The sequence below is a fragment of the Triturus cristatus genome, chromosome 2_2 (assembly GCF_964204655.1).
Source record: "Triturus cristatus chromosome 2_2, aTriCri1.1, whole genome shotgun sequence".
NCBI classification, from domain to species: Eukaryota; Metazoa; Chordata; class Amphibia; order Caudata; family Salamandridae; genus Triturus; species Triturus cristatus.
Genome location: NC_140582.1, coordinates 887,762,210 through 887,834,298, shown reverse-complemented (window position 1 = coordinate 887,834,298; position 72,089 = coordinate 887,762,210).

Genomic DNA, 72,089 nt, shown 5'->3' with positions numbered 1-72,089 from the left:
ATTAAACAAGGCCTACTCATTCTCAGGTTTCTGATGTTGGTGTGTCTAGCCTCTTCACGTTCCTGAACTATTCATGTTTTCTGCACAAAAAAGCAACATAAGATTGTTAGCAAACTTTAATAAAATAGTTAGGAAACTCAATAAAACCATGCAGGATGAATTACAAACCTTCAGAGTAGCCAAGACAAGTTGGCCTGATGTTTTAGGCAGAGGTAATGACAATATTCATTACATCTCTTTGTGCCTGTTTCCATAAGGACTCCTTAATCAGGCATGGCCTGTGCAGGTGGGGCGTGAGGGTAGGGGGAGTCAACAGTCGATCACTTACCTTGTGCTCGCCGCATCGCCGACTCGGGTAGTAAAAAAACTGTCTGTAGAGTGAAAGCAGCGCAATAATGCTTCTTTGCATAATTGTTTGCCTTGCGAGTTATTCGAAGCTGTCTGCATGAGGTGATTAGTACTGGAGAGCAGCATACAATATGAGTTAGGATTTCTTCATGGTAGCTGCAAAGACTAAATAGTAGTGCTCACTTTTTGATTTTCCATGATTGTGCAAATTCTCCAACATCAAAGAGTTCACATCGAAAGCACAAATATTTTAAGTTGCCAAGAAATAAAGAAAGCATGACTCGAGGAGCAGTAATAAGAATCATAGGGCATATTATCAAGACAGGCGATAAAATTATCGCCGCTTTGCGGCAGAAAACTGCCGCTAAAACGGCGATAATGGACTTGATAATATGCTCTATGGAATTCCAATTGAAGCTCAGGTTGGATGTCCTTCACATCTAACATGGGCTTCGCGGCGATAACATGGGCTAAAGCGGCGATCATTTTAACGCCTGTCTTGATAATATGCCCCTTTGTTTGTTAATTGTACGTTCAGGGAGACCTGAAAGAAGATTTAGTAACAAGTCTGCAATCCCTGCTGTGTAGCCTGATATCAAATGGATGACCACTGATCAAATATCAAAAATAATTACCAAAATCAGAAAGGTTTTCATCTCCAGGATGCAATTTCAAATTAAAATCCGATAATGAAATTTTGGACTGAACTAATAGAAGCTGTGTTCAATATTTGAAGCAAATACAAGCCATCATGGGAAGCTTATATCTTTTATAAAAAAATTAACAAACAAGATCTGTCCAACTACATTCTAATTGCATTATAGGACATAAAATCCAAATACTACACATCTTTACTTTAAGAAGATCTTTCCAACCAAATTGCAGTACAGAAAATAACATTATAGCACTAAGTCTGCTAATTGATAACTCCAAATAGACACAGAGTAAATTGCATGTTTGTTTCATACATTTTAAGAAAGGTTTTGAATACATCAATAGCAGCCTGCGCCAGACAAAATTAGCCAAATAGGAGTCTCCTAGAAAAACTGTTGAAAGGGATCATAAGAATTTATACATCCAGTTTAAAGCAAGCTAAATTGATATCAGCAGCTTCATGCATAAAATACCAATAAGGAAAAAGATTAAAACAGAAAAGTGTCCTTGCAGCAAGACTCTTTCACTTGTATGTATCCAACATCAAGATGCCTTAAAACAACCCAAGCGCCTGTACACCCAAATGAATGGCCAGCGAACATTTATTCTTCAATTCGTGGACGATACTCTCTTTCTCGATCAAAGGAGCATTGGGGTTCAACACAATCTAAAGAATGTATTCCTTTATTGTGACCAAAACTAACTTGGTATTACTTGTGAGAAAACCAAACTTCTATCCAGAGGTACAAATGAAGCAAAAGCCATCACATGGAAGATAGAAAGTCAGTTATTGAACTGTATAGAACTATACACCCACCTGGAAGTCAACCTACTGTTATGTTTTGTAGTGTACCCCAAAATAGGCTTGGGAAGTCACCTAACCTTTCACCTACCTTTACCGTACCATTGAACTACATAACAGATTTGTGCTGACCTTTTACCTAGTTAGGTGCTGCATAAATGTTGTGTAAACTAGCCTCATTTATTATGCATGAGGATTCTCGGAATCACAGCAGGACTACCATCTTCTTCATAATATCTGTGTATCAGGTTTATCACCATCCTCATCCTCGGATGACAAAACACAGCAAGGTAGAACCCCTGAGGGGACCTCTTTGGGTATTGTAGGAAGGTGGATATCTGACTATGGTTACCCCCAACTTTTTGCCTAGTGTCTAGCTGGTTTTTAGACTTAGTTGGCCTGAGATCCTGCCATTCAGGATCTCAGCCTATCTGCTCTCTCTTTAAAATGGACTCCATGTACCCTAGGTGCATAACCCATTGGAATTGGATCACCCTGTGAGCCCCTGTACCAGTGTACACTAGGTACCCAGGGCATTGGTGTATCTAAGGCCTACCAGGGGCTGAAGCATGTATTGTGCCACCCCTGGCCTGGCCTAGCAATTTGACACAACTGGCTGATCACTCAGCTGGGGTAAGTTGGTGTAACCACCTATTACTTAGGTGTAGTATACCTATACCTAACCTTAAATGGGACACATGTTAACCTATAAGTCACTCCTATGGCAGGCCTTAACAATCCTGAAGGCAGAGTGCTTGGTTCCATGAGAGATGGTGCTCTGGCATGAGCTGAGCCTGTCTGCAGTGGTCGGAACAACTTCCTTCTACCGTTTCCAGATATCACCATACCATATACTCTTAAGTGCATTATGAACCTTGCGGTTAAATGCTATCTTTGGTTTGGCTTTATCAAAACATGTCGAGTAAGGTGTCATACGAATTGGAATACTAACCCCTCGCCAATTCTGGCGACGGGGTTAGCATTCCACCCTTCTAGAGGGACACGACATGTACAGAACCTAAAACCCGGGTAAAATCAGACATAGCCTCAGCTCCACAAAATGGACGCTGCCACCACAGACACAAGTCTGCCCTCCTGCTGCTGGGAGTCCTTCCAGCTTGGAAGACGTGGACAAAGGGTTTCCTGCCAGGGGAGGTGCGCGCACCACCCCAGACAGGATTTTGTGTATTGGTCAGGTAGGGCTTGAATAGAATCAGACATGCCTGAGGCTCACAAGGAGCCTCAGTGCATATGCCAGTTCAAACCGGTCCTGGGGCACACCAGCCCCAGACCTGGGGCGAGCTGGACAAAGGATTGGGGGTGTAACCGCCCCCCTTCCTGGTCCCACCCTTAGGGAGGGACCTAGCAGGTAGTCCGGCCCCTAGAATCCGCTTAAAGGTAGGAGCTGTGTCCTAAGACTTCAGACGTCCTGGAATCAACTTAACACAAAGAAGAAGACGGGTACTTCGATGTTCTGCTGCACAGAAGACTGAAGGAAATCTCCCCTATGGTCAGGGAGTGACCATCTTGCTAACGCAAGCACCAACCAGCGAATCGATGTCTGCTTTGCCGCTGCCTCCCGCCGGAGCCCGAGCCCAAAGACCAACAAGACCTGAACCTCCAGACGTCTCACAGCCCGATCCACAGTCCCTGCAAAGAAGGAACCCGTGGAGGTACCGAGACACGTGGAGCCAGCCATCTTGGAAGAAACTCGACAAGCTGCAAGCGCGACAACAGAGGCTCCCTCTGAGTTGTGCTTTGGGTCCTGGGAAGCCCAACATCTGAGCAGCATCTGCACCAAAGATGAGCCCTCCAGCATCTCCACGATCTGCGTGCGGCCCCTCTGCACTTTGCGACTTGACGTGCCTGCCCGGTCCCTGGCCCGTTGGCTAGTGGCCATTTTGGCAAACCTATTTGAAAACTACGACACTGGTCTGGTTGCTCCAGAATGGCCCCTGCTTCCCTCCAAAGGAGCAGCCCATCTGACCTTGCTGGTCAGAGTAATCAGCTTTCTTCAATTCATGCGACTCCTGCTTTTGCCAAGGCTTGTTTGCTCCCTTCGAGTCGCCGACACCGCCGACAGCGAGACCCTGCATGGGACAGCTCGTGAACCGACTCCTGGACGTCGTCGACCTTCAGGGACCACGTGGCTGCAGAGACAAGCTACACCTCTTTGCCTGTTTGCACCCAACATCGCCTGGTACCTACCTGGTGCCACGCCGGTCACTGGCTAGTGACTGTGAACACTGTCCCCTCTGCTTACACTGCATCTCTTCTGGACCGACCGCCTGCAGCATCTTTGTCATCAGGCTCCATTGAACAGATAGACGAAACCCGACGCACTTCGAGACCTATGCACCCGCTTCCTGTGGGTGAGGTAAAGCTGGCACTCCGGTGCACAAGTGTAGAGTAACATCTCTAATGTCTAGATCTGAAGTCTTGATTTCGTAGTTCAACCAGAAGACCCTTTTAGCAGTAACTTTTGAACTTTTACGCACCCATTGAAAACCTATGGGAGCCCGCGTGTAACTTTCCTCACTGCACACGCGACCCGTGGACCTCCTGGTCACTAACTGAAGTTAGCTCCTTGTAGGCCCAGCAATTCTAGTGGCCCTAGGCCTTTTCCCTTTCCTGTTCGTGGTACTTATACCACTATTTTAGTATATGGTTTGATCGGCCACCAGGGCCTATCCATATAAAGTGCAACTTCTGTATATTATAATACTTTCTTGTTTAACGATTTGTGCTCCTGTGCTCATAAAGAGTCTAGGGGATACTTTGAGTAATAAATACATATATATTTTGAATATATATCTGTGTGGTGTCCTTTCATTGGTATAAAAGGGGGTTACATATGGTAAGACAGCTTGCTTCACATGCCTAAACGAGTTTAGCCTGAAAGACTGCTTAGCCTACGCTACCACTAGGGCAGCTGGTCCGAAAAGGTTGACTTCAACCACACCATAAGGGTTGCTTGGCATGGTACAAGGTGGTCTCACGGACTCTGGCTGATCCGAATGGGAGATGGGCGATAGCTCAGATATCCTTCTCTAACCGTAAAATAATAATTTGTACAATTTATGGTCCGAATAATAATTCCTCTGATATTTTCACTTTTCTTAGCTCAGAATTGTTAGACTGGTCTGGTAGTGATGGGTGACTTAAATTGCATTATGGATAAAAAAATTGACACTACAAATACTAGATCTAGGGGCAGAATGAGCCACGTGAGGTTAGCAATTAAAGATTTGCTCTATTTACACCAATTGGAGGATGCTTGGAGAGTGCTCTATCCCACCCAGCCAGGTTTTACCTATTTCTCACATCCGCATAAACATTACTCACGGATAGATATGATGTTCATAAAATATAATATGTTGGTAAACTCTAGCATGGTGGTCTGCCCCAAGATAACCTCGGATCATAATCCTATAATGTTGACGATAACTCTAGATCACGACGAGCCTGTTAAAACTAGAGATTTTACATTTCCAAAGCACTTGTTGAATAATTCAGAATACATAACATTTATGCAAGAAGCCCTCAAGGAATTTCTTGTCAACAACCTACACTCTACATCTTTGGCGAATGTCTGGGACTGCCTGAAGGCATATGTAAGGGGGATTACATTACAATATATAATTAAACAAAATCGGTCTCAATTTAATCTGATGGACAGTGATTACAGGAAGTATATGGAGTTAGAACAACAGCATGCACATTCTATTATACTAAATGATGCTGAGGAACATCGAATATACTTACAGGTAATAGATCTGCGAGCAAAGCTGGGTAGAAGACTCAAAGATAAAGCGGGAACTGAGTTCATTAAGTTTAAAACGCGCCAATATGAGTATGGCGAGCAGATAGGACGAGTGCTGGCCCATCAGTTAGCGGATCAAAAAGCTAAGATTTATATAAAAAAAGTTATTGGGCTTAATGGTAACACTTTTTCAAAACCGCAGGAGATTGTTGAACAATTCTGCCTATTTTATACGGAATTGTATAGAGAAACAACGTGTCCTAATAGACAGTTATCTACTACATACATACATAAGAGTGGTCTGCCCGCACTGGACCCGTCTCAGGTCTCAAGTTTAGAGAGAAATGCTGACTTGGACGAGCTTATTTCTGCAATTGGGGCGTTACCCACAGGTAAAGCAGTTGGGGAAGATGCGCTTCCACTTGAATTTTATAAAACATTTAGAGATCTTCTGGCCCCAATTTTATTAACATTGATTAACGGGATACTTATGGGTGGGGACTCCCCCCCTTCCTGGAACAGGACCAATATTATCGTATTTCCCAAAAAAGATAAGCCACCTGACAACCTCGGCTCATATAGACCGATATCCTTAATTAACTCAGACGCAAAGATCTTTTCTAAACTGTTAGCAATTTGCCTTGCCCCTTTAATGCATTACCTAGTGTCTGAGGAACAACACGGCTTTATTCCTGGCAGGGACACTGCTGCGCATATTAACACGGCTATAGTCGTATTTGACGTTGCAAACCAATTGGAACAGCAGATTGGGATGATTATGCTGGATGCCGAGAAGGCCTTTGACCGGGTGGCCTGGGGCTCTTTGTGGTGTACGATGGTCTCCTTTGGCCTCGGCCGGGGATTTATCTCCGCTATTCAGAAACTTTATCAAAATCCCACTGCTATTATTAAGTACAATGGCCATGCTTCGTCAGTGTTCAATATTGCTCGCGGTACACGGCAAGGGTGCCCGCTCTCTCCGTTATTATTTGCACTATATATCGAGCCCTTTATAAAGCACTTACTTCTCAATACATCCATATTACCAGTTATCTTTAATGGCACATTCCTGAAAGTAACGGCCTACGCGGATGATATCGCTGTTTTCTCTACTAGGCCATTAGAAACTATCTCTGAAATAACTCAAGAAGCGCAGCGATTTGGGCTATTTTCTGGTTACAAACTGAATTTGAACAAAACACAGTCTATCTTAAACTTTACTTTGACATGCGCCCCAGCATCATTAGGCATTACAACCTCGGCTAAATATTTGGGGGTAGTTTTAAGTGCTAATACGGATGACATATTCGACTTAAACTATACACCGCTTTTGAAAAAGGTGAATGACGACTTACGCAGGTGGCAAAAGCTTCCACTGACAATTATGGGTAGGTGCAATATAGTTAAAATGAATGTACTCCCTAGATTCCTTTACTTATTTCGCACCATTCCCCTAAAGATTCCGTTGTCTTTTTTTAAGCGCTTAGATAGTACGCTCGGAAGTTTTATCTGGAATCATCGGAGAGCAAGACGGGCGCTTAGATACATCAAGTTATCTTATAAACAGGGAGGCTTCAAACTTCCAGACTTCAGAGCCTATTATTGGGCTGCCTTCATTAGTCGAATCCAGTCTTGAACTAAAGGACCCCAGGTGAGGAAGCCTTGGTTAGCGTACCAGTTGGCATCTGGCTCCAACACTGGACTCCTGCTTCAGTATATATCTGACCCCAATTATTTTAAGAGAGTTTGATTTAAGACTATTTGTCATATTCACTATATTTGGCGAGACATATGCAGAAAGTTTAATCTTTCTGATTTACACGAATTTACTTATCTTTGGGGTAATCCTAAGTTTCCCGATATATTCTCAGACTCTGTCACACAATTATGGCAACAAGAGGGAATCACAACTCTGGGACAGCTCTATGACGAAAATGGCTTCAAGTCATTTCAGTCCTTATCAACGGTATTTGGGCTTACGCACAATTCGTTTTTTTAAATATTTACAAATTAGGAACTTTTTTATGCAAGGCAAAGGTCTATTGGCTCTCCCCTCTACTACAGAAGTTCTACGCATCATCTTTAAGAGCAGTACCCGTGGTCTGATAGGGAGAGCTTATGCCAGTTTTATGGAAGAATCTGATGATGATTTCCCTCAGGTTACAGCTAAATTAAATACTCTGTTCAGTATAAAGGCGACCCCGGAAGAAGTATCAGACTCACTTGTTAGAATCAGTTCTTCTGTCACCTCAATTAATCTAAAACTGCAACAGCATCGTATCTTATTTATGTTATATTATACCCCAAAAGTGATTTCCAAATGGTCTGTCTCAAATAATACTATTAAATCTCACTGCCCTAAATGTAACAAATTTGCTGCAGATCTGCGGCATATGTTTATTACTTGCCCCATGCTCGTTGACTTTTGGTGTAAGATAGTCTATGAACTGAGTAAATTAACGGGTAAAACAACGGTTCTATCAGAAAAAGAAATCCTATTGGGGTTACTAGTGGATACTGGTAATGTCACAAATTCCTTTGTGTTAATTTTTATGGCCTGTGCTCGCCTGACCATTGCTCGTGTATGGATAGAAAAGTCTAGTCCTACTATTAATGAATTCTGGTTACTGTTGAGGGGGGTTTATGAAATGGAGTTGGCCTTGTCAAAAGCAAGGGGTCCACGTTCTTTAGTCAAATTTGGACGGCTTTGGGCCTGCCTCGAGTGGGACTAAAAATATATGTAGTCATCCTTGCTGAAAAACTTGGTTTGGTCATGATTTGGTATACTAATATGATAGATTTAAAAGTATCCATCTGTATTTATTTATTTATCCAACACAACAGTATTCCAAGGTATAGAAAATGCTTGGTTTTTTAGGTGGTTTTTTTTCTCTTTTAAATTTGTCGGTAGTAGATGAATATGATTTGTATGTTTCCTTCCTTTTTTCTTCTTTGTATGTTGTGACTGTGACCAATAAAGTTAAAAAAAAAAAAAAAAAAAAAAAGTACAGCAGGTTCCTGAAGACCAGTGAGCAGCAATCTTATGGCTCTCCTTTGAAGGTAGAGGCAGAGATAGACTCCTCACTGTTAGAGAGGAGGATGTCAGAAACTACAGAGCCCTGAAGAGTGTCCTGGTTGATGGGTTAGGCTTAACCACTGAACAGTACAGGTTAATGTTCAGAGATACCCAGAAGACACAGACTCAGGACTGGTCTGAATATGTGGAATGTGCCACTAAGGCTTTGGAGGGTTGGTTGCTGGGAAGTAAGGTTTCAGATTATACAGGATTGTACAATTTGATGATGAGAGAGCAGATTTTAAGTAACTGAAAAAACCAGCTTCTCCATCAACACCTGGTAGACTCAGATTTGACCTCTCCCCAAGAATTGGGAAAGAGGGCAGATAAATGGGTCAGGACCAGGATTAGGCCTAAAAACCAGGGTGGTGACCAAAAGAAAGATATCACCAAGCCTTGAGAGAAGGGTGGGGATAAAGCAAAAGAGAAATCTTCCTCAGGGCCCCAAAACTCCACACAGGGTGGTGGGTCCCAAGCTCCCTCCTCTACCACAAGTAAAAAGCCTTACTGCCATGAATGTAAAATTCCTGGGCATTGGAAAACTGACAGCAGTTGCCCAAAGGCTAAAACCAAAACTGTTCCTCCAATTACTCCTGTCACACCACCTATTACTGTCAGCAGTAATCCCCCAGGTGGTGGGAGTGCCCCCAGAAATTTGGGTGGGTTTACTTGGGGAACACAGGGGGACCCTGGCTTAGCCAATTCCCCTACAGCAACCACTCTTGTCTGTGATGGTGGCATGGGGTTTGCCAACTTCACTGCCTGTCCCAACACTTTGGGTAGGTACAGACAGGAGCCCTACATCAATGGTACAAAAACTGAGGCCTACAGATACACTGGAGCTAGCATCACTATGGTGGCCCATTGGCTAGTTCCCTCTGAGCAGCTTTTGCCTGGTTTCTCCTACCAGGTAACTAACATTGATGTCAAACAGAACAGTCATCCCATGGCAGAGGTATGTCTCAGCTGGGGAGGTGTCACTGGCCCTAAAAGGGTGGCAGTGTCCCCAACCTTGCCTGTAGACTGCTTACTGGGGAATGACTTAGAACTCTCAGCTTGGGCTGGAGTTGAACAAGACACCCATTCTAAAATGCATTCAGGATCTCAGCCTATCTGATCTCTCTTTAAAATGGACTCCATGTACCCTAGGTGCATAACCCATTGGAATTGGATCACCCTGTGAGCCCCTGTACCAGTGTACACTAGGTACCCAGGGCATTGGTGTATCTAAGGCCTACCAGGGGCTGAAGCATGTATAGTGCCACCCCTTGGCCTGGCCTAGCAATTTGACACAACTGGCTGATCACTCAGCTGGGGTAAGTTTGTGTAACCACCTCTTACTTAGGTGTAGTATACCTATACCTAACCTTAAATGGGACACATGTTAACCTATACGTCACTCCTATGGCAGGCCTTAACAATCCTGAAGGCAGAGTGCTTGGTTCCATGTGAGATGGTGCTCTGGCATGAGCTGAGCCTGTCTGCAGTGGTCGGAACAATTTCCTTCTACCGTTTCCAGATATAGCCATACCATATACTCTTAAGTGCATTATGAACCTCGTGGTTAAATGCTATCTTTGGTTTGGCTTTATCAAAACATGTCGAGTAAGGTGTCATACGAATTGGAATACTAACCGCTCGCCAATTCTGGCGACGGGGTTAGCATTCCACCCTTCTAGAGGGACACGACATGTACAGAACCTGAAACCCGGGTAAAATCAGACATAGCCTCAGCTCCACAAAATGGACGCTGCCACCACAGACACAAGTCTGCCCTCCTGCTGCTGGGAGTCCTTCCAGCTTGGGAGACGTGGACAAAGGGTTTCCTGCCAGGAGAGGTGCGCGCACCACCCCAGACAGGATTTTGTGTATTGGTCAGGTTAGGGCTTGAATAGAATCAGACATGCCTGAGGCTCACAAGGAGCCTCGGTGCATATGCCAGTTCAAACCGGTCCTGGGGCACACCAGCCCCAGACCTGGGGTGAGTTGGACAAAGGATTGGGGGTGTAACCACCCCCCTTCCTGGTCCCACCCTTAGGGAGGGACCTAGCAGGTAGTCCGGCCCCTAGAATCTGCTTAAAGGTAGGAGCTGTGTCCTAAGACTTCAGACATCCTGGAATCAACTTAACACAAAGAAGAAGACGGGAACTTCGATGTTCTGCTGCACAGAAGACTGAAGGAAATCTCCCCTATGGTCAGGGAGTGACCATCTTGCAAACGCAAGCACCAACCAGCGAATCGATGTCTGCTTTGCCACCGCCTCCCGCCGGAGCCCGAGCCCAGAGACCAACAAGACCTGGACCTCTAGACCTCTCACAGCCCGATCCACAGTCCCTGCAAAGAAGGAACCCGTGGAGGTACCGAGACACGTGGAGCCAGCCATCTTGGAAGACACTCGACCAGCTGCAAGCGCGACAACAGAGGCTCCCTCCGAGTTGTGCTTTGGGTCCTGAGAAGCCCAACATCCAAGCAGCATCTGCACCAAAGGTGAGCCCTCCAGCATCTCCACGATCTGCGTGGGTCCCCTCTGCACTTTGCGACTTGACGTGCCTGCCCGGTCCCTGGCCCGTTGGCTAGTGGCCATTTTGGCAAACCTATTTGAAAACTACGATGCTGGTCTGGTTGCTCCAGACTGGCCCCTGCTTCCCTCCAAAGGAGCAGCCCATCTGATTTTGCTGGTCAGAGTAATCAGCTTTCTTCAATTCCTGCAACTCCTGCTTTTGCCAAGGCTTGTTTGCTTCCTTCGAGTCGCCGACACCGCTGACAGCGAGAGACTGCGTGGGTCAGCTCGTGAACCCACTCCTGGATGTTGTCGACCTTCAGGGACCACGTGGCTGCAGAGACAAGCTACACCTCTTTGCCTGTTTGCACCCGACATCGCCTGGTACCTACCTGGTGCCACGCCGGTTACTGGCTAGTGACTGTGAACACTGTCCCCTCTGCTTACAGGTCTTCTACAACTCCGATCCACCCTTGGATCCACCGCATCTCTTCTGGACCGACCGCCTGCAGCATCTTTGTCATCAGGCTCCATTGAACAGATAGACGAAACCCCACGCACTTCGAGACCTATGCACCCGCTTCCTGTGGGTGAGGTAAAGCTGGCACTCTGGTGCACAAGTGTAGAGTAACATCTCTAATGTCTAGATCTGAAGTCTTGATTTCGTAGTTCAACCAGAAGACCCTTTTAGCAGTAACTTTTGAACTTTTACGCACCCATTGAAAACCTATGGGAGCCCGCGTGTAACTTTCCTCTGTGGAAATATGGATTTTTCTGGTCAGTTATGTCCCCTATCTTGGACCCCAACGGTTCCATGTGCATGTCACAAGTACATGTATGTTTCCTCCAGTTCCAGTTATGAAGACGCAAATACATGTGCGTCCACCGTCAACATGTCCTCTGTCAGATCCGCCATGAATAGGCCGGATATTCCATTCCTAAATATGAAAGGCCACCGGCTTTATATGGTTCAGTTACTCCATTTTGCAGTCCAGGCAAGTAGGCCCTGATTCTGTCATCAAACTCTTCTTGCCTTCTGCCTCTGAAAGCTCCAGTCTGAGCCTGCATCTGTGACCATGAACTTTGTCTCATTCCCTGCGCGGCTCCCGAAGCCTGACATCAGCCTATTCTCTGCCAAGAACTGTATTTCACCTTCGAATTATCTGCTTCCCCCTCAGCCGATGCATTCCTGCCTAGTAGTTAAGTAAACATTCTTCCAGTTACCGAGCAAAAGGCCCGGCTTCTCTGTCCTCATGCAAGTAATTCATAGCCCTGTTACCATGGAATATTCCTACCCCCTCACATTTAGTGTAGACACTTAGACGCTTGTACACGCACGCACAGTCAGTATAGAATAGATTCTGTCCGAGAGTCCTTCTTTTGTGGATAACATAGTTCTTTAAACATAGGATGTTAGATATGATTTGGGATTAGGTTGACTTGACCCCCCAGACTTTTTGTCTCCACATGTAGAGCTAAATGTCAAGTCCCCTTCACCCCCTAGTTACACGTCAATTACACGTCATGCTGCTGCGCGCGCATCTATGCCAAGTATTATCTTATAGATCCACCTATATGTGACATCATAACCAATTATGTTCCTTTTTACTCCTTATTACACCCATTTTTCGGTTACGTGTGTAACTCGTCATTTTCCTTATCAATTGTTACGCCTACTGCATTCGCTTCATTGTAATGTATGATCTATAAAAGTCATTTCATGTCAATAATGTATGTACTTCACTTCCTGAACCCCCGTGGTGATGGAACTTGGAGCAACCGATTATAATCGACCATTGGAATAAAGCCCATTCCGAACCTCTAATACCACGGATTCTGCCTCTCATTTTACTGAGCTATTTTATTATGTTTCTGTATCAAATTAAGTCCAGGTAAAGGAATTTTATTTACCACATGAATGGCGCCCGAACAGGGACACTTTCTCATCTCACGCGCCGGCGGTGAGTTGCAGGCCCGGTCTCCTGCCACAGCTGGACGGACAATAACGCGTACCAGCAGGATTTCCTGTAGCTCCCTCCGGTCAAGCGGGGGCGACTGAGACTGCGATCAACACCCAGACGAGGCGGTGAGAAGTGCGAAGTATCCCGACCAGAGCCCAGCTGAGAGAGCAAGATCCGAGGTATACAGAGACCCACCAGTTCGAAGTCAAGCCCAGTTTCCGACGAGTCGAGTCGAGTCCAGTCCGGTTCAAGTTCAAGTTACCGAGGCCTTCCGTTTCCGAAGCTACCCGGTGAGTACCATTACTGGGGAGGCATTTCTGACGTGCACATAGGTTGTGCCGGTCAAGACGGGTTTGGGTACACAAATCCGGTCTGCACTGTTTTAGCAGTGTATCTGTACTGTTTAGCAGTATATCAAGTATTCCGAAGTATCTAGTTATTGTCAAGAATTAAGCTTGGTGATTAGTTATGCAGACGATCATCATTGTTGTTTCAGTTAAAGGTTTAATGTTTAATGTTTAATGTGTTTAAAAACGTCCTGCATATTGTGGTATGAATGGTTGTTCATTATTGTGCTTTTGTATTAAGTGTGTTCAAGATTAAGTATCGGATCAGTTGTCAATATGCCGCTCTTTTCGAAACTAAGACAGATCACTACAAGAAAAGGGGTACTCGAAGAAGCCGTTCCTATTCCTCCTAGGGACACTCCAGGGTACTTCATGTATCATAAACATGGCTTAGACGCTATATTATTTCTTGATTTATGGGTAGATTACACCAAGGAATTACCAGAAAGTCAGAGGTGGCCCGCAGCGGGAACCTGGGATGCAGAGTGCATCATGAAAGTCGAGGAAGAGTTATGGAAAAGGAAAGTCAGACAGTCACAGAAAGATGCCGTTGAGTTATGGCGTAAAGAATCTCATAGACGTATGGAAAAAGCACGTAGACAGGAAGAAAAGAATAAAGAGAGTTCAAATAAAGTTCGAGAGAATCCATTAATTGAGGAAGGTATCCGAGTGAAATCAGAACAAGTAGACAGACAAAGAAATGCCCTTATGAATGGTATGTATCCCCTTCTGGCCGAAGGATTACCTAAGGCTACTCCAGAGATACCGAAAGACTTGCCACCCCCATTATTCCCAATCAAGGTACATCCTAAGGGGCATCCTAGAACCGCAGAAGATGTTTTTCTTTCCTCATATTTAGATGACGCAGCTCCCGAGTATGCTAATTCCGCCCCACATAGACCGCATACCAGGGAGATCCAACGCCAAGATCCAGTACCCGTATCCCTACAGCAACAAATCGAGTCACAAGTTCCGGCAAGCACATCTGTTTCTGCATCCATCCCTACAGCTACTTCTATAGCTGTGTCCACACCTGTAGTTGCTGTGTCACGTTCAACGAATCCTTTCACACCCGACACCCCAGATGGGGCCACGGGAGGTGCTACCAATATTTTTTCTACGCCACCCAGAATAAATAAACTTACTTTTCAAGAGTCAGCACATTCACGTACACCCAAACTCATAAGTGCCCGTACGCTTAAGGAACTTCTTATAGATTGTAGATATGACCCTGTGCCCGGTAAAGAGGACGAAATGACCCTGGCATCATTGCGTATCAGACGAGCCGCAGTGTATTTAGGGAAGTTACCAGGAATGACTGCGCATCTAGATAAAATATATCATTTTGTCCAAACAGGGCGAGATCCAGAATGTATTAACAGAGCTATGGAATACCAGAAAGTAGAGATACAGGGGGAACTGTTACGTTTCCTCATAAATTGTGTGATCAGAAATCAAGACCGACCGGGGGTAGACCCGGAAGCAATGCAAATTCTTACCAGATGGAGCCAGAATATATCAGAAGGTAGACATGATAAACAAAATTGTATAATAGCCATGTGCCGAAAGATCCGTAAAGAAATAGAACGCCTACACGAAGAGAGATTAGAGGTAGACGAGTTCGAACAAAGCGAGGAAGAAGGGTCAGGACTGCCCACAGGACAGTCAGACACCATAGCCTATGTAGGAAGAGGAAGATCTTGTAATAGTAATAGATGTCTTATTGACCCGATACGTCCGATATGTCCAGATAATAACAGGAATTTCCAAATACCTATAATTAATATAAGGTCTAACGAGCATTCGTTCCAAACCGCCGACAAACTACTCCGAGAACGAAGGGGTTATCATTTTCTCGATTCTATGGACGAACAAGATTTAGCCAGGGCAGCTGTCCATTGGGTGGACAGTCCCGGAAAATATAGTGATGATACAGTAGCACGCACATTTTTGAATCTCACCCCAGATGAACAGAGGTTAGCTGGGATTTATATGATTCAACAACTCATTATACTATATCGGAGTCAGCATTCGGACCCTGGTCCCTTACCTGACATATTGACTGAATTGCTTATGAATAAATGGAGAGGTGCAGGTACTAAATTAATTAAAGAAATTCTAGAATCAAGAAAGCAGTATATTCTTTTTGTATGCGCAGAGCATGTCTCATTGCCCATCAAGGAAAGAACCACGTATTACATGGATAGACAGAATCCCTTACGAGAAGTGCACCCAATAAAAGGCGAGGACAACGAGTTTAAGCGCGTATTTGTATATACGCCCATATCAAAAATAGAATTGTTACAAATGAAGAAAGTGGTACCCAGTCATGACAAAGACCCAGCGGGTTTTCACCGAGAAATTAAAGACATGTTACTCATGGGAGAGTATACCTATCCCGACATTATGACAATATTAAAGGTATTGATGCCTGCTGGTATTTATGAGAAACTCAAGGAAAAAGAGTGGGAGGTAGGAGACCAAAAGATAGAATGGTCAGTGTTAGAAGCGGAAGAAAAGGCCCGAACTGCAGGAGCAGGACTGGGGGATAAAACTAAAGCACTACCAGGTTTACTAGTACAGGTACTGCCACGTTTATTAACTACGAAAAAGGAAGATTGGGGTACAATTTCAGCCTGTAAGCAGAAGCAAGATGAAGACACTAGTGATTACTATGCCCGATTTGAAAAATGTTTTGGTATAAATAGTGGCATAAAAGCAAGTAGCGAATCATACCCACATCTGTTTGTGACAAAATTAGTGGAAAATGCCCTGCCCCCAGTAAAGAATAGAGTATTAAAATTCGAGAGTACCTGGCAAGGTAACACTCCATCACAAATGTTACAAATGTTACAGTACCATCACAATAGAATTAGAGAGGAACAAGAACATGAACACAGACGCATGAAAGACACGAAAATGAAAATGCTAGTTTCCCAGACAGTTCCAGCTGAAGGACATAAAAAGGGTATGACACATTCCGATTCAGCAGGACCTGTAAAAGGGACATGCAATTGTTGTAAAAAGCCAGGTCATTACGTACACGACTGTCCAGTTTTAAAACATAATATCGCCATAGGTAAAACACAAGAAAGATCACGGCCACTCAGACAAGATCAGAATGAACAAGGAGCTCTGCAGCATGCACAGGCCATGCCAGCCGCACAACAGCCAATACAGTTTGTGCCAGCTGCACCACCGTTGCCTGTTGCTGCCACACAGACAACAACACGACAAATGTATCAGACCGCACAGTATGAATACCCTGAGTATCAGCGTTACGCATGAACTAGCCTAGAGAGGGAAGTTGACTTACCCCTTATTGAAATACCTGTAGATCAAGAAGGACCTTATGTACATAGTGAATTATTAGGCCAAGATAGAAAATTTTTACTCGATACAGGGGCAAGTCGAACAACTATAAAACGTAGTGAAGTTCCAGGGGCACCCCTCTCAGGCTCTCAGAATATTTCCCTTGGTTTTTCAGGCAAACCTATTGTTAATGAAGTATCACAGCCTCTTCCACTTACGATAGGACCTCTGACCCGAACTACAGATTTATTGCTTACTAAATCATGTCCAGAAAACTTGCTAGGAATAAAAACACTGAAAGCCCTAGGAGCCATAATATGTTGTTCTCCGGAAGGAGTAAGGTTGTTTTTACGTGATTTTAAAGGTCACTATGTGTCTAGAGACATGGATCCCCGACTGCAGACTTTACCTACACATCTATGGGCACGAGGCCCTACTGATGTTGGATGCATGAATATTACACCATATCGAGTCACATTAAAGGCAGGAGTGGTGCTACCACGAATGCGACAATACAAGTTACCACCAGATGCTGTAGTGGCTTTACTACAAATCATTGACGAGCTCATTGCCCAAGGAGTAGTTGTGGAAACAGACTCCAATGTATGTAATTCACCGATAATTCCGATTCTTAAACGAACAGATCCAAAGGCCCCGCCAGTATATCGATTGGTTATTGATCTGCGCGAATTAAACAAATGCATTGTGCCACAATTTCCTGTGGTCCCAGATATCTCGTCATTACTGACAGCTATTGATTCCGAAGCAACATTCTTTACTGTAATTGATCTCAAGAATGCCTTTTTTAGCGTCCCAATAGATCCGGAAAGCCAATATTTGTTCGGATTTAGTTTAAATGGACGTAGCTTTAAATTCTCACGCGCACCTCAAGGATTTACAGAAAGCCCCAGCATCTATAGCCAAGCACTGAATCGAGAACTAGATAGTATCCACATGCCAGTTAACACTGCTCTGCTCCAATACGTCGATGATCTGCTGATCACCGCGAGAAACGAACCGGAATGTGAAAAAGCATCACTGACAGTTTTACAATTTCTAGCCGAAAAGGGGCACAAGGTGTCCCCTTCTAAGCTGCAATTCTGTGTCCAGCGAGTTATTTATCTTGGACACTCGCTGTCCAAGGAGGGAAGGCAGCTTACACCGGACCGCATTCAGTTAATAGCTAACATGCCAATACCCAAGACACAAAAGGAGGTGCGGGCTTTCATAGGCCTCACTTCATATTGTAGGCAGTGGATCCCTCAGTATGCATTTCTAGCAAAACCACTCATTCAGTTAACCACACAGGAGGCAGCCACATCGACTGTCCTCCCTTGGACTCAGGAACATACACAAGCTTTTGAAAGCTTAAAGAAAGCTTTATGTCAAGCACCTGTTTTAGCAACACCATGTTACAGAAAACAGTTTACACTCTTTGTTACAGAACGCGAAGGTACTGCCTTGTCAGTACTCACACAGGAACAAGCAGGAGCACACAAACCATGTGCTTATTTTTCTAGTACATTAGATCCCGTAGCTCAGGCTTTGCCTGCATGCCTAAAATCAGTAGCAGCGACAGCTTTAGCAATCAGACAAAGCGATGCCATAGTGTTGGGACATCCATTGACAGTTCAAGTACCACACGCAGTAGAGGTTCTTGTAAATAGAACGCAAACACAACACTTGACTATAGCGCGACTTACAGGGTACGAACTTACATTGTTTCAGCCACATATAGAAATCAGACGCTGTAACACATTGAATCCTGCCACACTTTTGCCAGTAATCGGAACAGACCCACTAGCTCATGACTGTATTGAAGTTATTACAATCACGACGAAACCCAGACAAGACTTGACAGATGTTCCATTGTCAGATCCAGACCTGACGTTGTATGTAGATGGTTCATGTATGAGAACAAGTACAGGAGAGTTAGTGGCTGCTTACGCAGTCACCACAGATACTAAAGTCATTGAAACTAATCGTATAAATACTTTGTCAGCTCAAGCCGCAGAGCTCATCGCTCTGACACAAGCCTGTATTCAAGCCACGAATAAAAAAGTCAACATATACACTGATTCACGTTATGCATTCGGAGTTGTACATGACTTCGGCGTGCTGTGGCGAGAGAGAGGTTATTTAACTTCCCACGGTGCCCACATTCAGCACGGACCCCTCATTCATGCCTTATTAGATGCAATACATCGACCCACTGCAATATCAATTATGAAATGTAAAGCTCATACGAAAGTTACTGATATCATTTCCCAAGGCAATGATCTAGCCGACAGAACAGCTAAACAGACTGCTCAAACTCAAACCCCCGACATGATAAAGACAATAGTCCCGACACCGACACAGTGTATGACAGTTAAAGATCCTACTCTTGACGTAATTGACATACAGACACATGCTACACCAGACGAAATAAAGAAATGGACTGAATTAGGAGGGATCCAAACGGACCAAGGATGGATGATGAAGGAAAAGTCTGTATGGTTCCTTCCTGATTCAATGGTCCAAGTTATAATTAACACTATACATAGTCCAGCACATCTAGGAGAAAAAGCTATGCTAGACAGCATTCAACACATTTGGTTCAATAAACATTTACGAGCAGCAGCCAAACAAAAGGTCCGTACCTGTATGATCTGTTGTCAGTTTAACCCAGGAAAAAGCGTTCCCGTAGAACAGGGTGGATTTCATCCTCCTAATCACCCTTTTGAAGCCCTCCAGATGGACTATATCCAGATGGAACGATGTCGAGGATTCAAATATGTTCTCGTAGTTGTCTGCGCTCTGTCCCGTTGGACAGAGGCATACCCGGTTTCAGATTACACTGCCCCGACTACTGCCAAACAGTTGGTTCGAGAATTCTTCCCACGATACGGTTTACCACGTGTTGTCTACTCAGATAACGGCCAGCCGTTCTCATCCAAATTAATGAAACATGTTTCACTTCTGTTAGGATATCAGTGGAAATTCCACTGTGTCCGACACCCCGAGGCAGCAGGTCTCGTAGAAAGACATAATCAGATACTGAAAATCAGATTGTCCAAAATATGCAGAGAGAAAGGTGTCGACTGGATAGTAGCGTTACCAGTTGCACTCTTTTACATGAGAATGGTAGCACACTCTCGAACAGGGCTATCCCCGTATGAGGTGATCTTCGGCAGACCACCAAATATGTGGGGGACGCCTATACCACGCAAAATAACTGATATTGACTGTAATATGCTGACAGATTACTTGGCTTCCTTGATGTCTGCACTACAATCTTGTCGTTCACAGGTAGCTGCAGCCTTTCCCGACAACACTGAGGTGAAACCCCATGACGTAGTTCCGGGTGATCTCGTATTTGTGAGAAATTTCGACCGAAAGACTCAGCTGGAGCCCAGGTGGAAGACACCCAAGTTGGTTCTGCTCACTACAAGGACAGCCGTGAAGATCGAGGGCCGCAAGGGCTGGATTCATTCAAGTCATATCAAGAAATTTCATGGACTATCCTCGGATATAGACATTGTGCCCTGCACTCCCTCACAGACTGATTCAAAACTTCCTTTGGTTGAAAAGACTGAAACCGAACTCTATAAAGTAAAATTGAGGCCTAGAACGTCAGACAATTTGATTGTTTAAGTCCTCTCCAAGGTGAAGCGGTTGAATTTGTCTCTGACATGTATCCTCTAGACCTGAATCATGGACAGTCGCGAAAAATGATGAAACGACAGGCGTATTGTAAATCACTGCGTAGCCATTGCATAGTGACATTAATAATCTTGTTTTCCTTAAGTCTTTTAATAATTACTGCAAGTATATTGTTGCACATATATTACCCTATTTCTAGACATGTTTATAATGTTACTGCTGAACATTCTTTTAGTGACTTACCTCCGCATGAATTGTCTTATAGACTTGCGCTGCGCAATAACACTTTCATTAGTATGTTACATCATTCCCATCAGACTAGTAATGCTACTAATTGTTGGGTGTGTGGCCGGCTCCCTCCCTATCAGAATTATGAAGGTGTCCTGCCTTTCTTTCCACATCCATTTACACATAATGGCTCCTGTGGAGCATGGTTTAGTTTAATCAATTCCATAGACTCAGACACAGCAGTTTACCAAGATCATTGGGTATGGGGAAACCTGAACCTAGTTTTACTCAAGGTCTGCTACCCTGACAAGGAGGGTCGCCCCAAAAGAACAGGAACTGATCTAGAAAATGAAGTATATGGATTAGGTAATTTTATACCTAATCTCATGATTCTAAATGTCGAATCCGAAGTTGAACTAGTTTTGCCCACCATGTCAGTATTCCCAGCGAAGGGTGAATTGTGTGTAAGAAAGGTTGGTTCCATACATATGGGCCATAGTAAATGCACTACTATAGTAGAATTCAGTGATCAAGGCAAATCTTCATTTAGAGCTTATCGCCACTCCTACTTTATATGTGGTCAGACTGCATATATGCGTCTACCTCTAGATTGGGATGGTACCTGCTACATTGCATTCCTTTTGCCACCTGTTTTCCTAGCTCCTCCTGATTATTACAGAAATATTCATTTAGTACACAACAGAGAGCGGAGAGATCTCCCCATTGTCGATTACACTGAGACGGCATGGGACAAGTATGTAGATTTTAATAAAGGCATCTTTCCCTATATAGGTACTGTTACTAATAGTAAGCTGATACGTAGATTAACTAGAACCCTTGAAGCAGTAGTGAATGAGACTATTTCTGCCTTAGGCAATTTAACGGAAGAGCAGTCTGCTATGCGGATTGTTGTGCTTCAAAATCGTCTTGTCCTTGACGTCATCCTGGCTGATAGGGGCGGAGCTTGTAGGGTCATCGGATCAAGCTGCTGCGTATTCATACCAGAAAATTTGCCATCTGAATATAAAGCCATCACTCGCCTTCATAAGATTGTAAACCAGATACACCAGAACCCCGGCACTTGGACTTGGTCCAGTTGGTTTTGGAGTGTGGTATCAGCCTGGGGATGGAGAGTTTTATCCTTCCTAGGTATTGGCCTTCTCATACTATTCAGTTGCTGTCTATGTCTACAATGTGGACCAGCGATTTGTGGTCTGTGTACCACATCGTGTATTCCACCACCAAGATTTCATTCGTCACGGAAGAAGAAAGAAGAACAAATGATGCTATATGAACAGATCAATGGATTAATGAAGATTGATATCTCTTGACGGGCAAGTAGGGGACAAGGAGGGAATGTGGAAATATGGATTTTTCTGGTCAGTTATGTCCCCTATCTTGGACCCCAACGGTTCCATGTGCATGTCACAAGTACATGTATGTTTCCTCCAGTTCCAGTTATGAAGACGCAAATACATGTGCGTCCACCGTCAACATGTCCTCTGTCAGATCCGCCATGAATAGGCCGGATATTCCATTCCTAAATATGAAAGGCCACCGGCTTTATATGGTTCAGTTACTCCATTTTGCAGTCCAGGCAAGTAGGCCCTGATTCTGTCATCAAACTCTTCTTGCCTTCTGCCTCTGAAAGCTCCAGTCTGAGCCTGCATCTGTGACCATGAACTTTGTCTCATTCCCTGCGCGGCTCCCGAAGCCTGACATCAGCCTATTCTCTGCCAAGAACTGTATTTCACCTTCGAATTATCTGCTTCCCCCTCAGCCGATGCATTCCTGCCTAGTAGTTAAGTAAACATTCTTCCAGTTACCGAGCAAAAGGCCCGGCTTCTCTGTCCTCATGCAAGTAATTCATAGCCCTGTTACCATGGAATATTCCTACCCCCTCACATTTAGTGTAGACACTTAGACGCTTGTACACGCACGCACAGTCAGTATAGAATAGATTCTGTCCGAGAGTCCTTCTTTTGTGGATAACATAGTTCTTTAAACATAGGATGTTAGATATGATTTGGGATTAGGTTGACTTGACCCCCCAGACTTTTTGTCTCCACATGTAGAGCTAAATGTCAAGTCCCCTTCACCCCCTAGTTACACGTCAATTACACGTCATGCTGCTGCGCGCGCATCTATGCCAAGTATTATCTTATAGATCCACCTATATGTGACATCATAACCAATTATGTTCCTTTTTACTCCTTATTACACCCATTTTTCGGTTACGTGTGTAACTCGTCATTTTCCTTATCAATTGTTACGCCTACTGCATTCGCTTCATTGTAATGTATGATCTATAAAAGTCATTTCATGTCAATAATGTATGTACTTCACTTCCTGAACCCCCGTGGTGATGGAACTTGGAGCAACCGATTATAATCGACCATTGGAATAAAGCCCATTCCGAACCTCTAATACCACGGATTCTGCCTCTCATTTTACTGAGCTATTTTATTATGTTTCTGTATCAAATTAAGTCCAGGTAAAGGAATTTTATTTACCACACCTCACTGCACACGCGACCCGTGGACCTCCTGGTCACTAACTGAAGTTAGCTCCTTGTAGGCCCAGCAATTCTAGTGGCCCTAGGCCTTTTCCCTTTCCTGTTCGTGGTACTTATACCACTATTTTAGTATATGGTTTGATCGGCCACCAGGGCCTATTCATATAAAGTGCAACTTCTGTATATTATAATACTTTCTTGTTTAACGATTTGTGCTCCTGTGCTCATAAAGAGTCTAGGGGATACTTTGAGTAATAAATACATATATATTTTGAATATATATCTGTGTGGTGTCCTTTCATTGGCATAAAAGGGGGTTACATATGGTAAGACAGCTTGCTTCACATGCCTAAACGAGTTTAGCCTGAAAGACTGCTTAGCCTACGCTACCACTAGGGCAGCTGGTCCGAAAAGGTTGACTTCAACCACACCATAAGGGTTGCTTGGCATGGTACAAGGTGGTCACTTTAACTAGTGAACATCATATACCAGGCCAACTTCTCACAGGTATATAATCACCTTATCCTTTCTGGGGCAGACAGAGGAGAAAGACTTGCATGCTGACACACTGACTCAAGACGCTGAGGTCCCTCCATGCAGACACTCCAGCACGCAGTGGTTTGACATCCCTCACAGGGTGTCCATCTCGAGACCAAGACGGGGTCCTTCATTCTCTCACATCAGATAATGGAGCTGGTCCTATCCTAGGAGGATTCTTGGCTATACACCTGCATACATGCTAGGTACATTTAGGTACATATAGTTAGGGTTAGCATCATAGGAGTACGCATTATTACTGTCATGTATTTATATACCTGCATATCTTCATCGTTTTAGCACTTTGGTAGAAATGTCCTATCCATTTACTCTGCTTTTGCATATACTCATTTATATCTGTTTTTTTTTCTTATGGTTGTTGCAGCACACATATTTTACACAAGAATGAGGCTGGGTCAGTGCTTAATTTGTGCCGGAGCTTTCCGGTGCTTAGCACCGGCACTTATTTCTTAGGGCCGGGTCTACACTCCATATTGCCTCTCTTAAGTTCACAAGTGAATGCTGTAAAATATTTAAAATTTGATGCTGCATGGGCGCATGCCTTATTATGAGGCACATTCCGCTACTCTGGGAGAAAACAGCTGAGCAGTGCCTGCCAAGACTCCTGCCTAAGGCTGATGATCGAAAATATATTGTTTTCCCCTGCTGTTATCACGTCCCTGTCCCTCCTGCTTGAAAAGCTGCGCAGCCGAGGTCAGCCTTCTCTGAAAGGCACCTCCCCCACTCTCTTACTTCCGCCCGCCTCTCTGCTTCTGCTTCCTGTCCCTACAGTGATCCTGACGTCGTCATTCTGATCGCGAGAAAAGGCCAGCATTTTCCTTTCTAGAGGGAGCATTTGAAAAGAAATATTACAGTGGCTCCCGGCATGCTCCTCCAGTCCTGAACCCTGTCTGCCACAGTGCCACCGGACTGTCCTTTCAAGCCCCGGAAACAATCACTGTAAGAAGAGGGGCAAGTGCAAGATGCAGCAGCAGCTTCTATATCATGTTTCATGTTTCAAGACTCGGCTGTGGCCGCGGCGCTCCTTCCATCGCACAGGTCTGAGGGCTCCTGTGATCCGAGGATAGTGGGTTTGAGGCTGAGCAGTTGGCTGCTTCTCTGGGTGGCTGAGGGGTTCCTGGGCTCCCTCTGTGTGTCTCTGTCTCCGTCACTGAGAGCAGCATGGCCCCGCCATGCAGCACTCTGCATTGCTGGCCGCTGCTGTTCCTGGCACTGGTGGGTCCCCATGCTGAACATTCCCAAGGTACTGCTTCCCTACTCTACGGCCTGTGGTACGAAAATCAGCTTCTCGCTGGAGGCCATTGAGGGGTACTGCTGATAGTGAGTGCTGTGGTTTCAGGGCAGGGAGGGCACACGGCGAGGTGACAGAAAGCAGAGCATGCCTGAAGCAGGAGCGATGGGTTTGTCAAACCGATTCTACATTTTCTTACATTATCTGTGAGATCAAGATCAACAGCAAAATGCATTTCTCATTCCACTAAGACATTCCAGTGCATTTCTGTGACTGATTATCTGGGAAGGATGACTACATAATCCGGCCAGGGTATATCTTGCTCTTAAAAGTAGCAAGGCCCTCCCTCCCTCAGACTGATTTTATGGAAATACATTTGCTGCACAGCGTTGACCTACATAGTTTCAGATATTAATACATTAACCAGTTTTGCTACACTGATTAACATTTTTCTTCATTTTGCATTGTCCTCCAATGAACACACCTAACTAGATGCAGCAGCTGATGTGGCACTTTTTTTGGACGCAACCATCTAGGAGAATGCTAGTGTGAGCAGTAGAGATCTGGGTGGCCTGTAGTTATGCATACAAGGAATGCATCTTCTGTTAATACTGATTTTATTTTTGTTTTGAAGGGGGTGGGTATTTATATACCACAGACTTGATTCCGGAGGGCAACAAAGCTCACTTCATCATAACCTTGATATGGGTGTTAGGTGTGCACGCAAGGGTGTTTACAGAGTTGAAGTGGTCCACAAATATATTTTTGAAGAGGCAGTATGAAGTTCATACATCAAGGGTGGGCTTTATAATGTTAGGTTGGTGATTACAAGCAGAAACAAAGTTAAACAGTGGTTGACAAAAACATAGTGAAATAGTAGGCTTTGAATTCTTCACTAAATAGCTAAAAAAAATATTGTATTAGTTTTTTAACAGACAGAAGTACTATGGACCAGTCTTATATTGCAACAAAGGTTTAGAGGTGGGTTAGCAGAACAGAACACGCAGTCAGCAGGACAGGAGGCTTATCTCAATAAACACATATCACATTGCGGAACTTTGGCAGTGTGATAACATTGTTTGCAATCATTGAAATGCTAACTAGGTGCAACAGTCGTCCAGTCAGAATGCATAGGGCAGCATGGTGTGTGCTGTTTCCCCCAAACAGTGTCTGTAGATCACCGCAGTGACTGGTCCGTTAAGTCCAATAGAGCACCTGAGTCAGTGGGTCTAATTCCCCCGTCCTCAGTATCCGTTGCAGTCTTTGCTAAGTAGGTGCGGGTGGGGCCCCATAGGTCCCTGGGGCGGGAAGTAGGGGCGGTAGTTTGACATATACTGCACACCTCGTATTGCAAACGGCAAAGTCTGTTTGCTAGTCTTGCATACGGGGTGAGTGAATACTTTCCAAACGCATGGCCATCCTCCTGCTGGCTAACTGTAGTGCCAGGCCTGCGAGTTGGCAGATCCTGGATGGTATATCTTTGACATAACTCAAGAGAGATGTTTTAGGTCTAGATGATAGTCCAGTATGTCCAACAGCATAGTTGTTACTGTGCTCCAAAACAAAATATTGCGTCTGCCTTGAGAAACCACTTCAACTTTTCAGAAAAGGTCAGGTGGTACAGAATTTTTCTGCGGAAGCTCATGTAGCAAAAATATCTTTAATGACCCTGAAAAGTTGGCTCTGCTTTATCGCATGGATCGGCCTTAGCATTGCAAAGCGTGACTGGCCTAAAATTTGCCCACAAAAACAGCGATAAATGTTATGATAGGAAACACCAAAAATGACCAAATGAAACTAGGCAAGCTGTAAGGAACGTTTTGTTTGTGACATGGTATTTGCATAAGTGCTTCTCTAATTAACAGTCTGGACGCCAGCAAGGACCAGTGTCCCATCTAGGTACGCTTTTGCATGTTAGCACCCTGTTGTTGATAGGGCGATATTTTTATCTCCGCTTCTTTGGCTTTTAAAGCCAAAAAAGCGGAGATAAAGCCCTTGTTAATATGCCCCTTAAACTCAATAAAAAAGAAACCAAGAAAAAAAACACTAGCAACATTAAATTTAAAAAACAACTAAAGAAAACTTAGCCATGAAAATACGTAACTATATTCCCAACACCTCATAGTACACATTGGTAATTGTCCTTTTAATTCACACGATTGGTAAAGTAAAGTATTTCTCTGTTAGGACAATCGGTACAGGGTAGTGATTATTCTCCCGTTCTATAGTGCAATCTACGGGAGACAAAATACAGCATAACATTTCTCTTCTCTCCTACAAGTCCTTAGTAGTAGCCTAATGAATATCCAGCAATCGCCATGCAATTACGTGTTTGTCATTTTTATCAAAATCTTTTTCAGACATTGTACCATCAGTCCTAATTTTCCACAAAAATATTGGGGGATATTCACAAGGATCTATCGCCAAGTTAACGGCACTTTATCACAGCCAAAGTAGCGATAAATGTATCGCCCCCAATCACAAGCTGGTGTAAACAGCCCACCACACCAGTTTACCCGCGATAGCAGCCGCAAAAACTATCGCCACCGATGACCCCTGTAACTATCGCTTATGAGATGCAGAGTAGGGGTTACCGTGCCGAAAGCCGTGACAACATCACTCCACAACATTCACAACGACCAGCCAGAATTGCAATAGAACCACAAAAAGGCGATAAGGCACGTTCGCAGCAGGAAAATAACACCTGCTCTGACCTGGTGCAAAGTCGGTCCACAGCCTGCACCACAAAAGGGAGTACAGCCCAAAGCCACATCGGAAGGGCAATAGATGCACCCGGGCAACTGAACATGCAGGGCCGAAGGGGCAACAACCCCCGCCGCCACCACCCTCAGGACCCCCTCCTCGGCACCCCCCCCCGACAAAAGACATGCCAAATCAGCTACACCTAAACACGTCCAAAATAATCCGCTTGATGTCACACAATCATGGTGATGACATGCATGTGTCATCACAAAAATGAGCATCACACATTCACTTTCGAAGCAACAAGTTAAACTTTATTAACATGAACACTGAAATGAAATGAAGACATATGGCGGCTCCCCTTGGGACAATCCGTAGGTCACAGCCTGCAAGACAAAAATTATGATGAGAAGGTGTGTCCTGCACATATCAAAGGTCAGAGAGAGAGAGAGCGAAGGAAAGAGAGAGGAAGAGCAGGAGAGAGAGAGAGAGAGAAGAAGAAGAAAAAGAGAGGAGTAGAGAGAGAGAGAAGAAGAGAGGGAAAGAGAGAGAGAGAGGGAGAGAGAGAGAAGAATAGAGGGGAAGAGAGAGAGAGATAAGAAGAGAGTGGGAGAGAGAGAGAGAGAGGAGAAGAGGGGGAGAGAGAGTGAGAAGAAGAGAGGGGGAGAGAGACAGAGAAGAAGAGAGGGGGAGAGAGAGAGAGAAGTTGAGAGGGAGAGAGAGAGACAAAAGAAGAGAGGGGGAGAGAGAGATAGGAAGAGAGTAGGAAAGAGAGAGATAGAGAGAGAGCGAAGAAGAGGGGGAGAGAGAGTGAAAAGAAGAGAGGGGGAGAGAGAGAGAGAAGAAGAGAGGGGGAGAGAGAGAGAGAAGAAGAGAGGGAGAGAGAGAGAGAGAGAGAGAGAGAGAGAGAAGAAGAGATGGGGAGAGAGAGAGTGCCTCCCCTGTGCACCCAGGCCACACTGCTCACCTGCTGCGACCAGTGTGTCTCCAACCACTTGCCGGTATGTATAGCAGTACATCAGGTCATACATCTGAGACAGACCCGTCATCTGAAACAGAGTCCAGATACATGATTGGCACAGTGCACACAATTGCACAAGACAACATCACCTGCCCGCCCATGCACACCTAGGCACCCCAGCCCCTCCCTCCACCCATCGGAGCATGCCCGCCCATGCACACACAGGCAGAGGCACCCCAGATACTCCCGCTGCCCATCAGAGCATGCCGACTATGCACACCCAGGCCTCACTGCTCACCTTCCACCACCGGCGTGTAGACAGGAGGTCCCACCATGTGCCGCTGCAAGCCACAAGCCCGGGGCCCGCGGACATGGCACCCTCAACACCATGCAGCTGCTCTGCAGGACATCAGGTCTCACGTTTGGTGCTGGGTCTTGATTACTCTATGGCATAGGTCATACCAGTGCACCCGGCATCATCGCAGGCTGCACACCCACTCGGCCCAATGGGTGCCACTAACTCTGCGATCCCAGATGTGACGCCATGTGGCGGTAGGCCCGCGCTGCCCGCTGGCTCTGGCCTACACTGCGGTCCAGCAGGGCACACACGACCTGAGCTGTCCAGACCGCCAGGACGGGGCATCATTGCAGGCTGCACACTTGCTCAGCAGCTAAATGTGCCACTGACTCAGTGCACCCAAAGTCACCGTCCCGTGGCGGGTTGCCTGTGCCGGCCGCAATGCTCTGGGTGCCTTTAACCCTGTGCAATGCCAGTCATCACCAAGTGGTGGTAGGCCCATGATGGCTGCAAGGCCTCGGGCGCCACTAACCTTGTGCGCAACAACTCATGTGCCCTTTATGATTGAGAACCGTGGATCACCCGTCATCCAGTCACCACTGGCAGAGGGGAATGTGATGTTGTCGGCCCCTTATGTTGGCGGAGTCACATGGCCTGTGATTCCTGTACTGGATGGGTGTGGTGTGCGTGCAAACCTGTCCTCACGGAGTGGCTGTGACATGCGGACAACTAGACCAGTGACCTGCACACCACCAGCGTGTACACCTGCAACGGGTATCAATGAGGGCCCTCCCGTGGAGCGTAAGCGGAGTGGTCTGGTGATGTGATGTTTTCATTTGAATTAGATATTATCGCTCTTACCTTGTTTGGAGCTCCTATGCTCCATATGTTCTTTCTCCATGTTCATTGTTCTGCACTAGAAGGTGAGGCTGACGGCACTCCACGATCGACAGTTGCAGCTGGGTCGTTGAGGTGGTCAGATGCCAGGTTGTGCTTCTAGTAAAGTACTTACCTTTACTTGCTGGCTACTCGTCTTTCCTTCAAGAAAACCTCATAACAATTTTGGCAACGCCAGTCAGCACCACGTGGTGGTAGGCCCATGATGGCTGCAAGGCCTCGGGTGCCACTAACCCTGTGCGCAACAACTCATGTGCCCTTTATGATTGAGAACCGTGGATCATCCGTCATCCAGTCACCACTGGCAGAGGGGAATGTGATGTTGTCGGCCCCTTATGTTGGCGGAGTCACATGGCCTGTGATTCCTGTGCTGGATGGGTGTGGTGTGCATGCAAACCTGTCCTCATGGAGTGGCTGTGACATGCAGACAACTAGACCAGTGACCTGCACACCACCAGCGTGTACACCTGCGACGGGTATCAATGAGGGCCCTCCCGTGCAGCGTAAGCGGAGTGGTCTGGTGATGTGATGTTTTCATTTGAATTAGATATTATCGCTCTTACCTTGTTTGGAGCTCCTATGCTCCGTATGTTCTTTCTCCATGTTCTTTGTTCTGCACTAGAATGTGAGGCTGACGGCACTCCACGATCGACAGTTGCAGCTGGGTCGTTGAGGTGGTCAGATGCCAGGTTGTGCTTCTAGTAAAGTACTTACCTTTACTTGCTGGCTACTCGTCTTTCCTTCAAGAAACCCTCATAACAATTTTGGCGACGATCTTCTCATCCCTGAGATTCCTGAGGCACAACCTGGTGCCATTTCGGCATATTTCCACTGTCTTTTGGGCTATTCTGGCTTATGCACCCTTCGGAGGACGAAGAAGCTCGTATTTTCTTTCGTCTTGCCTGATTTCAAGTGTTTCCTGCAATTTGAGGTACTGTTTATGGTGTTTTTTTGGCATTTGGCTTTCCGCTGCCATTTGAGAAGTAGGCAATGCTCCGGCTGACTGTGACGTGTCCTGACACATCACTGCAATGCACTGATTAGTTTGACGTCTCTTTACGGCTGGTGTGCAACGCACGCAACGTAATGCTCATTTCCGCCATTTTGTTTGTGGTTTTTTTTCCGATCTTTATTTTCTTCCGGATTCATAACATTCTTCCTCATCAGACCGCCTCACATGTGTTCCTCGTTGCATTGTTCATAACTCAAGCTCAAGCTTTCAGCCACAATACGGTATCATCAATAACTATATGAGTTCATTTTTGTGTTACCTTTACTCTTTTTGTATTGAACCATAGTGACATCTAGTGGCCTTTCTTGTTCATCGTTTCTATTGTCCATTTTGTGGAGTTATCTACGGTGATCTGCACACCCTCCTTAGACTTACCTACAGTGATCTGCACTCCTCATTTTTCGTTTTTGGTCATTGGTGCAGTTACCTACGGTGATCTGCACACCTTGCTCAGACTTATATATAGTACATCAGTATATCAGTACACCTTGTTTGATTCCAGTTACGCTTATTTGTACTGCATTTAACTTATTTTAGTTAAGTGTTATTCACTGTCTTTTTCTCCAATTTTTCATCTTTGCTAGGTAGAACATGGCTACTAATTCCTCTAATGTAATTTTTCCGCCAATGTTTCTTTCTCAGCCAGGTTCACCACCTATAATTTGGTAAGATTGGATTGAAATGTTACTTAATTACATTGTAGCTCTGGATGGTAACAATTTTTCCCCTGACAGAAAAAAAGCTTTGTTATTGAGTGAGTTAGGTAATGAAGGACAACGTGTATTTAAGTATTTACCTGTGGCTATAGGACCCAATGGACAACCCATGGATGATGTATTTAAAGAAGCGATTAAGAGACTTGAAACAAGATTCTCCAAGGAAACAAATTTGGTTTTGGTTAGATATAAGTGTTATACTCAGCCACAACTGGAAGGTGAAAGTATTGATGATTTTGTCTCTAGGTTACGTGAACTATCAGTCAAATGTCATTTTGGGATCATGACAGAAGAACTGATCCGTGACCAGTTGATTGTTCAATGCTGCGACAGCAAGATTCAAGAAAGGTTGTGGGCTGCTAAAGATCCTTCTTTGAAAAAAGCCATTGATTTGGCCAAAGTCATTGAAGAATCTCAAAAATGTTTTAAACCTACTAATGTTTCTGGGGCCACATCTGAGCCTAAGATCAGAGAGTGTTTTCGGTGTGGCAGTCATTACCATTTAGCTATTTAAAAAAAATGTTTTACAATTGATCAGATTTGCCACAAGTGTGGGAGGAAAGGGCATTACTCTAGAATGTGTAGGAAATATGATGGCTCTGAGAAGTCTAAGTACAAAGTGAATGTTGTTCAGCAGAGTGATGCTCCAACTCCAAATAAGGTCTTGGTTGTGGGTGAGATGTGCGACCAAACTTTGGTGGGAGTTACTCAAGACTCACCTAGATTGCATAGACCCACCGCTGTATTTAATGTCTGTGGCAAAGACATTACTTTGATGGTGGATTCAGGTTCCATGTTTACAATCATCCCTGAGTCTCTGTTCCGGTCTACTTGGGAGAACGTCTCTTTGTTGGACAAGGATATCAATCCAGTTGGCTATCAGGGCCAGTCCATAGATGTTCTGGGGTATATGTCTGGTCATATCACCTTTGGTTCACGTACCACTCTTGGGAAAGTTTATGTGACTAAAGAAGGTCCTCCAATCCTGGGGTGGATGCACCAATATGACCTTCATTGTGTCAATAATCCGAGAGCTGCTAATCAAATTATGTTTGTAGAAGATGACATCCATGTTCATGATATTCTTAGAGATGCTCACAGAGTGTTCGAGGACAGGCTTGGTTGTGTTAAAGGTTATCAGCACAAAATCATTCTTAAGCTTGATGCGTCCCCTGTACAACACAAGTTGAGAGAAGTTCTTCTGTCTGTGAGACCGGGCCTTAAAGATCTCTTGGATGATTTGTTGAAATCTGGAGTCATTGAACCGGTAGAGGCGTCCTCTTGGATTTCTCCGGTATTTCTGACGCTTAAGTCAGATGGTTGGCTCCGCTTCTGCATTGATCTTAGGTCCCTTAACAGAGATATTCTTACTGACACATTTCCACTGCCTAATATTAATGAGCTGTTGCAGTATGTAGGTGGTGGTAAGTATTTTTCAAAAATTGATCTGCAAAGTGCTTACCACCAGACCAAATTGCACCCAGACTTTAAGTCCCTTACAGCATTCATCACAACGGAAGGCATCTTTCAGTTCACTCGCATGCCCTTCGAACTAGCTTCTGCTACGAGTCTCTTCCAAAGAATGATGTTGAATATGCTCAAAGGTCTGTCTGGTGTAGTTTATTTTCAAGACGACATTTTGGTTTCAGGAAAAACTATTCAGGAACACAATGCATCTCTTAGGCAAGTGTTGTGGAAGCTTGAACAAAAAGGTCTCACAGTTAATAAAGAAAAATGTAATTTTCTCACTAATCAAGTTGATTACTTGGGGTATTCTATCTCTAGTGGTGGTATTTCTCCCAAAAAGAATCTGTTGGAGGCCATAAGAAACGCTCCATCTCCAAAGGACAAGGACTAGCTCAGGTCGTTTCTGGGACTTGTCGAGTACTATGCTAAATTTGTGCGTGGATTTGCTGATTTGTCTGAACCTTTGAGGAAACTTCTTCGTAAAGGTTGCAAATTTGATTGGGGCAGTGATGAGTCTAATGCTTTTTCTAGAATAAAGGAGCAAATTTGCAATGCTGGCATTCTTGCGCCTTTCAGTGCTTCCTGCAAATCGTTTCTTACAGTTGATGCTAGTTTGACTGGCATTGGTGTGGTACTGTCCCAACTTCAGAGAGGCACAGAGAGGACAATTACATTTGTATCCAGAACTCTTACCCAAGCTGAGACGAATTATTCAGTGATAGAGCGTGAGGCTCTTGCTGCAGAGTTGGGAAGTAGAGTATTTCAGAGTATATTTGTGGGGATCTAGGTTTGTGTTAAGGACAGATCACAAGCCTTTAATGAAAATTCTGTTGGCAGGGGGTGCTGGTAAAGGTTCAGCGCATCTTTCCAGATTTGCTGCAAGGTTACAAGAGTACCTTTATGATATTGAATTTATTCATGGATGGAGAAACTTACAAGCTGATTGCTTGTCATGCATGTCACTTGATTGGGAAATAGTGGACAAAGATGTGGTCAAGAAACTAGAAAGTGAAGAAGCTGTCGCTTTTGTTTTTGATGTTTGTGAATGCAGTTTGGGTTCTTTCTCCAAGTCACAGTGGTCTGAGGCCATGATCAATGATTCTGTTTTGCAGGATGTTATCACGCTTATCAAGAAAGGTTCACCTCGTGAGACTTTGGTCCTAACTCCTGTGAGGCCGTATTGGAAATTATTGGATAAATTGTCTCTGAGTGGTAAGGATGTTATTATGAGAGGTGAGAGACTCAACTCACTTCTGGGAAAATGCGTTGTTTTCTGGAGAAGTGTGGTGTAAGGCATTTGTGTACTTCTCTTTACAATCCCATGTGGAATGGTATTGTTGAGAGGGCGAACAAACTTATTAAAGGTACCTTACAACTTGCCCTAGTTAATGGATTGGCTCCCAAACGTCTTGTTCAAGACATGTTGTGGGCTTATTGTACCACTCCTCATAGTGTCACTCTGAAGTTTCCTTTCTTTGTTATGAGGGGGCGTCTCCCTGGCTCACGCCTTATCCCATCTTGGCTCAGAAATTGGTTATCTTCCGGTGAGGAGCCTGTTTTTGATGCTTCTACTTCTAAGATCTCGGTTGGCGATTGGGTCAAATAAAAGTCTGGTAGGATTAGAGAAGGTCTTACTAAGTTTATCAGTGTTGGAAGGTATTTTGTTGCTATTGAAGGAGGAGAGCATTGGAATTTATGCAGAGTAGCTTTGTACCAAAAGGGTGGTTCTGTTTCCAGGTGTTCCACAGATGAAGAAGGTTGTTCTGGAGCTATGTACATGCCAGACAAGAATATTGGCCATGATTCCCAAGACAAAGTTGTGAAAGATGTTTCATTTTCCAATAACTTGTTTTCTTCTTCCCAAGGCAACAGGGAGGAAAATCAGGTTGGGTTATCTGACTCTCCTGTTGTTGAGTCGTATGTTAGAAATCGCAGACCACCTGTATATCTTCAGGATCATGTTAGATCATGAGTTTTATTCTGTCTTGGTTTCCTCTCTTCTTTTCTTTTCTTGTTCTTGTTCTTTTCTGTTGTCTTCCTTCTTCTCTGCTTTCTTCTTTGCATATTAAGGGAAGAGGATGTGATGTTTTCATTTGAATTAGATATTATCGCTCTTACCTTGTTTAGAGTTCCTATGCTCCGTATGTTCTTTCTCCATGTTCTTTGTTGTGCACTAGAATGTGAGGCTGACGGCACTCCATGATCGACAGTTGCAGCTGGGTCATTGAGGTGGTCGGATGCCAGGTTGTGCTTCTAGTAAAGTACTTACCTTTACTTGCTGGCTACTCGTCTTTCCTTCAAGTAACCCTCATAACATCTGGCCTGCCATACTCCGGACCAGCGCAGGGCCTGCAAAAATGACTCATGGGCTCTGGGCGTGGTTCAGTCCATGTCTGGACATGGAAGTGAATGATGCGTGTGTCCCTGTTGTAGTGTTCATGGGACCCGGTACACAATATGCAATGTAGCACCCTCTGACTGGCATCCCACAGGATGAGCATCATTGACGCAAGGGAAATCACTGTCCCAACATTCATCCACACATTCATACATGAATGATGATAGACATGACACAGCAGTGCGTCACTGGATGTTTATTGCACATCCAGTGGAGTTCTGCAGCTGGAGAGATACAGGGCAATGCCGAGCACACTACACAATATGGGCCTGTGAAGGGCCAGCCAGAGTCCATCCGGCGATGACAAGTACTGCGGAAGAAGAAGGGTACAATCTGCAAACTGGTCGCCATGTCATTGGTCATCAAACAGGATATGGCAGTCCATTTCGCATTCCAAGGTGAGTGCATCGGAGTGTATCGGGGATCAGTGGACGGTCATGAGGCCATGTGCAGCATCAAGCAGAAACAGGCCAGGTGGTGGAAATGAATGCTAGTGTCTCCGGATCATAAACCCATCCACGTCCTCATCCCCGGATGTGTGCTCTGCCCCACCTGTGGCTGTTGCAGTACCGGCTGAGGCACTGTGTGGCAGTGGCACATCAGGTGCCGGAGTGGATACGTCTACTGCACCGTGAGGCAATGGCACACAAGGGGGCGGATATGTGGATGGTATGGGGGCAGCAGCATTCATCTGCGCCACGCTTCGGGGCAGCAATGCCATGATGATGATCTACAGGGCATGGTAGATCCCAGCTACATTTCGCTGATGTACAGCGGTGGCTGCCATCCTTTCTGCCTCCATCCGCACCATGTCCTCCATGAACCTCCGCATGTGTGCCAGCTCACGGCTGGTATCGCTGGTGCCGCTCTGAGCGGACAGGTGTTCTTCTCTCCATGTCAGGGCTCCAGCGTCAGTCAGGGCTCATTGGAGACCACGGAGTGAGCCTAGACACCCATGGATGGCGGCCAGTTTGGTAGCCATGAGGTCAAACCCCACCCACACCTGCTCAGCAGTCTCCCTCTGGGCCTCCAGCACATAGCGTTTGAAGGCCGTGTGTTGTTCCTGGGGGTATTGGGAGACTGCTGGTACTGTGGGTGCCGACTGCTGGGTGGTTTGAGTGGTGGGTGGGGTCTCCTTCATGCAGCTGGTCAGCTCTGATCCTGGAGGTGAGTCGCAAATTATGTCAATGATGTCTAGGAGGGCTTGTGCGTTGATGCTGGGGTTGTCCTCCTCATCATCAGTGAAGAGTGGCTGGGACTGCTCCACTGGGGGTGTTGACAGTGGCCCTGTAATGTGAAGTGGAGATGGTGTATTGCAATGTGTCCACATGTATGTAGCTGCATGGTACATGTTGACATTCAGACAGCATGGCATTGTACATTGTGACAGTCTATGGATCTGGGCGATGACCCAGAGTCATTGAGGGTGTGCACTGCGCTCTGTTTGATTGTGCATGTGTGCCATCGTGGCCATCTCCACCTGTCCCCCCAGTACCTGGTGGTCACTCACCCTGTTGCGATTGTGTTGTGTCCTGTCGAGCAGTGTCCGGTCCCCAGACTCTGACCACAGTATCCACACTGATGACTGTCGACACCAGCTCCTCCATGTCATCCAGCATGAGCTGTGCAGCTGGGCCCCCACCTCCAGTCTGCATTTCTGCCTTCTGGTTTGCTGCGAGTTTCTCTTTGTTCTTTTTCTTGATGTCATTCAATCGCCTCTTGACCTCGTCCATTGTCCTCTTGTGCTCTCCGACGGCATTCACCTTGTACACGATATCCCGCAATATTCCAGTTTTAGAGCCCAATGACACGTTGGAGGTGACGAACAGCTGCTGATGGTGTTCCATCACCTCCATGACTATGATCCTGTTCGCCTGCGGACTGAACTTCGTCTTCCTCTTCTTCTTGTCCCTGCTTTTCCCTGTCCCCGAGGTCCCGGGCTGGTCGTCCGAGGTGCTTGTGGTGTTGCGCTCATCCTCTGTGCCTGCTCCGGCTGCCTCCATGGTGCTTGGGTGTTGGGCAGTTTGTGTTTTTTTATTTTCTACATTTATGGTGATTTTTTCCGCCTGTCAGGTGTGTGTTGCAGGCCTGGCGTGATTATCGCTGATTTCCTGATCACGCTTTGGGCCATCGCAGGTTTTTTTGTGTTGATGTTTGTGTTTTTATCTCCATCGAGGTGGTTGTATCACGGACATCGTCCGCGGTCTAGGGAGACTATCGTACGGTACCGCCTTGTTGTGAATTCCACGTTGTCACAGGGTTATTTTCCAGTGATGGGCTGCGAGGTAGAGAGTTGCATTAAGCTACTCTTCTGGTAGTTATCACACGTTCTTGTGAATATACACCATTGTTTCTCAAATATCATCTGGCATTAATATCATGGTCAAAATATCATAATTGTATAACCATTGATGAACAAATATAGCGTTTTTTAAATGTCTATTTTTAATATTGAAATTCAAAATATAACTTACTATAATATTTTTTTTGTTAAGATGTCTTATCATATTCTATTTTCTTCCATGTGTAAGAAATTGGGTTATAAGTGGAGAGAAAGACTACTTAGCTCAATAATATTCACAATCCTTGTCAAGGTAAAACCTTAAAGTCATTCAATTAACCTGAGCTTAACCCCCTAGTCTCACAGAGCACATGGGCTTAATTTAGGGCACTTTGGAAAGTATACACAATAAAAATCCCAAATTGAATTAGAAAAATAGAATATATTTAAAAAAATAAAATGACACTAAAACGCCCATAAATCTAATAAGGGGAACTGGAAATATGAATTTGTAAAGTCAACAATAAAAATAACATGGTCAACTGGGGGTGGTAGACCAGGACGTAGGCGAGGTTTGATGATACAGAAACCAGGTTCCAACTGGTCAGAGGTATTTCTCAGCGAAGCAGTTGAAGTAAAAGGCCTCTTGTAGCTTGTTCTGGGTCTATAGCTTGAATAGGACATCAGGCGTATGACTCCTTTAGTCCAAATTATTTATGTGTGCAAAAGGGAGCAGGCCCAGTCCTTTGGGGCTCCTCTCAGATTACAAACAGCAGGTTCTGTCCTCTTCTCATCTAGCTCAGGTCAAAAAGTGTTCTGAGGAGGGTGCTATGGTATGGCAAATTGTATCAGACTGGGCTAGGATGCCCCCCCCCCACTTTTTCCCCTCATTTAGACTGCTAGATGCTTGTTTATGACTCTGAAAGTGCACTGGGACCTCTTAACCAGGCCTCCAGTGCTCTTTCTCCTAAAGTAATTTTATTTGGTACCCATAATCTGCAATGTACTTTATTATCCCTATAAGTCCCTTTTATATTGTACCAGTGGTACCCAGGGCAAGGGAGATAAAGAGGTCACCAGGGCTGTAGCATTATGTTGTATCACTCTGTGAGACCTGAGGAAAACCGTGTCCGCAGGACTGCCACTTCAGCCTGCATGAGCAGCCTGTTTGCTTGATAGAGACCCTGCACACACCATGTGCTGCAGTGTCTCTGTTGCTGCCTTAATATAAGTAAGTCACCGCCTCCTATAGATCAGGAGGCCAGTACATTATATTAATGGTGTAGATATATATGTTGGGACATATATATCTCTACAGTAACCTTGTAAAGCAAGGTTACTGTAAGTAACTGGTGGTCCATCTGAAAACATGGGCTGGCTACCGAGCAAACTCCAGATAACCAGCTTCATTATGGTAGCACCGAATTGTGTCCTGTTTGGTGTCAACCACCTTGTTTTTTCACCCGCAACAGGATTCTCATCTTGAGGTTGAGCTAGCATGCATTTAGGTGTCCCCCTGAGTGGGTGCTCCCCTAGTAGATATTTCTTTATTGTCTTGGTGGGCTTCCCTAAGCCATTTGCAGCCAAGACAAGAGTCTATCCTCCTGCTGATTGTCCAAGCACATCCACAGAATTGGAGACAAAGGACCTGGGCAGGACAGAGTGCACACCTCTGCCCTCCCAGGATGACTAGGGAAAGAGTAATCAAGGTGGTGAGCCTCAAAGGCTTCACTGTTATTGATATGCAATTTACATGTCCTTCACTCAAGGACAAAACCCTTCCTTCCCTCCCTGTCCATGCAGACAGCTGAGAAAAATAGGTAGTAATAAGCTGAACAACTCCAAAAGGCTAGCCACACTTTTAGGGAGGGCGAGGAGGTCTGTACAGCCAAGGAAGTGTTCTGCCATGTTGGCAAACCCCAAAGAAGTGGGTTCTGGGTAGAGGGGTGATGTGGACCCACAGGATGATGTCACCCCAGTTGTGGATTAGTGGAGTGGACCAGTAGCCAATTGGCCACTGTCCCTCATGACCTTAACACCCCTAAATCCATGATTTAAGAGGATCCCCTGGCACCAGATCTTTAGTTATAACTTTGACTCCGAGAAGAAGCACAAAGAAGACACCACCACTGACAACGGGACTTTAGTCTTTGCCACTGTGCAAAGATAGGACACTTAAGTGGCCTAAAGAGACCATACTGGAACTGTGAGTTTGACGTGTGTCCATGGCAAAAGCTCGTTGCTCCCAGCTAGAGAGACTCCAGTGGGTGACAGAAACGTAATCAGACTCCCCTGGACTGGTGGGACCAATCCCCTACAAGCTGCAGGAAAATCAATGTGCCGTGTGACAAAAATTGTGACCCGTTGGGCCTGTGGATGGTGAGCGTATATGGAATTGGTGTCCTGTAAGCCCAAAGTAGTAGCTACGCTCAGACCAAGTTTCGAGTCTCTAGTCCACTCCTGTCAACCTCAGTCCGCCAAAGTAACTGAGGGCTACCTTTTCTGCAGCCAAGGCTTGGTGATTGCCAATTGGGTGATAGACCTTGTAATCAATATCTCCAGCCCAAGAGAATCTCAGAGCAACAGCGACTGGCATCAGCAATGACCCTGCTACTGTGTCTCTGCACCCTGAAGTTGATGTTGTTGAGTGTGTGGCAAAGCATCTTTGGCGCAACATGTCCCGGTGATTGACAGCTGCCAGCTACCTGTGCACTCGGAGCTGACGAGAAGGTAGAAGTGTTCGAGCTATCCTGAGACCCCAAAGGCCTCTACACTCCGGCGGTAGAGTGTAACTTCATCGCCAACTATGGTTTTGTCAAGTGCTACCTTTTTGACAGTTCCAGCGGATTCCATCAGCACAAAGGTCAGACAAGTATCCTCTGCACCCCGGCACCCTGGGCAAGGTAACAAAGTAACAACTGTAGAGTCTTGGTCTAGGATAAACGTTTGATAGCTTCAATTGCATTTATTGTTTCAATGTTTGAAATTGTATATCTCGGATTATATGCAATGTATCAAGCTCATTTTGGTATCTAGTTTTATGAGTTGGTGTGAGGATTTCTTTCAAGTCATGTCACTTACTTATTGTAAATGACGGTACTGTGAAATGCTTAACACAAGTTCCTCCGAGTATACCTGACTGCTCTGTGCCACACTATCAGGACCGAGCAGAGGCTGCTAAGGGCGAATCCGAGGTCCACTTTTGTGTATTGTGTTGGCATTACATGTTAAGGCCTACCAGCCATTTCACATAAAACTTCACCTTGCAACACACATTCATGCCAGGCACTATCTCTTGGGTGCAGATAAATCCTGGCCTGGCCTGTCCTAACCATTGGCGTAAACATTCCCAGGGGTAAACCTCCCGACTTTTGCAGCAGCTCCTGTTTGCCCTACTGCAAATAATCCCACAGTGGACCTCATAGCTAAAATCCAAAATAGTGAAACTACATCTGTCGAGCCTTTGTACCTATTCAGATGTATGGCCAGGCTAATGAGCAGTCCCTCCTCTATGGTCACAACAAACCATTTCTAGGGGCAGTTCTCCTCCCGCTGGATTTGGTGCCTGTCCATATATGGGAACAAAGGAACGGGGCTGCCCAGGTGTCAGATAGCTTTTGCCTGTGGCTGGGAAGGCATCTTGAAGTGCAATTGGTTAGTGGGCCTACCCCAAATTATAATGCTGCTACTAGAACAAAATAAAAACCCCACGCCCAGACCATTGCCTATGCTGTGCGGGTAATTTTCAAACCTCATTTAGGCCATTCATCCGCTAGGTGACAGTACCAAGGTCAATTTAAATTAGCCTGTAGGAGTTTAACACAGGTAAAAGGTAAGTTTCTAAATGTTTTGTTTCCTTAATAGTTATTAAAAATTCAACTTCACTACTGGGTCATTTTGCTAGCTAGTCCCTACCCTGAGATAACAGAATTAATAATTATTACTGGTTCCCAATGTTTCTCTATGGGCAAGCCTGCCTTTACACATTGAAATTAGCTTTTACAAATATCTACACACCCCGTTTTCAAATACCATGGAACCTGCTATGTGGACTGCAAAGCCTACATAGGGTGACCTTTTGATATTTAAAAGGAAGGTTTGACTTGTCAAATGTATTTATTTTGACAGTTCATCTTGTAATGTTTGCAATGTCATTGTATTGGATTGCCCAATAGGTGCTCCAGTCCACTACTGGCATTTTAACTTTCAGGCCCTGGGCACACATTGTACAATATACTAAGGACTTATAGGCAAGTATAACATTGTGGTTATCAACTTTGATGCCCAAAGTCACAGACCGCTTGCCAGATTTTCAGATCTCTCTCAATGATGCATCTTATTGCATAGTTTGAGCATTGTGTACATTGGGAAAACCCTATCAATACAGGGGATGACAGCATGACCTAGTGGACCTTTCAAAGCCTTCCATGGTACATGGTGCTGCCTGTTCTGGTTGGCAAATGCAAAAAAGAACAATTCATGGACAGAATGCAGAACAATGTCATACATTCACCCCAGTACAGAGATCTGGGCCTAAATCAATTGTTTTTTTGATCGCCATACCTTTCCAGTTTGGACCCAGACATATGCAAATCAGTCTTGACCCTGTGTTCAATGGGAACAGTCCAGCTGAGCTACCAGGCCAGGTCCTACCTGTATTGGAAACAAGCATCCTAGGACCGGTTTCGGGGTTTCACCCCTTATCAGGCAGGATAGCTTGACTCCACAGTGGCATGGAAAGCATGGGACCCACGTCTGGGCATACCCATCCCACTCAGGGTGACAAATGCAAAATAGGTCTTGACCATGCGCCCAATGGGAACAATCCAGCCTGAACTGCCAGGACAGGTCCTCCCTGGACTGGAAACAAGCATCCTAGGACCGGTTTCGGGGTTTCACCCCTCATCAGCCAGGATAGCTTGACTCCAGTGGCATGGCAGACGTAGGTCCCGGGCTCACTGTGTCACTGGATGTAAGCTAGCAGTTCAGGCTGGACAGTTCCCATGCTCACAGGGTCAAGGCTGATTTGCATATGGCCAGGTCTAAACTGGGGTGGCATGGTGAACAAAAAAATTATGAATTCAACCAAGATCTCTTGGCTGGGGGTGAATGTTTTGATTTGTTCTGCAATCCATCCATCAATTGTGTCTTTTGTTCTGGTTTACAGGCCTAAGATGCTTGAGTATGTACCATTCCTTCTCGGGATGTTGTGATCCATTAGGGGGGGCAGTCTGTGGTCTGGCCCCTAAGGAGCTAGTCACCACAAACACTAGTGGTGTACAGTATCTATCCAAGTACAGGTGTGTCCATTGATCTTGGTCCTGTATTGCCTGCCTGAATGATCTGAAAGAAGCAGAAAGCCATTTGACAAAGGACCACTTTGTTTAACAAAACCATGGTCTTCTTTACAATTCTGACAGCACTCATAATTCCTGGACCTGCCCCTAATACTTAAAAGGGGGACCAGATTTTAGGAGAAGGTGACATAACAGCACAGCTGCAGCACAGCACTAGGCATTAAACAGTGGACCACGCTCAGAAAGTGCTCAAAATAAAAGGATGGTATATCTTAGGGAGAAATTAAAAGAACAGCACTCATGCTGTAATTAAATAATTTAATAATAAATAAAAAGCTGTTTTTTTAATGCTGGTGATCTGCAGATGCAGACATCTACTTGGAGCACAATGTGAAAGGGATTATTAATTGGCACCCCAATTATCTCGCTATAGTACCTGGACTGCAGTGCAGTCGCTACACTTTGACTCGTATAGTACAGATCATTTCCAGGTTTAGGCTCTCCGATCTTCCAATTCCTGAGGACGTCTTTAATGAGTATGGCCAAAATCTGTCAACCCTAGAAAAGGAGTAGTTCAAAATGGCACAATATGGCTGGATTAGTACAGTTACAAGGAGAAAGCAGGGGGACATTTGCCCTTCAACTTACTTGACGCAGTGACTACTTCCTAGTGGAATGCAAATCGGACTGAAAATGCATCCACTTTGTGCTTATTATAACGAGTAAAGAAGGAGATAAAAATTGCCAATGATCTGTACTTTATTATTCAGGCATTTGCATTATAGTAGAATGATGATGTCTTGTCTTTAAACGTTGTAATTTGCTACTTGTTTTACTCTTTGCATCTGAGATCTACAAATATTTTGTAATGTTAATGGATACACAGATTGGCTCATATAATTAATTGATAATGATATTTTTGATTGGGTAAAACCCCAAGTGGCCTTTATCTATATTAGTGCAGTAGGAGCTCTTTTCTATAAATCTTTCCCTATGGTATACCAGCATTATATTTAGATAATGTTTCTTCCCAAGTTTCATGAGGTGTTCAACCCCCTTTTTTTGTCTGGTAATAACTCAGAAACTGAGCCGGGAGAAGAGTGAGTGAACTATATAGGATAGGATAAAAAGCGAACTAATACCCATGGGTGTCAAGGCGCTGAGCGGACAGAGAGAATACAAAAGGTACAGATCTGCCAACTATGTTGAAAATAGCCATGTCTTCAGCAGCTTTCTAAACACTGGAAAAGTTTCCGCATTAGAGATAGAGGCGGGCAGGGTATTTCAGAATTTGGCAGCCGCCACAGAGAAGGAGCGTCCACCCCATCTGACCCTGCGGAATTTAGGAGAGATCAGTTTTCTCTGAAAAGAAGATCTGAGGGTCATCCCGGGGTTGTACCATTGGAACATGGTTTTCAGCTGTGGTGATCCTTGGTGTGCAAGGCCTTATAGACTGTACTAAGGACTTTGAAGGACATACGATTTCTAATGGGGAGCCAATGCAAAGTGCGATCCCCTCCCTAGCTGATTGATGCTTAGTAATATTGAGGATCAGCCTGGCTGCCGAGTTCTGGACAACCTGAAGCCTGTTCAGGGAGGCCACATTGATGTTGAGGTACAATGCAATGCAGGGATCAAGCTGTGAATGGAGTAGTGCAATGATGGTGGGCCAATGCAGTTCAGATGGAATATACGGAAGCACCTTTCTGAGGGTTTTCAAGATGTAGAAACAGGTGCTAACAGTGGGGCTGACCAAAGCATCAAAGGTCAGACCCTCGTCAAAAGTGGCCCCCAGGTTTTTAACAGTCCTAGCCGGGACGGGCGAGAGGACCATAGTCTGCCAGCCCCCAGGCGTTCAGGTTTAAGATTTAGACATATATAGCCACAGCCATTACGTTGTACAGAATATAGAGCAACGTTTGCTATTATTTGCCAAAAGATTTGTTTTTAATCTTTGTTGGAAAATCTTATACATTTTGCAAGACTGGCACTGAAGAGATGAGTAGTTGATACTGTAATCCATTCCTCAATTTGATAATTAGTTGCTAGGTAAAAGCCTGATGGTGCCAAATCTCATGGGACACTAGGAGTTACGCTCAATATGCAGATGCAAATGGCCTCAAAACTAAGATTATCAGTCATGTTGCAATTTAAAAAAAAAAAAAAAAGCTCTTAATTCTGAACAAATCCATGTGGTTTTAGTTGACAGTTATCACAACATTTTTTTAATACCATGTCAGAGAGGGCAATAATGAGAACACCCCACAATGCCTCTCCTCCTATAAACGTGCTTGACATAAAGGATATAAAGGTCAATGGGGCACTGATGATAACATCTATCAAAAAATAATAAAAGGATCTTGATTAAATTATTTAGGAAAGTTAAAATCCAGCCAAAGAACTATTGAAGGCTGCTTCTGTCAAGAAATGTTACCTGCTTGCAGACCACTTCATGAAGAAAATAACCAACATATTCTATAGTTTTTCTAGAAACACTGCTCGCATAAATACAGCAATTACTACCCTATTAGAATTAGTCAATGGGCCAGTGCCTAGTTTCTCCAGGATGGGCATGACTTGTCAAAACTTCGGTCTGGGTCTGTGTCTTGAGTCAGGGAGGTATTAATAATCTTTGTCCATAACGGGAGAAGAGGTAACAAATCTTTGGTGAGGGGAAAGGAATAGGATCATAGAAATGGGATGTAGGTTTTAGTAATGCTATGCCATTCTAGATATTGTTTTAGTTGATGGTTTTAAATTCTTCCATGAGGCTTTGTTTTAGTGTTACCAAGGTTTCTTTCCATCCTCATGATTTCCAGTTGATCCAAGGATATGTCCTCTCCTGAAGTTTGGTTTTTATTTTGTTCTCTCACTATGGAAGTTTTGCTTTTTCCTATTTTTTCATCAAAAACGTTTGAAAACTTCTCCCAGGTTTTAGTGGAGTGGTCAATGGTCTTAGCACTGCTACGCAGGTTTGGTGATTCTCAAATTCAAAGAATTATCCTAGCTGACTTCTAGCATTGTCAAGCCGAGGTCCGATCAGCAAGGCTTTAGTATTCCATAGGTATTTCTGTTAGGTGTTTCCTGTGTCTCACTGTTGGATTCTTTTTGCTAGTCTGAGTTTCCTCCATTCTTCATTCAAGTTCTGTTTGTACCAGGAGTGAGACTATTTGTGTTTCTGTTTTTTCAGACCTACGGGTGCCACTTCATCTATGTCATTATTCATTGTCCTACTGTAGTGGGAGGTTAGCTCTGATATATGCTGCATATCTTATCAGAGGTAGTTTCCTGAGGCAAAGTATAGACAATTTGGTCCGGCGGATCTGTTTCGTCTCTTTAACATTTTTGTCTTTACTCCATTTCATAATTGGGTTTAGGTGGAACAGGATTTAGTGGAGCTGATGTTGCGGGTTTGTCATCAGGAGCATTCATGTGGTTTGTCCATTTCAATATTCGCAGGGAGGTGTGAGGGAGACGAGCTTGAGCTCTTTATTCAGGAGTTCTGTATGAGATGAATTTCGGCTACCCATGTTTGGACCGCCATTAGATCCTTATTCAGGTGAATAATGTATAGTATTTATTTATTAACTGTACAATTAATTAAAATCTTTACAGTAAAAGGAAAAACTGTCAACAAGACTAAAATTAGTAAAAAACATCAGGTTGTGTTTGGAATATGGGATGGCCCCCCACCCTTCCCGATGCCCTCAGTAGTCACTAAAAGCAGTTTGCTTATCTAGTATAAAAGCCGTTCGCGAAGGCACTTCAGTTAAAGTACATAAAATGATGAAGTATTGATTAGGCGGATGAAGAGGGGTAAGGTGAATAGTGTCATCTGGAGAAGCTATTTTAATCACAGATTAGGGCACCCAAAGGAGTGTCTTTAAGGTAACAAGCAGACCCTTACTACCAATTCAAACTGGTACTTCCTCTTCCACCAAGACTAAAGCCAAGAGGCTAAAGTCTTCTTCAGGAATTTCTTTTACATTTTTTTTATTTAAAGAGTTTTCTAAAACATGCACATGACTCGAGGCAATTAATATAATAACATTTGCTCATAACCACTGACAATATGAGCCAGATTGGGACATATTGTTCCGTTTTTGTTTTGGGGCTTCTTTCTTTTTTTTTTTTTTTATTGAGCATGATCTGTAGTATTCATTCAAACAATTTCTTTTCGAGAAATAAAAGAATAAATTCTTAATACAACAGAAGTACATCAGAAAAAAGAACAAAATCATTACAGCACAATACAAATGCACAGTTGATATAAAAGATAGAAGATACAGAGTAGAACTTTACACTGTTTTATATCATCAAATCATGTCGGCCCTTCTCTTATCAGGGGGGTGATCTTACATTGGAGTACCAGTTGGAAATCGGGGCCCAAATCTGGGTACCCCGGGCTCTAGCTTTCCTACCTCTTGTGCTATATATAGCTATCTCCTGCTTATATGTGGCAAGAAATCGGCTAAGCCACATCTGAAAGGTGGGTACATTGGAATCTTTCCAACAAGCCGCCAAAATGATACCGAAGACGGCAGTACCCAGGAAGACAATCCTCTGTTCCTTCAAACTGTACCCTAAGGATTCGTCATAACCTAGAAGAAATAGGGTAGCGGAAGATCTAAAATTCCGCCCGAATATTTGAGTCCAAAATCCTCCGATCAATGTTTGTAAATTATCTAGTTTCGGACATTCGGCAAACATGTGAATTAAATTTGCCTGTCCCTGTCTACATCTTGGGCAGCAATCATCTACTCGCATTCCCCAGGTAAAGAGTTTAGCCGGGGTAAAATAAAGGTTGTAAATAGTTTTGAAATATTGTGCTTTGAGGTTAGGTGCTAAAAATAATGTTGTGTAGAGAGTTAGGGAATAGTCAATATCTACATCTGGGTTTCCGAGTTTTTGTGCCCAGGATCACTCGACACGATCTAAATCGTCTTTAGAGGATTGAGAAAATATATCATATAAAGTACCTATCCTAGTAGCTCGTTTCTCAATAATAGAGAAAAAATAAAAACTATCTAAATTAATGTTGAGTTTAGAATTACGGATATTGGTGAAGACTTGGAAATATTTTAGATAATCCGTGGATGGAATATCAAATCTCTGTTGTAATCCCTCAAAAGATGGAATAACATTCTGTCCAAAAAAATGACCAAGTGTATATATGCCTAGATTCTCCCATCTCCTAGAGACATTATCTATCAGAGATGATGAAATGATCTTACTATGCCAAAGAGAGGTGTATCTTGTTATTTTAGGTATACCTAGTTGTTTGGAGGCAAGTTTCCAGATTTTCCATGCGTCTCCAATCACCTTAAACTTGGTCTTTTTGTAATAGGACGCTTCAAGTTGTTTCAAAAATAGCCCTTGACATTTATCACCTAATCCAAGTTCAAAAATAGAAGGAATATAGGAGTCTATATGGGGTAGATTGGCCGGTTTAGCTTTAAAGAGAGGGCCCATTTGTTGGAGTAATGTTGCCCAGAGATAAAATGTCAGGTTCGGGATACCAAGGCCACCTCTATGTAGGGGGAGAGTTAATAATGGTAATGCTCTCCTTATTTTACCATAGTTCCATATAAATTTAGATATCGTGGAATCAAAGATTTTAATAATACTACCGTCGGCCATCAATGGAATAGCCCGGAACAGATAAAGTATTCTAGGAAATATGCTCATTTTAATATAATTCGCTCTCCCTATTATTGAAAGATGTAGGTTTTCTACCCTCTTAAGATCTGTTTTTACTACCTTGATCAGAGGATCATAATTAAGCTGGTTGATCTCTTTTACCTCAGGAGAAATATTTACACCGAGATAGGTTGCGTTTTTGACTTTACAGGGACTGTCATATATAGTATTATTTGTACATAACACCATGGTTTTGTCTCTGTTAAGTGAGTAACCAGAATAAAATCCAAAAACCTGGGTTATTTGTTCTATTTCTGCTACTGCACCGTCCGGTTTCGTTGTAAGCATGGCAATGTCGTTGGCGTATGCCAATATTTTAGTAGAATATGAACCTACATTAACTGGTTGTATTTGGGGGGAGTTAAGAAGCTTTAAAATTAAAGGATTAATTACTAGGGCAAATAATATCGGGGAACAAGGACAGCCCTGCCTAGTGCCTCTTTTTACCTCTATAAACTCTGACTCAAAGCCATCAATGGATAGTTTAGCCCTAGGGCTGATATACAGGGCTTTTAGGGCTTTGATAAAGCCTGGGCCAAAGTTATTGTATTCCATAATTTCCCATAAGAACCGCCAAGACACTCGATCAAATGCCTTTTTGGTATCGAGTAAGACCATCGACATCTCTCCCCCCGTGGCGCCCATGATGTCAAATAAGGCAATGGCTCTACGGGTATGGTCAGTTGTTCCTCTCCCGGGGATAAAGCCGTGTTGCCATGGGGATACCAGATGTACGATGATCCCCCTCATTCGGTTTGCAAGTATCTTGGAGTATAGCTTTGAGTCAGAGTTTATGAGTGAGATAGGTCGATATGAAGATGAAAGCTGGGGGGGTTTCCCCTTTTTTGGAAATATCGCTACGTTAGTGTGTTTCCAAGACTCTGGTGTAGCTGAGTGATGTTGTATTCCTAGAAACAGGTCTAGTAAATAGGGAAGTATCTGTTTGCCCAACACCTTATATAACTCTAAGGGGATCTTGTCAGGACCAGCCGCCTTCCCATTAGCTAGATCCGACAATGCAGTTTCTAATTCTACCATTGTAATTTCTTTCTCTAATTCTTCTCTACCTCCTCGATCGAGTATTCTAGATAGCTCTGGTTCCGGCAACCACTCACTAAGAAAGGTTTTCGTGTCTCTTGTAGATAGATGCTCGTTATCGTTTTGGTATAGTTTTTGGTAGTATTTTCGAAAGACATCTACAATATCTTGAGGGGAGGTGTAATGTTGGCCCTCATATTCTATATTCTTTATTTTATTGTATGTCTCTTTTTGTCTAGTTTTAAGAGCTAATTGCCTCCCTACTTTTTCCCCTGCTTCATAAATTCTGTTTCTATTGGCTTGATATATTTCTGCTGCTTTTTGCGTTAACGAACAATTAATTTCTGTTTTTAAAATCAATAATTTTTGCAGTGTATCAGAGGTTGATATTCCTTGCTGGATTTGTTTGGCATGTACTATTTTCAGGTTAATAAGTTCCGCCTTAAGTTGCTTATTAATACTATCCTGAGTTTTCTTACATTTAGCTACAAACGCTATAGTCTCTCCTCTAATTACTGCCTTAAAACAGTCCCATACACTGAATCTGGGTGCACTATATTGATTACAATCAAAAAAAGATTGAGCAGATGCTGTAATATGGTTAATATAATCTGGGTTCGTAAAAAGCTTCCGGTCAAATGACCATTGGATATTAGGTCTATTAAAGCTATCCAATTCAAAAATTAATGTAAGTGCGTTGTGGTCAGAGATGGTTTTGGGATCTTTAATTATGTCAATTAGGGCTGTCCTATGTATTGATGTCATAATGTAATCTAATCGAGCATACTTATTATGGGGATAGGAATAATAGGTGAAGCCGTTATCATTCTGCCTCAAAATGTCCCAAGTATCCCTTAAGTCATGACTATCCATCAGACAGGATACTGCCCTATAGACTTTGGGTTTCCGGCCACTATAGTTCTGTGGGAGTCTGTTGTTTACTAATTTTTCTATATTTATGTTAAAATCCCCACACAGGATAAGTGGACCGGCCCAAGAAGCCAGTTCTAATTCAAGTTCGATAAAGAGTTGTGGGTCATCCAAATTAGAGCCATAGAGTGAACAAATGGTTATATCCAATTCTAATTGAACCACAGCCCACCTACCATGTTTGTCGACAAGTCGACGTCTAGGACTCCCCAAACCGGATTTTGCCAAAATAGCGACCCCCCGTGTTTTAGATGTTTGAGATGTCGCTGCCATCAAATTATATCCAGGAATTTTTAATACATTTTTATCACATCCAGCTATGTGGGTCTCCTGAATACAAAGGATGTCAACAGGGTCCTGACGTAACAGTTGAAAAAGTTGGGCCCTTTTTCTCCCATCATTGAGACCCGCTACGTTCCAACATCGCAATTTTACTCTCCCCATTCAAAACTATTCCCCATTGGACCAATACCATCAATGTTAAATAATTTGCACCACCACCAGCCGACTTTAAATTCGAAATTTACCTTGTTATTCCTATCCCCGTTCTGATTAATCAAAATAGTTAATATAGAACGCCAATCGCTTAAGAAAATTAGAATAACAAAAAAGCCTTTATAGGTTCCTATACTACAGGTCAAGCTCATTTCTGTATTTTTCCCCCCCAATATCCCCTCCCACTCCCCCTCCCCCTCCCCCTCTCCCTCCCTACAAACCCCTACAAACCACCCTCCACCCTCCCCCACCCGTAATGTGAGGCAATTAGACTCTATAAGAGTCTTTAGTGATGGAGAGATGCTCCCAAGCCAAGTTTAGACTGAAAAAATAACATTGAAAACATAAAAAGAGAAAAAAAAAAAAGGGGGGAAGAAAACCAAAAAATAATAAGGAAGATATAGAGAGGCATATAGAAGCATATAAAGACAAGTAGATCTAATGTATCTTTATCTCTTTGTGTCTTTATAAAATCTAAATAATGTCCAATACGCTCTCTATTCTCCTCTCCCTTTTCATCAAGTCCAATTTCCAAATTCTTTGTTCTGTGTTTTCAGTATTTCTCGACATCGCTAGTAGACCATTAAGTGATACTATCTAAAAATTCTTTGGCTTTTATTTCCGAAGTGAAAAATTTGGTTTGATAAGTTGTCGCAGGCGCCACCTCCTTTCCACCGTAGTGTGGCAAAAATCCGGTCTCACAAAGTAGGAAATGGAGTTCCTAGTCCGTCGAGCTTCTGGCCTGGCTCTATCCGAGATAGCTTGTCGAAGAAGAAAATTTCCAAAAAATACAAGAACTGCTCGTGGATAATTTTCTTGCTTCCAAGTGGATTTCATGGTGATTGGAGTTCTATGTACCCGTTGCACCTCAAGCTCCCAGTTCCATGAAGAAAGCTCAGGAAGTGTATCTTTAAAAAGTTGGATGATGAAGGCTCGAATATCAGTACCTTCAATATTTGCAGGTATTCCGAGAACGCGTAGGTTGTTACGTCGTAAGCGATTCTCCATGTCCTCGAGCTTCCATCTAACATCACTCAATTCTGCTTCATGTAATTCAACTTGTTTCTGTGTGGCTGCAGCCTCTGCCTCATTAGTAACTATACGATCTTCCATTTCTGTCATTCAGGTGTTAAAGGTATTAACTGATCTTGACAGTTTAGGCACTACACCGTGGACCTTATGTAGAGCTAGTTGTGCTTTGCGTCCATCCCTTGATGTCTCTTCTCGATGGGAGGCGATAGCCAGGAGGACTGTATCCATCACCGTGGAGAGCGTAGCATCCTGTTGATTTGGAGAGCACCGCTGCGTCGATTGAGAGCTGGTGGCATGTTCTTGAGACCCCAGTGCAGTAGGGGGGGAGTAATCCCAAGTCAGTCCCTGGGCCCTTTTCTTCCGTATGGTAGCTCTTTTATTTTCCCTGGATTCTGCCGTTCTCACCTCGTGGTCACTCTCTGTCTCTGAGCCAGTGTTAGTTTCAATGTCAAGTTCAGAGTCGTCTGACCATCTCGCGTCTTCTATCCCTTCTGATATTGAGTAGAAGTCTGAAGGATCCCTGTCAGTGTCGGTAGGATCGGGAGTTATCTCGTCTCCATCAGCTTTCTCCTTACCATCAGGAGCCTCCAGCAAATCTCCCAAATTTTTTGAAGTGGCGCCAAGATCTGCTGTCTCCAGATCATTCTCTGGCATATTGCATATAGGTTGGTTTTGCAATACTTGCCCTTCCTGCACAGCCACAACCACAGAAATTGGGGTTGTACCGACCGTTGGTATAGTTTCCAGTACTGTTACTGGTGCTGACGCGAGTAAGCCTGCTGAGGTGGTCTGTATCAATGATGTTGAAGAGGTTAATGAGGCAGTAGAAAAAACCGGAGTATCACATAAGGAAAGATTTTCCAGATCTTGTGTTCCAGTATTAGGGTCTGTCCCAGCCTTAAGGTCTATTATTCCTACCAATGCAGATGTAGGCTCCTTGTATAGCATAGGGCTGTCCACTCCTATAATTATAGAAGCATTTCCGCTAGTATTCACTATTTCCCTGTCCTTAATTATGCCATTCTGAGTTTTTCCACTAGGTCCACTAGGTGCCGCTATAGACCCAGGAATAGCTCTCAAGTTATCCGCGGTTAGAGAAGCTGTTGGTTTCTGCAATGGGAAAGCCTGGGTCTGGGCCGGAGCAGACACTGGAGCGGGAGTCCTCCGGAGCAGCTCGATCACGGATGGATCAGCTATGGGCGTATTCGGCTGCTGTCTTGGGGCCCCCGCTGATTTTCCAACTCCCACGCCGAGATCGGCAACACTGCCGCTGCCCTCCAAACGCGTGCCGCCTCGCTTCACATATTTGAAAAATACACTGCAAACTCTTTGTCTCGAAGAGCCTGCTTCGCTGCTCTGGTCTTGGCTGCAGCATCGGCTATCGTAGCGGCGTTTTTCGGCGCCATGCTAGAGGGTACACAGGAGACACTCCGGAAAGGCAGAGCCGGTTGGTCTATCTCTGGGGGTCCGTCTTGCTTCACGCGAGTAGCTACTCCGCTGGCCTGGACACGGGCGATTAATCGCAACACAAGCAATCCAATCAAAGAGGTACAGAACGAGAAACGCAGCTGTACTGGACTCGGGTCCGAAGCAGACACCAAAGGTTGATCTTCCACTCTACTCCCGGACATCACACCAGGATCGCAACCTGGGACTTTAAAAAGCAGCGAGGAATGAGGTAAATCCTTTTACTTTCATCATTATTTTCTAATTCAAGCCGGACATCTTTCTTTCGTCCATAGTTTGTTTTTAGTCTGTTTTTAGAGCGCTGGCTTGGGAGCTGCCTCAGAGCGGTCTAACAGGCCGCCGCCATCTTGCCTCCGCCGGGGCTTCTTTCTTTATATAGAGAAGTAGTGGTCGGAGATAAGGGATTCTGGGAGATTGGACTATTTAACTATGTTTATAGAGGAGCACAGGCACTTTACTCCTGTTTAGCAGGTTCATAGAGCACGCAGTACTGAAGTCAGCAAAGCAGGTTGGGGACAAATTGGGTTGATATCACACAAAATATGGTTATTTCATTAACAATATATGCAAACACAGAAATTACACAACAAGTAAAGAAAGACATCAATATCACAATGAGGTTAAACAGTGATCTAGGTACCAGTGTGGTCTTCTAGGCCACAAGCTGAAAAACAGAAGTGACCTTATCTGCTTGTGTCAAATGAGCACATTGCTGCAGCACTAATACATGAATGAGCTTCAATGACTAATAATGAAGAGTATTTTGCAGAGCTAAGCTCCGATTGGATGGGATGATTAGCGAGTGAGCTATGATGTTTTTTTCTGGCATTTTCAAATATTCCTGAAGTTTAGAGTTGCAGTGAGAAGAGTGCACTATTTAACAGATATTATGAATATGCTAGGAAGAAGTTGTTACACATGTAATGAATGCACATCTGTTTGCTATGCCTGAGAACTGAATAGTTTAGCACATTTCTATAGCTAGAAGAGGGTATAACTACCTTTGCTTAGATTTTTTGTCAGACACTTTGCTGAAGCTCCAGGTGCTTCCATGTCATTCAGTTGAATATTCATTTGCTCTCAAAGAACTATTTTGTTTGCAAATTTGTTTAATGTTCTGGTGTTTACAGTTCTGGTGGATAAACATGCTGCCCACACCGATTGTTGGATCGGGAGATCTGCAGCAGCCAAATTGCGTTGATCCAAGCAAACAGGAAAGCACACAAAACAGAGGGATATTGTCCTATTACTCCTACCACTGCTACCAGGCTCACTGGGCTGCATTGGTAAGTGGCAGAAGCTGAACCCTAGTAGTTCTTTGAGAATGACTAGAGGCATAGGGCAGGAGATGGAGCGTAAAAGGTTAAACAGAGAAGTACATTGATAAACTACAATATTCTATAAGGCCTACATAAGTATTCCACATACCCCCGCCTGTGAACATCAGTGCAGCAGTCAGCATTTGCAATTCTGTTATCACTCACACCATCTCAAACTCCGTTCTAGCAACTGTAGGTCCCATCACAGAACAAAATGAATTTTTGGTTACTTATCAATTTAGTGAATTTGTTTGAAATGGATTTATTGTGTAAGATGAATTGCATTGTATATTGCACTCCTAAGGGTGTGTTTGTGCAGGAAGAACCCTGATGCACATTTTAAGTGCTCATTTTAACGATGATTCAGGGTGTGACCCTCCCAGATTTAAATGTGAGATACCTGAAGATTTGTGCAACACTGTGACGACTGGACTTTAGACTGTGACGGGTGGAGAAATGGGGAAGAGGACAGTGCCCAGCTGGTACATGTAAGATTTAAATATGGTACACAATTGCCACAAATCCCTCAGTATGAATTGCCACAGGAAGCTTAAGACAAGAATTGAGGCCATAATACAAGATTTGATGAGAAATGAGAAGAATAGAATCAAGTCCATGTGACATCCCTCTGCCCCGTATGCAAAGCCAAGGGTGGTCCAAGATTTGATAGTGATCAATGACAGAGTAATTTGCTGTTTCCGTATTGTCCCACACCCTGCCATGATTATGTTCACATTGTCACCAAAATAGAATGGTTCACTATTATAGACCTTTGTCCTGCGTTTTTATCAGTACCATTACATGTATATATTTCTTTGTTTTTATGTTAAAAAATATGGTGTTCTGTTGGCAAAATATCTCACAAGGCTATACTGAGCCACTGTCTTGTTCCTCTCACTCCCTGCACAAGGATCTAGAATCCTTGTATCTCGCTGATAGATATGTGTTGGTTCAGTACATTGATGCCTTGCTTCATTCATCCATATGTGAGGCATACAAATGGCACACTATTGTTTTGGTGATCATTTAGCTCACAGGACATACTGTCTTCCTCACAAAACTCCAATGTTGTCAGCCTAAAGTAATATATTTATGGCACAAGTTAGAGAAAGGCACAAGGAAGGTGCCCTGGGAGAGGATGACAGATATGTATAGATGGCCCCACTCAATATGCAGAGGGAGGTGAGGGGATTCATTGGTGTGGTGGAATACAGCAGTCAGTGGTTGCTGAATTTTTCCTTCATAACCCAACACCTTCAACGATTGACAAGGAAGGATATTTCCAATCTAGTTCCCTGAAAAAAATAATTGTAAAAAGTCATTCCTAGAGCTTACACATGCTTTGTATTCATCCCCAGGCCAAAGTATGCCAGAACAATAATGATTTTTTCTTGTACTGAACTGAAAGTTAGTGCTCTTTGTGTTGACAAAAACCATGGATACTGACAGCACAAAGGTGTGTATTTTTTAGCTACCTTGAACCCCATAGTGGCAGCTCTCAGAGTGCTTGAGAGCCACTGACAAAGTAGCAGTGACTGTGATACCGCACTGTCACAGAAAATAGAGTCACAAAAAAGAAACCAGCCAGCTAGCAAGCAAGACAGACTTTGACAAAACTCCCCACTAATAGGTCGATTCCGATCCTGTAAAAAGGCCCTACTATTGGTCGTACGGAGCGTTTTCCCCATACGACTCGTACCAGGTAAACTCATTGCACAACCTAGGAAGTACGATTTGTACAGAAAGCCTTTTTCTGTACGAATCGTACAAAAGACTGTACAGCCAAAAAACACCCACGATTCCGATCCGGAAATGCTTGTACGCGACGTCCGTACGTATTTCACCAGCGTTTTCCGGCCCAGCTAGTACGATTCGTATCGATGTCACCCCGTACGGCTCTTTGTTTACGGGAGACAAACACAGCCGGAAAAGCAGAGTCCGACGTGAACGGCAAAGCCACGGAGCCCCGGTACGCGACGTACAGCCATGAACCCCATCGTACGTGTCATCCCGGTCCTCTTGGCCTACGACCTGGTGCACCGCACCCGATGCACATCCCGCAGAAGGTGAGAACAACATGCGTGGGTACGGTGCGTACCACACGTACCCCTACGGTGCCATGACAACAGTGGTACGGACAGTACCCTTGCATGAATGCGTGGGTACGGTGCGTACCATACGTACCCCTACGGCACCATGCCAACAGTGGTACGGACTGTACCCGAGCATGAATACGTGGGTACGGTGCGTACCCCTATGGCCCCATGAGTCCTCAGGAACGGACCGTACCCACGCATGAATGCGTGCGTACGGTGCGTACCCCTATGGCCCCATGAGTACTCAGGTATGGAACATACCCACGCATGAATGCATGGGTACGGTGCGTACCCCTACGGCCCCATGACTAACCAGGTATGGACCGTACCCACGCATACATGCGTGGGTACGGTCCGTACCACACGTACCCCATTACAGCAGCAGGAAAATCTTGATACGAGCCGTACACACGCCAGGAATGTGGGCATAGAGGACTGGCCCAGCATGTTACCTACAAATTGATGTGTGTGTAGGTCCTGGCCAGCAGTGTACAGCTCCAAGGGAGTGCGTGGGTGGGTGCAGAAGACTCCCAGCAGTGCCCAGACATATGAGGGGTGGGTGCAGAGGCCTCCCAGCAGTGCCCAGACAGATGAGGGGTGGGTGCAGAGCACTCCCAGTAGTGCCCAGACATATGAGGGGTGGGTGCAGAGGCCTCCCAGCAGTGCCCAGACATATGAGGGGTGGGTGCATATCACTCCCAGCAGTGCCCAGACATATGAGGGGTGGGTGCAGAGGACTCCCAGCAGTGCCCAGACATACAAGGGGTGGGTGCAGAGGACTCCCAGCAGTGCCCAGACATATGAGGGGTGGGTGCAGAGGCCTCCCAGCAGTGCCCAGACATATGAGGGTGGGTGCATATCACTCCCAGCAGTGCCCAGACATATGAGGGGTGGGTGCAGAGGCCTCCCAGCAGTGCCCAGACATATGAGGGGTGGGTGCATATCACTCCCAGCAGTGCCCAGACATATGAGGAGTGGGTGCAGAGGACTCCCAGCAGTGCCCAGACATATGAGGGGTGGGTGCATATCACTCCCAGCAGTGCCCAGACATATGAGGGGTGGGTGCATATCACTCCCAGTAGTGCCCAGACATATGAGGGGTGGGTGCAGAGGACTCCCAGCAGTGCCCAGCCATATGAGGGGTGGGTGCATATCACTCCCAGCATTGCCCAGCCATATGAGGGGTGGGTGCATATCACTCCCAGCAGTGCCCAGACATATGAGGGGTGGGTGCAGAGGACTCCCAGCAGTGCCCAGACATATGAGGGGTGGGTGCAGAGGCCTCCCAGCAGTGCCCAGACATATGAGGGGTGGGTGCATATCACTCCCAGCAGTGCCCAGCCATATGATGGGTGGGTGCAGAGGACTCCAGCAGTGCCCAGACATATGAGGGGTGGGTGCAGAGGCCTCCCAGCAGTGCCCAGACATATGAGGGGTGGGGGCATATCACTCCCAGCAGTGCCCAGACATATGAGGGGTGGGTGCATATCACTCCCAGCAGTGCCCAGACATATGAGGGGTGGGTGTATATCACTCCCAGCAGTGCCCCACACCCAGGAGGATGGATGTCATTCACACACTGCATGACACACCACATGTGGGTGTGAGGACATACAACACATGTATACCCACCCATGGCGGATGCCCCACAATACACACCCGAATTTAATGCCAACAGACTGTATAGCCATGGAAATGCATACTAAAATAAGTTAGCCAAGGGGACCACACTCTGTCACGCACATCACAGGAGTGATAGGAATGTCCAGGTGCTGGTCCAGCCACCCAGATGATGTCTCTCATGTAAGGAATAGGGTTCACTGCCACTAGATACAATGCCCACAATTGTGAGTCAGGTTCCCAAATACCCTGCATTACACGTGCCATTTGTGTGTTAGGCCGTGATTACACACATGCATAGTGCTGAAAAGGGCCAATTGCTCCCTGATGCCATTCCTACATACACTAAACACAAGTACAGTGACTGGCAAGGATGGCACAGACGAGTTAGCAGGAGACATTGGTGAGCATGCATGGCCATTGGTGAAGGGATCCGTCACCAACAAAGGATATGTTGACATAGGTCAGCACAACAATTGTGCAACTGTTTGCAGGGAACATGTCAGGTGCCACAGAGGAAGGAACACTTCCTGGGACAATGTCTCACAAACTAAAGAAACACACACTACCAATTATTATTATTTTCACAGACATTGAGATGGCACACAGACACCATGGTCCACCTCATGACCATCATACTAAAACATTTCTCAGAACCCTAACACATTACCAGAACACCAACTTCATGGGACTCATCACCAACATCAAGTACCTGAAATGCAATAGTGTGGAAACTAAAAGAAAAGGCTTTATTCAGCACACTAAAAAAAGAAATTGTAATAAAACACTATTTACAAAGGCCAATGGCCAGTCCATAGTTCGAGTCCAAGGGTGGACGTATGTGAGTGTGTCCACCCCTACCTTGACTGCACAAAGTCACCTCAAGGGTTGTCGACCGGGGGGGCATCATCAGTGGGAGTACCAGGCACCGCAGGGACAGGAGTGGGTTGGGTAGGTGTGGTGGGTGCAGGGCTGGACATATCCACCACAGGGGGTGGTGCAGCGCCAAAGGTGGTGGTGAGCAGCTCGCTGCACACTGCAGCCAGTGCGTCCAGAGGAACCCCTGCACCGGAACGACCACCAGGGTCAACGGAGGGGGGTGTCCGAGGGATGGGGTGCAGCGCTCGCAGGGGAGGTGGTGGACATGGGGGGGACTCAACTCCCCTGGCCGGAGACTTCCTCAACCGCTTGCGGGGTGGTGTCACAGTGGGGCTGAGGCACTGACTAGCCCTGTCGGTCACTTTGGGTGATGTCTTGGCAGGGGAGCTAAGGGGAGTGGATTTGGAGGAACTGGGTCGTGAGGACTGCGGACTCTGACTGTGGCCGCGTGTCTGCCGTTTGCCCCCTGACCCTGTGGGTGTGACTACATCCCCCTGAGTGTACATGCCAGGAGGTGTGCGCTGTACCTTAGTTGGGGGTGTGCTGGATGTGTCTGTTGGAGTGTGTGGCTGTGACTGTCTGTGTGTGCTTTGGACAGGCATGGGAGAGGGCAGTGTGGATGGGTCCGGGGTAGGGGGGGGACGGAGCGCCACAGGAGAGACACTGCTTCCTTCAGTGAAGAGTCCATGGACCACAGAAACCTGCGTTGCTCAGTCATCGTTGATGACATGCCCTCCACGAACGACACCAACTGTGTGAGTAGTCTAGTGTGTTCATGGAGGACATGCAGCATTGATGCTTGACCAACTTGCAACTGGTGCAGTGTGTCCACAGACTCTTCACTGAGGGCAGCAGGGGTGACAGGGGCAGGGGTGCCTGGTCTGAAGGAGACACGGTGGGACCGTGCACGGACAGAAGGGACGAGAGCAACTGGGAGGGCGGAGATGGCAATGGAGGAGGCGGGTACAGATGGTGGGATGCTGCCTGATGTTGTTGCATCCTCCGCCTCCTCAAGGATGTCAGCCTGGGGCCCGCCAGTGTCGTACATACCCTCGCCTCCGGACAGGTCCTCCGACTGACTCCCCTCGCCCTCCGTGCCACTGTCTCCTGCTGACTCCACAGCACTGGTGGCACTGTCGCTGGGTTCCTCCTCAAGGTCCATGCCGGTGTCTCCCTCGCGTGTGGATGATGATGCTGTGGGCAAGGAGAAGAAACCAGAAAGCATCAGTCACCTGTATACATCTGACACATGAGCACAAGAACAATAGGTCACAGTGCATATTAGGCAATGCATCATGATTAACAGCTGGATACCTCCGTACATGTGTAAGCCCTGTACTGCCCAGTTGGTAGACCCACCATGCCACTTTGACACCAGGAAACTCAATACACAAAAGGCCACCACTTGAATTAGCAAAACACTGAGAAGCTAGTGTCTGTGAACCGGTGAGCACAGCAATACAATGAAGTCATGACACCTCTTGTTTACCCTGAAATAAACAGGAGTGGTGCACTCAAGGTAAACTAACACACCTCAATACTCAAGGTGTCACCACACTGAGAGACCTGTAAGTCCCTTGGAACACAAAACGAACAAATGTTGGTACCTTGGGACTCACACAACTTCAACCAATCTGCATGTTTGGGATGTGCCAATTGGCCATGTTGCTAAAAGAACACTGATGTGCCTGCATGCAAGATGTTGCACAAGGTAGTGCATACAAAAGTACATTGACACTGTCATTGAAGAAGCTGGCATCTTTTCGGAGGAGCCACTGTCAGAAATAGATTGTGTTGCAGAAAGTACATATACATGGGCCCACGGAGGTCTGGATGTCTTGACACTCGTTAGTTTGTATCACCGACAACTAATGAGTCTAACAAAATCAAGACCACCGTGGGCACATGTATATGGAGAATCTGTGACAACATTTATTTTAAAACAGTGGCTTCATAGAAAATGTGCCAGCTCATTCCATGACAGTGTCAATATACTTTTGTGTGCACTGCCTTGTGCGACAAATTGCATGCAGGCACATTAGTGTTCTTAACACAAATCAACGAATTTCCACATGTGAAACATGAACAACTGTTGACAAGTGCTGTGAGTACCAAGGTACAAATCATGAAGAGTAACAACTAGAATCATGTCAGTTGTCACCAGGCCATCCGTCACCTGATTACACAGTTGGCTACACATATGACCTACTGCCTGTCATCTGGAGTGGCACCCATGTCCACACCCATGACAATGCATAAGCCAATGGGACTGCAATTGGGTGTTAAAAAAGGCCAGCTGTACTGTGGGGACACCCTCATGGCAAGCCTGAATGTACACACAGATGTCAGCACACACAGTCCAAACTGCGTTGCATCAGAACCACACACGTGCCAAAAAATGTATGAGCAGGATTCTTGTTGGTAAAAAAAAAGACACAGGCTGCAAAGCACGTACATTGAGCACTGGCCAGCATCACAGGGGCACTGCCCAGTGTATTTTAGTCCAGGCTATTCTCCCACACAAGTCAGACCTGCCACTTAAAAATCTGTGTTGCACATGTATGCCTCTCCCGCACCCCCCTCCCCCAATACCTGAGTCTATGTGATGTATACAGATCAAGAAGTGACACCTCTTATTCAGGGTTACAACAACTGTGCTTGCAAAATTACTTCATTGACACCACATCACCTCGTGGGGCTGACAACACATATTTGTGACAAACAACCATCAACAGATTGTTGTGAATAGCCACACAGGCACTGCCCAGTGTGAGTATGCACAAGCAAAATGGTGTATCCCTGTCCAGTGGACACATGTAGCCCACATAAACCAAATCAAAGTAGGGCAGGGAACAATGGCACAGAGGCAGACCTATGCAGCACACACAGAGAATGTGCACAGTGTTGGATGACACACATGATTAGGAGGCCAGGGTGTCTCAGGGGACTGTAGTGGGCACACTGCTCCATGGTCCTGGACTGAGGTGACTCTACCATGTACAACCGTCATGGCACTATGCATATCTCACACTCATGCACATCATGTCTGAGGCCACATCATTGCACATGCATGCTGCAAGGGTGTCCAGTTAAAGGCTCACACTCCTATGTTGAGAATCAGCATCAGTGACAACAACTATGGACCCCCTACATAGTGAACAGGTCATGACACAGGCATGGTACCGTCACAGACCACCCTCCCACATGATGCAGAAAGCAATGTGCACTTAGATGTACTGGCACCATAGATGACCATGTGCAAATGTGATTACACACACACCAGGGGACACATGTCAAGGAGAGGAAGGGATGAAAAAGATGCCCAGGTGACATTTAGAAAGAGGAAATGCACTGCACATATGAAGTCTGGGAGTGTATTCATGCAAAATAGCACTTCCTAAAGCTGGCGAAACATAACACAACAAAAAGTCATGTACCTACCCCCTCCTTGCTGCAGTCCCTCCTCTAACTGCCTATCGAGGTCAGGGAAGACCACCGCCAGGACACGTTTCATGTGGAGGGTCAGGTGTCGGCGCCCGCCGTGGCGGCGAGGTGGAGAGAGCTTCAGCTGGACCCGGGCGATCCGCCAGGGACCAGCACCGGATGTCCTGCCACCTCTTGCAGACCTGGGCCAGCTGCCGATCATGCCCCCCTCAGTCCTCACGGCACTGACGACGTTGGTCCAGATGACCCCCTTCTCGTAGGCAGTTACCTGTCAGGATGACAAAGTGACACAACATCAATACACCTGCTCCATGTCCCAGAAACACACATCAGAACATCTTTGAAATGTTGAACAGGGCATGGGATGCTGACAGGAATAGCCTCATTCACAACATGCAAGTGGCCTGTGTGCAAGTGCCAATACAGTACATGGCATTGAAAGTCTACAGGTGGCATGAGGGGTGCAAAACACTAAATGAACATGCCACACACTGTGCAGCACATGCAACAGCAGGCTGATGGGCAGCACGTGCCATGCCGTCACATGTCCCACTCCACTGACGCACCCTCAGCAGACTAGACAGACACACCCAGCCACTGAGCACTGGCCTGTCTTTGACTACAGCTGATACAACCCTCACTCTGCACATGTGCCATTTGCCAGGGGGGAGTCACAGGGGTCGTGGCAGCTCTGCAAGTCAGACACAAAGCACGGCTCACTTGTCACATCAGATGGTTAGATCAGTAGCCTTCAACATGCAGCTGTGGTGCAACACTTCACATAGACACTCACCCACATGACAAGAAACATTCACACATGTCAATGTCCATGAGGTCGTACAAGTCATTTGGACACTCTCACCACAGGTCCACCCAACTCATACACTTCTGTGGGCACAGTCACCTGTCACACCGGGGGGAACACTGAATCACCTCAGGACAACATGAAGAAAAGCCCCCAAGGATTAGCCAGGCTGAACGTCTCATGCACTATGCAGTGAAAGTCCCTGTAAGCACCATGCAAGTGAGGAGTGCACACAGGAACTACATGATGCACTGCATGAGTGACATAAGCATGCCCCCCCGGGACCACATTCTGAACAACATTGCATGTCAGACCCACCTGGACACAATATTGACTGTCACACAACAGGTGCATAGGTAGTGGACTCAGAACTCACCTGCTCCCCTGGTCTCCCATTCAGGCTGGTGTACTGTGGGAGGAGGACGTCCAGCAGGGTCTGATTCTCCTCCAGGGTGAATTTCTGGGCCCTCTCCACAGCACAAGACATGGTCCAGGGAAGCAGAGATAGCAGCAATGTTGTCGACAGGAAAGTTGTGCAGGCAAGTGCCCTCTCATGGCGTCTGGCTGCCTTATATCTGTCTTGCTGAGGGCCATTCATTTTGAGGAGTATATAGTGATTGGTCTGAATCATTCGCATCTTACGTTTCCTCCAATCCCTTTAAACATACAGCAGTGACAGCATTTGCATCGTTCAAATTTAGAGCATCATGTCAAGTCAACAACCACTTTGCAACATTCTATATTGTGGCCAACTGACTTTTCCAGGACACCTGCTGGAAAATTTTGAAGACAAAACTCGGTATCCATGGAAGCCTGCATGCATTTAGGGCCTAATACCTGTCCCTTATGTGTCCCCTATGTAAATTTGAAAGCCACACCGAGGTACGGTGCGTTTCACACATACCCCTACAGCACCAGTTGCACTTAGCATTTGACACGTACATATAGGCACTGGTAGTACACGTACGTGCAGGCACTGTTAGTACACATACGTGTACAACTGGTGCGTACACGTACGAGTACCACTGGTTCGTACACGTACGTGTACTACCGGTGCCTACACGTACTTGTACACGTACGTGTATGCACCAGTTGTACACATACGTGTACAACTGGTGCGTACACGTACGAGTACAAGTACGTGTAGGCACCGGTAGTACACGTACGTGTACGCACCAGTTGTGCACGTACGTGTACGCACCTGTTGTACATGTACGTGTACTACCAGTGCCTACACGTACCTGCACACGTACGTGTTGGCACTGGTAGTGCACGTACGTGTACAACTGGTGCCTACACGTACGTGTACGTGTAGACACTGGTAGTACACATACGTGTACAACTTGTGCGTACACATACATGTACGCACCAGTTGTACACGTACGTGTACTACCAGTGCCTACACGTACCTGTACACGTACGTGTATGCACCAGTTGTACAAGTACGTGTACTACCAGTGCCTGCACATACCTGTACACATACGTGTACGCACCAGTTGTACACGTACATGTACTAAAAGTGCCTACACTTACTGTACACGTACGTGCACACTACCAGTGCCAACACGTACTTGTACACGTACGTGTAGGCACCAGTTGTACATGTACGTGTACTACCAGTGCCTACACGTACGTGTACATGTACGTGTAGGCACTGTTAGTACACGCACATGTACAACTGGTGCATACACGGACGTGTACAACTGGTGCGTACACAGACGTGTACACATACGTGTAGGCACTGGTATTACACGTACATGTACAACTGGTGCCTACAGGTACATGTTCAAGTATGTGTAGGTACTGGTAGTACACGTACGTGTACCACTGGTGCATACACATACGTGTACAGGTAAGTGGAGGCACTGGTAGTACACATACATGTACAACTGGTGCGTATTTGTACGTGTACAGGTATGTGTAGGCACTGGTAGTACACGTACGTGTACAACTGGTGCATACACGTACGTGTACAGGTACGTGTAGGCACTGGTAGTACACATATGTGTACAACTGGTGCGTACACGTACGTGCAGGCACTGGTAGTACACGTACGTGTACCACTGGTGTGTACACGTACGTGTACGCACCGGTTGTACATGTACATGTACGCACCTGTTGTACACGTACGTGTACTACCAGTGCCTACACGTACATGTACAAGTACGTCTACGCACCAGTTGTACACGTCCGTGTACGCACCAGTTGTACATGTACGTGTACTAACAGTGCCTACACATACGTGTACGCATTTCACACGCTTACAATGGTGATACAGCCATACACATTCCAGGAATGGAGGGCTATGAGTCGCACATGGATGTCCATCAAGTACTTATCATTGCATACTTTCAGGTGCAGGCCCTAGGTGTGTTAGCCTGTGATCTTGCACAGGTCCTTTCATCTCGTTGCACAATTGATGTGTTCTGACCTGTTGACACATGTCATGTGTGATGGGGCATGATGTGGCACACATCACCTTGACACGTGCCACATGTGTGTCTGTAGTCCAACTGTGTCATGCATAGCAGCGGTCTGTGGCACAGTCATCAACACCCGCACCTGTCTCCTGATGCCAGGGACAGGGACACTTATGAACTAACCTGTCACGATCAGCGTGCCCCTTTGGGACTATGTCGGCTGTGTGTCATGTGTTCCCATGAGCTTCATGTCAGTGTCCCACCAACAGGGGTCTGTGTGGAGATGGGCATGTAACACATCTACGCACACCATGCCACATGTGGATTACCAAGGCTGTAGCGTCTGTGTGCATGGGACATCATATATTTTCAGTCATACATGTGTTTGTCGTCTCAATGGCTGTGTCTTTGTGTTGTCACGTGTACCCCTTCATCGCACTGTGTTTGACATGTACATTTGACATTCCATGTGACCTGTGCATGTGCCTTGCAGTCAGCTGTCTGGATGAGATGACATCCTTCAAATGCAGCTATGTGGTTGTGTGTCACTCCAGTCATATCTGTGGCTCTTCACTCAGACTGGCCCCCAAATCTTTTCAGGGCATGTCATGTTGACTTGACAATCAACAGGTGTATTATGCATTTTGTAGGATTGCCAGCAAGCTGCCATCTGTGTCCTGGATGTATTGCACACACCAGACTCCATAGTTACCTAATGTGTATTAGCAGTGTAGCATGTGCTATGTTCATTGACATTGATGTTTGCCGACTCTCAATCTTCATTCCCTAAACTATGTTTTGCAGGGCACCACCTGTCCCAAGACTAATGCCAGACTTGTGTGCCATGATGGACCGTTCCTGCATCCGCCGTTACAGATTCACTCAACAGTTGATTGAGGACCTGACAAACAGGCTGGCACCACACCTCCAACCGCAACACAGGTATCCTACTGCGCTGACCCCCAAGATGAAGGTAATGGCAGCCTTACATTTTTTTGCAACAGGTACATACATTTCAATTCACCATAGCTGAAGTGGGTGGGATGTCCCAAACTATGTTCAGCCGTGTCCTGCGTGATGTTTTAGCAGCCATGTTGGATCACCTTGGTGAATTCATCAAATTTCCAAGTCCAGAGGGGTTGAGGGATGTCAAGGGGGATTTCTATGCCCTGGGTGGGATGTGCCATGTAATTGGGTCCATTGATGGTACACATGTGGCTTTTGTACCACCACAGGCACAGGAACAAGCCTATCGCAACCGCAAACATTACCACTCGATAAATGCCCTTGTGGTGTGTCTTGCTAACATGCTGATTTCCCATGTCTGTGCACGTTTTCCAGGATCAGCACGCGATGCCTACATCATGAGGCGTAGCAGGGTGCCACAAATGATGCTGCGGCTGCACAACGAACGAGCATGTCTTGTTGGTGGGTATAGTCCTATGTGTTGCGGAATCTTTGTCTCTTACGGCATCTCGTGACCAACTTATTTACATGGTGTTTTCATGTATGGGAACCTGGCTATCCCAACATGCCATGGCTGCTGACACCTCTCTGCAACCCAAGAACAGCTGCAGATCACCGGTACAACGATGCACACGGCCAGACCAAGCGAGTGATTGAGAGGACGTTTGGACTCCTGAAGACCCGATTCCGGTGACTGGACAAAACAGGTGGGTCCCTCCCTTATGACCTGGAGAAGGTCTGCAAAATCTTCATTACGTGCTGCATGCTGCACAACATGGCAGTTGAGAAGTCTGTGCCACTCATCCTGGATCCAGATGAGCAGGAGCATCCACCCGTGGAGGATCAAGGGCTTGGTCACGAGGCTAGTGATGATGATGAGGAGGGGGATGATATCCGGAGTCAGCTCATACGCAACTTCTTCTCAGAATGGTGAGTCACTGGCTATGAGTATTCAAGCTTGTAGCGTTGAGTGGCATGTGTTGCAATGTGTGTGTCCAGCTGACTGAATGCACAGTGACTTGGATGTGTGTTCTGATGTGTCACTCTAGTGATGATGTCATGCAACACAGTTTTGCAGAGAGACTTGATTGGCAATTTAAATGTGTCCAACATTGTTGCTGTTTTGTACACTTCCATGTGTGCGTTGAGAATCTTTTTTTGGTGACTTCTCGTGTGTCTGTCATTCCCAGGTATTTGGCACCTGTTGTCTGGTTGTGTCATCGTTGTCCTCCTGCTATTCCTCGTATGGATTGCAACGTGTGCTGAATCAGCGTTCCATGCACGGACATGTGGAAATGTCAGTTTGGGTAAGTATTGCAGCAAGGCTTTTTTGTGGTGATACAGGTTGTGAATGTGTGGTGACTGCTTCTGTGCATGTGGTACCATGCATACATGTCTTCTGACCATGGAGCATATGACATGTAGCATCACTCCCATGACATGATAGTCAGCCTTCTTGACAGTCATCTGTAGTGGAATATGGCGTCTGATGAAGGCTTCAATGTGTGTGTACCTTGGCTCTGAAACATTGTAGAGGCTACGGGTGGACATAGTGGGGGACATAACAACAACATGCTCTATGGGGAATTGCAGCCTCTCAGTGTGCAGCAGGATATTTTCTGCTCATACCTTTACCTTGTGTGCCAGTTCATTGGGATTGACATCATCCGTGTTGTGAAGGGGGTGTCCAGCGTATGTCCCACATGTTCTGTCAACTGACCTGTGAGTCTGTTAATATGGAGGCATATCCCTTTGTGTGTGTATGTGGAATAAAGGTGTTCAGCACAATCCAAAGTGCCTCATCTCGGTCACTGCAGATCTCTTACCAGTTTGCATGCGTCATCTATGGCAGACTTGACAAAGATTGGGCCTATGTGTGTATGTGTACTTTGGCAACATGCATGCAGTGCTTCATGGCTAATGTTCTCTATTGTGCATGACGTGCCTGGTTGTGTATGTATTTGTGCAGGTTGCTGCCCACAACGGGACGTGAATGCCTGCTGATGGTGTGTCTCTTTTGCGCATCTCCACATTTTGTTGCCTGACACAGTGGCTGTCATTTATGGTGATTGATCATACACTTTCTGGGAATGACCCATGAGTGAGCTGACACTCCTTCCTTGACATACACCTGTTGCACTGTGCCTTGCAGACCTCCTTGTCTTTGTGTGTTGATTTTTGCATGATTTCTAACCCCTTCCGCCTGCTGCTGCCTCACCTGCGGCCCCGCAACTCCGAGTGCCCTGATTCTGCAACCCCCACGCCTCAGAAATGCTCAGCTCTTCCCCCTCCACCCATTTGTAATGCAGCGAGCAGCTTTTCTGTGCCACTGTAGCCCCAGCGCCGTTCAAAAGGACGGACCGTCTGCACCTGCAACATGCACAGTGCACAACCCTCTAGTCTTTGCATTACCCACATCACAAAACAAGCACATGCTGCAACCACTCTCCAAGCAATGTCCTCGTGACCTATTCCTGCTTGAACATTGTTGTTCAAGGGTAACCTCCAGATACATGGGGTGACCTGTTATACAAAAAGGATGCCGCCAAATTACAGAGAACTAAAGCAGGGGGAGGCAATACATGTCAAGATTAACTATCTAATACCATAGTCATAGTGAAAAAATGCCCCTTTCTGCTTGGTCACCTTACGTTTTTTGCTGAATTGAATTACAGCTTTTTAGACTATGCTCACTTGGGCATTGCGGTCTACTGCCTAGTATGTGTGTTCTGATCCATAATACACACAGAAATTGCCTAATCCCTGACTGACTTATTTAGCTGCCTGATAAAGGCATATTATATGTTGCAGAAAATACATCTGTGGTATAGAAAATTCAAATGTTACTTGTTGACTGTAGCACTTATTGTGCCCTCCAATAATATGACAAGAAAGCTTGTGTCCAACCTACGACTGGAGCCTGACTGCTACAGTTTGAACCTGCAGCCCGACTGGACAAAATAACCCTTATGATAGGGAGGGTAACCTTTCTTTAAACATGAATGAGTCATCCCTATGCAGGCTTTGTATCCCACAAGGTAGTGTGCATAGTTTTTAAAAGTGGAAAATGAAAAAAATGTAATGTTACCATGTCCCAACAGTGACAAGGCCTATAAGGCGATTTTCACTCTGGAAGGATCTGTCAATACTATGAGTGCAGACTAAAATATTAATTCAGCTACCTCGAGTTTGAGACCAACAGTGCTTGACTTAAATGAGGTGTGCAATTCTTGTGCCCTTGAAAGGGATCAAACAGGGCCAAAGAACTATTTCTATCTAGCCCCCCATCTAGGTGCTGAAGGACCCAGCTGCTGTCCTACTAGACTTCTGTCTCCTGTTTAGTTATGGATCCAGGGCCTGCTTCAAACTTGATTTTAGTGTTAGATGTGGGTGGACACTGGTGCCATCCATTAAACCCTTCCATGGCAGAAGACTTTGACCATCTTGGCGTCTCCCCAGCACAAGGCATTTTGGGCCAAGTTGCAGTAGAGCAGCAGGAAATACTGAACAAGGGACTAGTCTCCTGGAAACCTTTGCCACATAGGTCAGGGATTGCCTAGTCGTCTCCCCACCCACTAGCTAGTACAAGGTATACATGTGGCAACCCAAGCCACCCTCTTTAGAACACTTTCTGTACCTGTGGAAAAACAGAAGTAGGACTGCAACTGCTCTTTGAGACCTGTGAGGAGACCTGAAGGCCTAGACCATCTGCTCAGCTCCCACTTATACCCAGAACAATAAACAAGGACTCCCGGGGTGAGTTGGCTGACCTCCTACATGGTTACAGGAACACAACAATCTGTAAAAGGCCTTTTTCTTAAAATGCCCTGCTGGTAAGTAGCAACTGGACCTGGACTAGACCCTGCTATTGGCGTCTGCCTGACATCCTGAGAGTCTCTAAGTGCATCCCATGATGTTCTGGGCGCTTTTGAAGTAGAAGAACGTTTTACAACTTTTGTAAACTCTGCTCTAGGAATTCACCTGCAAGCACTGGAAAAAGTATTCGACGTGCAGTTCCATAGCACTGGATTAGATTTCAGATTTGTCCCACTCAAAGGTTTTCACACCTCAGAAAATTAAATACAAATAGTAAATACGACTAAGTCACATTGCTCTTAATGGATTTTTGATGTTTTGGTATCATGTTGCTTATTACATATTTCTCTTTTTGTATAAATTGGAATGGTATTTTTATTGTGTTGTGTTTTCGACGTTTCCACCATTTTATTCCTTTTAAAAGCTTTAGACTTTTTTTCCAATTCTGTGCCCTAGCTAGCAGGGGTTGTACTAAAAATCTGGTATATGTAAAGCACAAACTAATCACTCCTATGGGTCTCATGATGCTGGGGGCTGTCGGGAAGATTAAGTGAGCTATTGCCCAGAATCACATGGTGCTTAGCTGAGCTGTCGCCGGCGATCTAACCGTGAGCCCTGCGCATCGGAGTAAGCCACCCTGGCCACTGAGCCACTGAGCCACACCTCTCCTCTCAGGTTCAAATCATTGAAACGTTTGACTGGACTTAACAGATTTGTTGCTTTTTTACTGGTGGGGGACTGGCATTCTCTCCAATTATTAATTCACTTTCTTATAGTCATCAGATATATATGAAATTACCCCCTTAGACAGGACCAGCCAATTTATTCATGACATGGTAAATACGGGAAACAACAATTACAACGCAGTCATTACATCGCACTACATTTACAACGCAGTCATTACATCGCATCATCCTTTGCAACCCATGTCACTACAACGCAGTCATTACATTGCTTGTCACTACAACGCATGTCATAACAGCGCATGTCACTACAACTCAGTCATTACATTGCATGACATTACAATGCATACCATTGCAATGTATAGTACCCCTACACTATCCAACACTTACCCTACTGTTAAGAGGCACT